At 36.9% G+C, this 72,089-nt stretch overlaps 2 protein-coding genes and 1 long non-coding RNA gene across 4 annotated transcripts; 2 read left to right on the top strand and 1 right to left on the bottom strand.

Moving 5' to 3' along the window:
• The first annotated feature begins 16,676 nt into the window (after positions 1-16,676).
• On the top strand, positions 16,677-51,146 carry LOC114490520 (phospholipid scramblase 1). 2 transcript variants are annotated; one of them, XM_028504531.2, is made up of 9 exons: positions 16,677-16,757; positions 21,568-21,593; positions 25,292-25,369; positions 34,281-34,525; positions 35,300-35,342; positions 37,986-38,206; positions 39,673-39,834; positions 45,773-45,934; positions 50,170-51,146. In XM_028504531.2, exons 2-9 carry the CDS (start codon positions 21,581-21,583, stop codon positions 50,224-50,226), a joined length of 981 nt encoding a protein of 326 aa, XP_028360332.1. In that variant the 5' UTR covers positions 16,677-16,757; positions 21,568-21,580; the 3' UTR covers positions 50,227-51,146. The 2 variants fall into 2 exon arrangements, with proteins under 2 accessions (XP_028360332.1, XP_035873779.1); XM_036017886.1 differs by lacking the exon at positions 21,568-21,593 and having other exon boundaries at positions 16,713-16,757.
• LOC118498851 lies at positions 51,002-66,702 on the bottom strand. Its single transcript, XR_004901334.1, has 2 exons — positions 65,848-66,702; positions 51,002-53,158 (listed from the first exon to the last, which is right to left on the bottom strand). It is a non-coding gene; the product is annotated as an uncharacterized LOC118498851 (long non-coding RNA).
• On the top strand, positions 58,183-68,353 carry LOC118498850 (phospholipid scramblase 1-like). Its single transcript, XM_036017887.1, has 3 exons — positions 58,183-58,996; positions 64,708-64,931; positions 67,150-68,353. The coding sequence occupies exons 1-3, from the start codon at positions 58,984-58,986 to the stop codon at positions 67,225-67,227; spliced, it is 315 nt and encodes a 104-aa protein (XP_035873780.1). The 5' UTR covers positions 58,183-58,983; the 3' UTR covers positions 67,228-68,353.
• Positions 68,354-72,089: the final 3,736 nt, after the last annotated feature.

Genomic DNA, 72,089 nt, shown 5'->3' with positions numbered 1-72,089 from the left:
TGTAACTCTGAAAAAATTTGAACAAATTAACACACCCATCACACACACACAATGATTAAAGTGCAACTATCTTCAAAAACAACTATTCAGATTTGTTTCAAGGGAATAATTTATGACATTTCTTGAATACACCGAAAAAATATTAAGAAAAAAATTGAGAAAAATAATGACTTTTTTTTCCTTGATGACAACTCCCAGGCTTTTCAATTGTATTCTAAATGAGGTCAGCTCTATGAAAATCTATTTCTATTTTTCCCATTGACTTATTTGTTATATTGTCTAACCTATAAATATCTACAAGATTTCCTAAGACCTATGATACTACCCCACATATTTAAAGGTTTAAATTTAGGAATCAAAGCCATGAGTGCATGGCTTAATCCACTGAAATTCTATTGCATTAAAACAAAAGAATGTCAAACTTGGAAGAAGCCTTGAGACACCATACTTTACTGCAAAGAGGAAGAAAAGTCCACAAAGGTTGGAGTAGAACTTCCCAGACACTAGCAGGAAAGCTTCTGCATGGCTAAAGAAAACATCAGCAAAATGAGAAGGGAACCAACCATATGGGAAAATATATTTGCAAATGATACAAGGGTTTAATCTCCAAAATATATAAAGAACTCACACAACTCCACTCCAGGAAGACAAACAACCCAATTAAAAAATGGGCGAAGGACCTGGACAGACACTTCTCCAAGGAGGACATACAGAGGGCCCAGAAATATATGAAAAGATGCTCAGTATCACTAGGTATCAGAGAGATGAAAATGCAAACCACAATGAGACACCACTTCACACCAGTCAGAATGGCCATCATAAACAAAGCAACAAACATCAAACACTAGCATGTCTGTGGAGAAAAGGGGACCCTAGCACAGCGTTGGTGGGGATGCAGACTTGTGCAGCCACTGTGGAAAACAGTATGGAACTTTCTCAGAAAACTAAAAATGAAACTGCCTTCTGACCCAGCAATTCCACTGTTGTGGAATCCTGAAACATCAATTCAAAAGAACCTGTGCACCTCAATGTTCATAGCAGCACAATTTACAATAGCCAAATGCTAGAAGCCACCTAAGTGCCCATCAGTAAATGAGTGGATCAAAAATTTACACAATGGAATGCTATGCAGCAGAAGAAGGAGCTCCTACCCTTTGCAATAGTATGGATAGATCTGGAAAGCATTATGCTAAGTGAAATAATCCAGGTGGTAAAAGACAAATACTGTATGATTTCCCATATAACTGGGACCTAATCAACAAAACAAAGCAAGCAAAATATAACCAGAGACATTGAAATAAAGAACAAACTGACCAAGTAACCAAGGGGTGGGGATATGGTAGGGGGAAAGGTTCTACAAGGAATGTGTATAAAGGACACATGGACAAAGCCAAAGGGGAGTAGGATCCAGGGTTGGAGGTGGGCATGGGTGGGGTCAGGGAGAGTGGTGGGGGGAAAATGGAGACCACTGCCTTGAACAACAATAAAACAGAAAAAGACCAAAAAAATAAATAAAAAAGAAGAAAGGAGAAGTTTCTATGAGGTGAGTGGTAATTAATCTTTCTCTGTTACAGTGAGTTTAAAAAAAGATATGATTTTGTTATTTGCTTGGGATTTAGAGCTTTGACTACCATTAGGCCTTAGAGAAAGTAGTGTTAAATGCATTTGGTAAGGGTCCTAATTTAGTGCCTTTGGGCATGGTGAAAAAAAAAAATCAAAGAAAATGAGTAAGGAATTTGCTTATTGTAACATCAATAATTTAGCATTAATATAGAGAGCAAATATCAGCAACCATAAGGATCTGGATGAAGGTGACATTAGTGGTCTTAATTAGGCATTGATTTTTTTTAGTATTCTGCAGAATAATTATGAGAAGTAACTAAGCAAAGCTCATACAATAATACAACAAAAGTAATATACCAAATGCTGGTGAATAAACCTGTTATTTGTGTAAGAATGGAGTTTTTGCTCCAGAATCAAAAGCATAAACATTTGATTAATCTGAGTTAAAAGGTTCAGCCTCAGACATTATTTTATGGAGTGATGGAAAAAGAGGAGGAAAAAAATGAAGAATTAAGTGTAGAATTACATCTTCCAACTTTTCTATGAATTGCTCATACTGTTTACATGCAAACCCAGACATAATGGCTCTGGAATTAGATTTCAGAAAATATAATTTTTCAATGAAAATCAGTAGATCAAATTTTAACTACTTAAAACCTAATTATACCGGTAGAGAGTAATTCTAAAGAGACATGTAGTCTGTAGCTTTACATATTATTTTTATATTAGAATTATGTCTATTGGTCATGCAAAAGGAAGCAATTATTTCTTCCTGTGTGTAAACAACTATTGATGACAAAATAGTCACCAAATATTACAAATTTCACCTTCCTTTTAATTCTTCTCTTTCTTCATCTCCATTCCTACTGTCACCACCCTATTTCTGGACCTGATTACTTAAGTTCCTGAAACCAGTCTCTGCTCCTTCGTACACTCCTTTTTCCATATAATTAATAAACTGAACTTTTAAAGCAAGTGTATCAAAAAATGTCTCTTCCAGTTAAAAACAACTAAAGAGAAGAATTTATCTCTCCTCTTAAGTACCTCATGAAATTATACAAATGAAAATAATGATAGATAAGAGGCAAAGGCAGCCCAATATTTACATAAACAGTCTGTATGAACTGCCCTGAGTCCATGGAGGTACGTGGCTCAAAGACAAGTGTCCTGGAACATGAGAGTAGGAAGAATGTTTAAAAACAGTGTTATTAAAAGTCTGTCTACTGAAATACTGTGTTGTCTGATGCCCCACACTGATTTCCTTTCCAACCCCTTCCTTTTCTCCATGCACACCGATCATAACAGCCCAGCATTATACTTCTAGGCACCTCAAAATGGCACTGGAAGGAATTACCTGCATGAGCATAAGGTTTTTAATGTTTCTACAATGGCTTCTGGCGCCAGAGTAAAGCTCTCCTCATTTTCACATTCAGAGTGATCTCCCCATCTGTTCACCCTAAAGAACACCAACATTGTTTATACCTGCCTTCCTAGTCTTAGTCCTACAGGTTAGAGAGAGCTAGCAGAGAAACAGGAATACAAGAGCAGAGAAACAGGCATACAGGAGCAGAGAAAAGTGACATGTCATCAGTCTTCTATTCTGAAATATGAACAAACTAAAGCCACCAGGTACAGGGAGACACAGAATACCAACATAAATTTAAAAATCACCAACAAGAGTAAATACAAATAGAATAAGCTAAAGGAACAGAGAGAACTCTAAAAACAAAAAAATCCAATGTATATTGACAAATTTGAAAAATTGATGCTTGCAATAAAGAGAAACAGCAGGCTATGGAAAGCAAATAAAAGTAAGAATTCTTGGAAAATAACACTTTACTACATTCCTGGGACCCCTTGATTTAGTATCATAATCTTAAAAAAATCTGAATTTTCTATTTGAACTAGGAGTTTTATACTCTCCAAGAAATATTATAGAAGTATTAAGTAGCATAATTAACAAATTTTCAATATTAAGCCTTTTCATCTAATAGCAATAAAGATTTCATTAACCAAAAAGATAAAAAGTAAGCAAAGGCTTGTAGATTATATGTAAACAAAGTATAGAATCACTTGCTGAATAATTTGTTTACACATACTTAATAAATGTACCACTTGTGAGCTTGGACACAAGTAGAAGCCGCATTTGCATATTAAAAAAGAAAAAAGATATAATTTTTACTGTAGTATTTCAGAGGACTATAAAAAAGAAAAGAAGAAAATTATAAAAATGTAGTCAGTATAAATAATTGACAAACTACTATTTCTTTTCATAAATTTTTAATATGAAACAAATGCAAAATTCTAACAAGTAATATTATAAATGTCTTTCAGCCTATAGGATATTAATAGGCTCTCTTTGTTGCTAATCATTATGAATGAACTATGCAACAATTACCTGAGTGAAATGTATAAAAACATTATTGTATTGCTTTATATTATAATTAATATACATTTTCCAAAAATGAATACCAGGAATAAAGTAGAATGGACAGAAAGTCATATATTAAAAATTATAAAAAGAGATATAGTGATTGACTTTCAAAGTAAATTTTATACCACAAGGTGTTGTGACTCTATTGTAAGAAGTAAAAAAATACTTTTATTCTCAATATGTACATTATATTTTACCCCTTTATTCTAATAAAATAGGGTATATTATATGTGTTTATGAATACAAAAAAATTACATACATGCATTGATCAATGATTTATGCCTGGTTGTAACTTCAGAAAATGCTGAAGTGTAAATCCCTTTTCAGGAAATATTTCAATTATTTTATTCAAACAACAAATGACACAGTGGTGAGGGCTGAGAATCATCACATTGGCAGCAGATTTTGATTCCTGCCTTTCATAAATTTGTGGACAATTACAAAAAGAAAGCTAAACAAACTACACATCAATCAGCTTCACCAGAGAGGGAAGCAGTGAAATCTCACTGTTAAAAAGCTTTAAAAAATTAAGAAACTTTTCAAATTTAATTTTGAATCTATAGAATAAAAATATCTGGATTTTACATAATCATAGGCTAATAAGCTTTTTTCAAATTCAGCCAGTCTTTAGGCACTCCTATTTCCCAATATTTATTTGTACTTTTCCCTTGCCCTAATACATTCCTATATTTTTCTGTGTCTAAATGCTCTTCATTTTTTAATGTTAAAATTGTTTCTGCCTCTAAATTATCTGATTTTCATTCAGTTTATATTACCTTCTGAAACCATTCTCTTCACATCAAATTGTAACGCTAATGTTATTATGGAAATTATCACATTCTGTTACGCATTATAGCTAATTCTGTTTATGACTCATCTTTACTAGAGTATGAGCTTCTTCATAGAGGCTCTGCCTTTGCATCATTTTTCTATATGTCCCAAATAATGTCAAGAACACTGTGCCTTGCATATAGGTAATTTTAATAAATATTTCTTTTCTTGTGATGGAAAAAAATGAAAATTTTAAACAGATACATATAACATCTCAGACTAAAAATTACCTTCAAAATTTCAAAATAAGAGATGTGCCAACATTTTGTGTAGGAGAAATATGAGTTTTATTTAACTATAAGCTCAAGTAACTATTAAAAAACCAGAGTTATGCTAAGATGAAGTGACAGAATTGTTATTATCTATAAGAAGGGTAGTAGCTATTGCAATGTATGTGTCAATAATCCTTTATCTTGGGTGTTATGCACACTATAGTAATAGATTCTAAACTTTAAAAACACCAGTAAACTGGTGGACATCTAGAAAAGAATGATTAAAAAGATGAAGATTGAAGGGTTACAGTTCAAGATAGCCATGGTGGATACTCCTGAACTCACCTCCACCCACAGACACACCAAATCTATAGCTATATATGGAACATTTGCTTTTAAAGAAATTCAGAAACTAGCTGAGAAGCTCCTCTACATCAAGCAAATGGGGGAAAAAAAACTTGAATTGAACAGAGAGAAGATACTGAAACACAATAAACTCGAGTTCAGCACAGCTGCACATAACAGAGAGAGAACTCACAGCTCCCAGCATCAGTCTGAGGAATAAGGGTTTGGGACACATCTGGTGCCACAACTTTTAAGGCTTCCATTTAAGAGATGAGCCCAAAAACATCTATCTTTGAAAGTCAATGAGGCTTGAGTCCACAACACCTACAAGGCTATGGAAAACTCAATGCCAGTTCTTAAAAGGCCAGTGTAGAGTCACCATAACTATACCCGCAGGACCTAGAACACAGGTCAGAAAAACACCCACTTTTTCCATAAAATAGATGTATTTGCTTATCTTAATAGCTGTGACCTTAGGGGCAGGCATCTATTTAACATACATCAACCAGCTGACAGCTACACTTTCCAGAGACCAGAAAATCAGTGGATTCCATCTTCACCCTTTCTTTCCCCTCACTCCAGGTCTCCTCGCTCCTGGTATCTCCCAAATGAGCTCATGCACGTGACTGAAGCTTTAATTTTTGTCTATATGTACATCAGACAAAATAGACTTTAATCAAACCAAAATAAGAGGCAAAAAGATCATTATATAATGATAAAACAGTCAATCAAACAAGAGAATATTACATTTGTAAATATAAATGCATTCAACATAGCAGCACCAAAACTTACCATGAGGTATAGCCATACTTATATATGACAAAATAGATTTCAAGCTAATAAAGGTAACAAGAAACAAAGATGGCAATCTTATGATAAAGTGGACACTATATCAAAGAGTTACATTGTGGTACTTCCTGATACATCTTCTTCATATATATGCACCCAGTCAGGAAGCACCAAAATATATACAGCAAATACTAACAGAACTAAAGGGAGAAACTGACAAAAACACAGTCATAGTTGGGGACCTTAATGCTCCCTTGACAGCTCTAGACAGATTATCCAAACAGAAAATTGACAAAGAAATATCATCCTTAAATGACACATTAGATCAAATGGACATAATTGACATTTACACAGCCTTTCTCCCCAGGAATCAGATTATACATTCTTCTAGAGTGTACATAGTACATTCTCGAGGATAGAACATATGTTGTGTCACAAAACTAGTCTCAACAAATTCAAGACTGAAATTGTACCTAGCATATTATCTGACCACAATGCTTTGAAATTAAGAATCAACTGCCAAATCAAAGTAAAGAAATCTACAAATAGCCCTGGCTGGTGTGGCTCAGTGGATTGAGCACCAGGCGGCAAAGCAAAGGGTCGCCAGTTGATTTCCCAGTCAGGACACATGCCTGGGTTGCAGGCTAGATCCCCAGTGAGGGGTGCATAAGAGGCAACCGCACATTAATGTTTCTTTCCCTCTCTTTCTTCCCTCTCTCTAAAAATAAATAAATAAAAATCTTTTTAAAAATCTACAAATATATGAAGATTAAACCACATACTACTAAAACATGAGTCAAAGAAGAAATAAAAGGTGAGGTGAAAAGACGTAGAGAGACAAATAAGAATGGCAATATAATATATCAAAACATCAGTAATAAGAAGGAAGTGTAACCCTGGCTGGTGTTGCTCAGTGTATTCAGTGGCAGTGAGTGCCAGCCTACGGACCAAAGGGTCATCAGTTATATTCCGAGTCAGGGCTATTCCCAGTCAGGGCACAATGCCTGGGTTGCAGGCCAGGTCCCAGCTGGGGCATGTGAGAGACAATCACACATTGATGATTCTTTTTTAAAAAACATACTAGTCACTTGTATGTATTCTTTTTTTTTCAAATTACCTAGTTAACAACATTTATTTATTTATTTATTTATTTATTTATTTATTTATTTATTTTTAGAGAGGGAAGGGAGGGAGAAAGAGAGAGAGAGAGAGAGAAAAACATCAATGTGTGGTTGCTGGGGGCCGTGGCCTGCAACCTAGGCATGTGCCCTGACTGGGAATCGAACCTGAGAGGCTTTGGTTCTCAGCCCACGCTCAATCCACTGATCTATGCCAGCCAAGGCTACATTGATTATTCTTTTCCCCTCTTTCTCCCTCCCTTCTCATCTCTCTAAAAATAAATAAAATCATAAAAATAAAAACGGAAGTTCATATCATTGCAGGCCTATCTCAAGAAACAAAAGAAAAAAATTCCAAGCAAACAACCAAACATCACATCTTATAGAATTAAAGAAAACAGCCCTGGCTGGCATAGCTCAGTGGATTGAGCGTGGCTGCAAACCAAAGCTTCGCAGGTTCAATTTCCAGTCAGGGCACATGCCTGGGTTGCAGGCCATGACCCCCAGTAACCGCATATTGATGTTTCTCTCTCTCTCTCTCTCTATCTCCCTCCCTTCCCTCTCTAAAAATAAATAAATAAAATCTTTTAAAAATTATTTTAAAAAAGAATTAAAGAAAACACAAAAGCAACCCAAAGTCAGCAGAAGAAAAAAATAATAAAAATTAGAGCAGAACTGAATGAAATAGAGAACAAAGAAACTATATAAAAATTAATACAACAAAGAGCTGGTTCTTTGAAATGATTAGTAAAATGAACAAACACGTGGATAGACTCACTAAGAAAAAAGAGGAAAAACTCTTATAAACAAAATTACAAATGAAAGGGAAGTTACCATAGACATCACAAATATACAAAGGATCGTACCAGAATACTATGAAAGACTATATGCCACCAAATTTAATAACCTAGAAGAAATGGATAAGTTCCTAGAAATATACAACCTCCTAGACTAAATCATGAAGAAATAGAAAATCTAAATAGACCAATCAACAATGAAGAAATTGAAACAACCATAAAAACCTCCAAAAATTAGAAGTCCAATCACCGGATGGTTTCGCTGGTAAATTCTACCAAACATTCAAAGAAGACTTAAAACAAATTCTTATTGAATTCTTCCAAAATATTGATGAAGAAGCAATATTTCCTAACACATCTTATGAGGCCAACATGGCCCTGATACTTAAACCTGGCAAGGATAGCGCTACAAAAAAAAACTGCAGACTAATATCTCTGATGAATGTGGGCACAAAATCCTAAACAAAATAATAGCAAATCAAACAAAACAATATATTTAAAAAATAATACCCATGATCAAGTGAGGTACATTCCAGGAGCACAAGGATGGTTCAACATATGCAAATCGATGTAACACACCACATTAACAAATAAAGGATAAAGATCACAAGATCTTACCAATTGATGCAGAAAGAGCATATGATAAGATATAGTATCCATTTATGATTAAAGCAGTCAATTAAATGGGTATAGAAAGAAAGTACCTCAACATAATGAAGGCCATATATGACAAACCTTCAGCCAATATACTGAATGGTGAAAAACAGAAATCTTTTTCCCTAAAATCAGGAACAAGACAAAGATGCCCACTTTCATCACTCTTATTCAACATAGTTCTGGAAGTCTTAGCCAGAGTACTCAGGCAAGAGAGATAAAAGGCATCCAAACTGGGAATGAATAAATAAAAGTGTCACCTTTTTGCAGATGACATGATTCTGTATATAGAAAACCCTAAAAACTCCACCAATATACTATTAGAAACAAAGAACAAATACAGTAAACTTTCAAGATATAAAATCAACATACAAAAATCCATTGCTTTCCTATATACTAACAATGAAACTTCAGAAAAAGTTAAGAAAAAAACCAATTTCTTTTGTAACTGCAACAAAAAGAATTAAATATCTAGGAATAAGCTTAACAAAGGACATGAAGTACCTACATATTGAAAACCTCATAGCATTTTTTAAATTATTTTACTGTTGTTCAGTTGCAGTTGTCTGCATTTTCCCCCCACAATTCCACCCCATCAAACTCCCCTCCCTTGCTTCTAGCCCCGGCCCTTGGTTTTGTCTACGTGTCCTTTATTGTAGTTTCTGAAAAGATTTTAAAAGACTCAAAGAAATGGAAAGATATCCTGTGCTCATGGATTGGAAGTATCAACATAGTTCAAATGCCCATGTTACCCAAAGCAATATACAGATTTAATGCAATCCCCATCAAAATCCCAATGTTAATTTTTAAAGAAATAGAACACAATTTTGTCATATTTGTATGAAACCATAAAACACCATGAATAGCCAAAGAAATCCTGAGAAAATAAAGAACAAAACTGGAGGTACTACACTACCTAACTTCAAATTATACTACAGAGCTACAATAATTAAAACAACATAGTATTGGCAGAAGAACAGATGCACACCAATGGAACAGAATTGAGAGCGCAGAAATAAAACTGTAAGCATATGGGCAAATAATTTTTGACAAAGAAGCCAACAACACAAAATGGAGAAAAGAAAGACTCTTCAAAAACAATGCTAGGAGAACTGGAAAGCCACATGCAAAAGAATGAAACTAGATTATAGTTTGTCCCCTTGAACAAAAATTAATTCATAATGGATCAAAGACCTCAATGTAAGATCTGAAACAGTAAATTACATAGAAGAAAACATAGGCACTAAACTTATGTACCTTGGTCATAGAGAAAATTTTATGAATTTCACAGGAAATAAACACAAAAATAAATGAATGGGACTATATCAAACTGAAAAGCTTCTGTACAGAAAACGAAATCAACAACAAAACAAAAAGTCAAGCAACTGAATGGAAGATGATATTTGCAAATAATAGCTCCAACAAAGTGTTAATATCCAAATTTCATAAAGAACTCATACAACTAAACACCAAACAAACAATTAAATTAAAAAATGTGCAGAGCAGCTGAACAGATACCTTTTCCAAGAATACATGCAAACAACCAGCAGATATATGAAAAGATGTTCAACTTCACTATTAAGGAAATGCAACTCAAAACTACAATGAGATACCACCTCACTCCTGTTAAAATGGCTATTATCAACAAGACAGGTAATAACAAGTGTTGGAGAGTTTACAAAGGAAAAGAAACCCTCCTTCACTGCTGTTGGGAATGTAAACTGGTACAGCCACTGTGGGAAACAGTACGGATGTTCCCCCAAAAGTTAAGAATAGAGTTACCGTATGACCCAGCAATCCCTCTTCTGGGTATCTATAGGAAAAACTCAAAAACATTTATTGGCAAAGATATATGCACGCCTATGTTCATTGCAGCATTATTCACAGTGGTCAAGACATGGAGACAACCGAAGTGTCCTTTGATAGAAAATTATATTAAGGAGATATGATTCATATATACAATGGAATACTTCTCAACCATACGAAAAGACGAAATACTGCCATTTGTGACACTTGGATGGATCTTGAGAATATTATGCTAAACAAAATCAGTCAACAGACAAAGCTAAGAACTTTATGATTCTGCTCTTATGTGGCATATAAAACTGAAACTCATAGACACAAACAACAACAGCATAGTGGTGACCAGAGGGAAGAGAGTGGGAGGTAGCCAAAGGTAAAGGCGGCCAAATATATGGTGACAGAGATTATTTGACTTTGGGTGGTGAGCACACAATGCAATACACAGATCACGTGTTATAGAAACGTACACCTGAAACCTATATGACCTTATGAACCAATGTCACCCCAATAAATGTAATTAAAAATTTTTAATTTAAAAGTAAACAAACAGTATTAACATGTATAGTAATCAAAATACTATGCTACTGGCATAAAAACAGATACATAGATCATTAGAACAAAATAAAAAGCTGGAAATAAACCATGCCTAGTCAATTAATTTATGACAACTGAGCCAAGATTATACCATAAGGAAATGATAGTCTCTTCAATAAATGGTGTTGGGGAAATTGGACAGCCATCTGCAAAAGAAGGAAACTGAACTCTTATCTTATACCATACACAAAAATCAACTCAAAATGAATTTAAGACTTGAAACCATAAAACCTCCAGAAGAAAAATAGGTTGTAAACTCCTTGACATCAATCTTGGTCATGATTTTTTGGATTTGACCTAAAGCAAAGGTAACAAAAGTAAAAATCAACAAATAGGACTACATTAAACAAAAAAGCTTTGGCAGCAAGTAACACCATGAACAAAACAAAAAGGCCGCTCTGGCTGGCGTAGCTCAGTGGATAGAGTGCAGGCTGCAAACCAAAGCATCGCAGGTTCGATTCCCGGTCAGGGCACATGCCTGGGTTGCAGGCCTCGGCCCCCAGCAACCGCACATTGATGTTTCTCTCTCTCTCTCTCTCTTTAAAAAAAAAAAAAAGAAAAGACCATGTATGAAATGAAAGAAAATATTTGCAAATCATATGTCTGATAAAGGATTAATATCCAAACTACATTAAAAAAAGAACTCATACAACTCAATAGCAAACACAATCTAATTAAAAAACAGACAGAGGATCTGAATAGACATTTTTTTTCCTGAAGAAGACATACAGATTGCCAACAGGAATGTGAAAAACTGCTCAACATCACTAACAATCAGGGAAATGCACATCAAAACTGCAATGAGTTATCAATACCTGTTAGAAAGGCTATCATCAAAGAGATAAGACATAAGTGTTTGCAAGGATGTGAGGGAAAAGGAACCCTTGTGTGCTGTTGGTGGAAATGTAAATTTCCTATAATGCAGCCACTATAGAAAACAGTATGGAGATTCCTCAACACTCTGTTCAAAATACAATTATCATATAATCGAGCAATTTCACTTCTGGATATATATCTGAATAAAACAAAATAACTATCTTAAAAAGGTATTTGCCCTCCTACATTCACTGCAACATTATTTACAATAGCCAAGATATGGAAGCAACCTAAATGTCCATCAATAAATGAATGGGTAAAGAAAATGTAATGCATGTACACACTGGAATATTATTTAGGCATAAAATGAAGGACATCCTCCATTTTCAACAACCTTGATGGATGGACCCTGAGGACATTATGCTAAGTGAAATAAGTGGGGCTATAATGACAAATACTGTATGAACTCACTTATATGTAGATATCGAAAAAAAAATGACTGAACTTACAAAGAACAGATTGATGGTTGCCAAAGGTAGGACCTGAGGAGGAGGACAAAATGTGTGAAAGTGGTCAAAAGGCACCGACTTCCAGTTATGAAATAAATAAGCCCAAGGAATGTAATGTACTATTGTTAACAACATTGCATTGTACACTTGCAAGTTGTGAAGGGAGTGAATGTTCTCATCACAAGAAAATAAATTGTAAATATGTGTGGTGATAAATACTACCTAAACTTGTGGTAATCATTTTGTAATATACTCATATACATATATCAAATCACTATTTGACTTGATACCTAAAACTGATACCTAAAAATAATGCAATATAACTATAATAACTAAATACCTAAAACTAATGCAATGTTTGTCAATTGTATCTCAAAAAAAGATGAAGATTGTAGAAAGCATGTTCTATGAAGAATGTCTAGAGGTACATACCCTGAACAAGGGAAAATGTAGATGCTGAAATACAGAAGTGGGGATAAGCTTATTCTGAATTGCTCTGTGATAGCTTAGAGATCTCACTTATAAGACTGGTATAATAACTGCATATTTCTCACAGGGCTGTTGTGAGAGCTAAGTAAGTCATTGCATGTTAAACATTTAGAATACTTTCTGGCCTATGAGCAACAGAGGATAGATAAAAACATTAGAGATGTGCAGTATAGCATGTTGATTAAGGGATCAATCAATAAATTTATCACTGTTGATAAATTTAGTCTTTTAATTTTATGTATCTGTTGGTGGGATAGTCAGTGCAGCCATTATGGAAAATGGTATGGAGTTTCCTTCCAAAATTAAAAATGACCCAGCAATTCCACTGCTGAGTATTTATTCAAAGAAATCAAAAACACTAATTTGAAAAGATGTATGCACCCTTATGTTCATTACAGCATTATTTACAACAGCCAAGATATGGAAGCATCATAAATGTCCATCAATAGATGCATGGATAAAGAAGAGGTAGTATACATACAATGGAATATTACTCATCCATAAAAAAAGAATGAAATCTTGCCATTAGTGACAACATAGATTGATGCGGATCCTGGCCTGCAGGATCCATGTATGTTGTCAGTGCTAGTGAACAAATACACATGGACGACAGAAGTCCTGTGGAGAAAAAGAGGTGGCACGGCCACTCTCTGATTGAGAGAGAGGGTGAGAGGGCCAGAGGCCCCTGCCTGGACAGGCTTTTATTGTTTTTCTGGGTACATTACATGGAGGGTAGTCCTCATTTACTATGCACAGGTTCACTGCAGGGGACTACCTTTTACAGATAACAAAGGAAAGAATGTTGCTAATTACTTCAAAGAGAAGGAGATTGCAGACCAAGAGGAAAAGTGGTTGAACTGGTTACACTCCATACTTGGGAGGTTTAGCACAGACTTTAGGAAGTTCCAGTAAGCACTTGCTGCCTGAATTCAGGGTGAGGGAGTTTTAGCAAAAGCAAGTCTCATAGCAATCTAGGTACAATGCAGGCCTGATCCCCCATAGGAAAACCTCTCTGTGGGGATGGTCCTGTGTGCTGACTCACTTCCCACTGGTTTTCCATGTGGGAGTTGAGCTACATTTCCATGCCACCTGAAACAGCTCTCTACAATAGATGGACCTAGAAGTCTATTTTAAATGAAATAAGCCAGGCAGAGAAAAACAACACATTATAATTTCACTTCTATGTGGAATAGGAAGAAGAAAGAAAGGAAAGGAAAGGAAAAGGAAAGGAAAGGAAAGGAAAGGAAAGGAAAGGGAAGGGAAGGAAAGGAAAGGAAAGGAAAGGAAAGGAAAGGAAAGGAAGGAAAGGAAAGGAAAAAGGAAGAAAGAAGAAAGAAAGAAAGAAAGAAAGAAAGAAAGAAAGAAAGAAAGAAGAAAGAAAGAGAAAAGAGAGAAAAAAGAAAGGGAAAGAAAGAAAGAAAAGGATAGAAACTCATAGGTACAGAGAACAAATTGATATTAGCTAGATGGGAGGGGGTTGGGGGGATAGACAAAAAAGTGAAGAAATTAAAAAGTATGAAAGTATGAATTTACAGTTATAAAGCCCTGGCCAGGTGGCTCAGTTGGTTGGAGTGCCAGCCTGCACACCAAAATGTTGCAAATTCAACTCCTGGTCAGGGGACATACCTAGATTGTGGGTCCAAGCCACAGATGAGGCGCATAAGGGAAGCAACCAGTTGATGTTTCTCACATTGGTGTTTCTCTCTCTCCTTTCTTCTCTCTAAATATGTCCTCTGGTGAGTATTATAAAAAAGTCACAGTGATATAAAGTACAACATAGGGAATATAGGCAATAATATTGTAAAAACTATATATATTGTCAGATGGTTACTACACTTATTATGGTAATCACTTCTGAAACTAGTATGATATTGTACATCAACTATAACTGAAAAATAAAAAATTTAAAAGTTGTATCCAGATGTGAAAAAAAAAGAATAGGTGTCAAGGAAGAATTCATATTGGATGTTCTGGGGTACATAAAGGAAGCTTTCTAAAATAAGATGCAAAATCCACAAGTCAAAAGTGAAGGCACTATAAAAGATCATTAAAAATGAAAACTGTGTATTGTTAAAGCAACTTAATTAGTTATAATTCAGAGACCCATTGGGCAAAAGGATTGAATCTTATTAACAGATCAGGGATTCAATCACAATATACAAAGACAACAACAAATCAGAAAGAACAAAAAATGTCCCAATCCAACAGAAAACTGTATTAAATATCCGACATAGCACAAAAGAATATCGTAGAATGGTTGGTAATAATATGAAAAAATAATCAATGTTGCTAACAATCAGAATTAAGAAAAACAATAATAAGTTAATATTTGCCAATCAGAATAGCAAACATTTAGAAATAATATTCAGGAAGTGGAGAGATGTAGTAAAACAAGCATTCTCAGAACAGAATGACAAGTTTATATGGTATATACAAAAAAAATTGTGCAAGGACGATGACCAGAGCATAATTTGTAATGGTGAAATTGGAAGCAAAGCATACTATGATAATTAGATCAACGATACAGTTCTGGATTAAAGGCAAGGGGATTTCCATGATGCATGATAAGGTAGAAACACATGAGAGAACAGTTTGCATTAAATAATCCTGTTTATATTAAAAAAACGCTATGTACTTTTGTATATATAATATTTATTCAGCGCTTACTCTGTGACAGGCATCACTCTAAACTTTTTGTATATTTTAACTTCCTTAATTCTCATAAAAATCCTATGAGGTAGATAGTATCGCTAATCCTCATTTTACAAATTAAAAAAGAGACAGAGTGCAATTTGCACAAAGTCAGAGATGAGAAGGGATTCAAACCAAAGTGGTTTGGTTTCCTCACTCCTTTTGCAGTATCATTTTCTCAATTTCCTTACCTCCCCCACCCTTCTTTTTCCCTTCTTCCGCCCTGCCACCTCCCTTATCACTCAGTAAGTTTCCAAGTGTCTCCTGACAGGGTCATGGGGAGAAAAGTGGGGGTGCAAAAGGTATGTTTTGCTTTTCTCCATATTCGGCTTTATGGTGTGGAAGATCGTGTGTTACTTTTATGAATGAAAATTATACAAGAAAAGGGAAACCAATGAATTCAGTTCAGTTCAACAAACATTTATTGTGCATGGATGCCAGTCGGAAGGAACCTGAAAAACTAAACATTCTAAACATATAGGATCTGTCTGATACGAAAAAATAGTTAATATCATTTCCTGAGAGACAGAGGCTAAGACTGAAAGGAGAGAGAGCGAAAGTGAAAAGGCTCCATAAACAAAAACAAGTTTGAACTTCCTTATCTGTGCTCTGAACAGTTCACCGCCCTCAACCCTGAAAGCAAGGAGTCGAAGGGAAGAGGGTGAAGGTCTGAGGAAAGAAGTACTCGGAGTTCAGTGCCTTCAGCCCCACCTCGGAGGCAGCCGGCTCCGGGTTTGCGCCTGTCCCAGTTCCAGCGGGTGCGGACGTCCCAGCTGCCAGCCGCCCTTTGGGCGCAAGGGGGAGGTTTCTGGAGTCTGTCCCGAGGGCAAGAAGAAAGGCGGGGCAACATCTCTGCACCGCCCGGGGTGGCGGTCTCCCTGCAACACTCCTGCCTCCTAGCAACTACCCGGACATCTAGGGAACCTTTCTGAGCGCGTAGGATCCCGGAAACAAAACCGGGAGACGCAATTCCAGCTCAGCGGTGGCTCCGAGGCCCTTTCCTGTTGACTTCAGCAGGGCAGGGCCACTCAGGCACTCAGAGGAGCGGCGTCCACACCAGTGAACCCGATACTCGTTGACCCCGCTCGGCCACGGAGCAGCAGCAGCCACAGGTGGGCGGCGGCGTTCTCTGGGCCGCGGGCGAGGGGCCCTGGGGAGGCTGGTGACACAGGGGCGTGAGGGCTGGTTTAGGCTGGTGCTGAGAATGGGGCGGAGGACGGGATACTGGGGTTCTAGGGGCCTAGGGAAGTCCCCGGACGTGGAGCCCGGACCCAGCAAGTGGCCAGGTCCTAGTTACCCCAGGGGCAAAGCGCCCGTGAGAAGGAGATTCCTGCCTGAAACCGCCCCCAACCTGGACTCCCCTAGTGCATCTGTACACAGCCCAGAGAGGAAAATCTGGGCCAGGGGGATCTGCCAGCCTATTTCGGAAGAAGAGGGAGCTATTAATAGAGCCTGCTAGCTGGCGTTTAACAGTAAATACTAATTGGGAGTGTGGCTGGAATTACCCTAGGCACCCTGGGACACCAGAATTGGAAACACAGAGGAGGTTTGTAGATTAGAGGCCAAGCTGTTATCTCGGGAGTCCGTCTGTGTCCTCCCTCTACTACTTAATATCTGGGGGCTCTGACCTCCAGCCAGTTTCTTCACAGACCTTCCTTCCTTACCTCATCTCTGAAATGGTGTGACTATTCGGAGTTACAAGAGTAGAGTAGGATATGTACTAGTGTAACTCTGGTAGAGCAGGGTCTGGCACTGCCCCAAGTGCTCCATAACAGGTTTTATTGTTTCTAATATTTGACAAAGTCCCCGCATCTCCAAATCTACTGTCTCGTTCCCGTTTTATTTCTCCATTTAGTCCTGGAAGTCTGGCATGGTAGCTTCCCAGTTCCAGGGGACAGGCAGCAAACAGTTGTCTGTCCTGGCTTAGCAAGGTGAGGGATGTGGCTAGTACTGTACAAGTGTCACTTGCTCCGTGTTACCTGTCAGGCGATTGGGGATCCCCCTTTTCTCCCTTGAACAAGTTTCTCTGGGTACCGCCCTGGCGAGCATGACAATTGGAGGACTTGGAACTCTGGACTAATGCAAAGGCTGTTTGTGAAATGAGTGGACTTGTTCCCTTGGGTGGAAAGTGGCATTTGAAATAGCCAGGTTGTAAATTAAGCAACCTTCAAATCTGTAAAGGATGCATTCTTTCTGACTGAAAGGAATGAAATAATTCTCTACACACATTGTTGAGTCAACAAGCACCAATTAAGCACCTTGCCTGGGACCAGCCACGCTCCAGCCTTTGAGAGTTTAGAGAGCAGCTGGAGAAAGAGTGAATGTGTGAGGATGGTCTCCTGGGCACCTCTTCATCCTCATGTCTAATGATCTCTCCCTCTTGGTCCGTAACCCACAGACCTTTCCTTTCCTTGAATGAGAAGAGCCCCCTCAGCCTCAGGACTTCTACCCATGCAGTTACCTCCATCTATAACCCCACCCACTCCTCAAACACACTTCTTTGAGCTCTTGGATCTGTCTTCCTTGACACCCTCTCCCCATCACCTAACTTAGTGCCCCTATAACTCTTCATTACCATGCCATTAGATTTATTTATAGCACTTCAACTGTTTGTAGTGATATTGTTATTTGTCATTTTTTTCTAGTGATTGTTATAGTGACTTGTATATTCTTTATGCCTTCCATCAATATTTCTTGAAAAGAGGCACAAGCTTTATACTGTGAATATTTATATAATATGTATGTGCATATTATACAAAGGGGGACCCCTCCCAAAACCAAAAGTATCTTCTGGAGGGCATGCCCCTTGTAGTACAGGCTGCCCCCTCTAGGTAAGTGTTCCAGGAACCCATCCGTTAACAAGCCAGCATTGTTGTGAAAGACTTCATTAAACTTCAGTAAATTTTTTGAAGACTCTTTCCATGTCTTTTTGCCCATTTCATGAAGGGCGATTTATGAGCACACCTGCCCACACTGTGCTGAGTATTCAGCAGTTTTTGACCAAAAAAGGCATGATCCCTGTGGCCCGCCCTCCGTATTCGCCTAACCCCGCTGTGAGTGACTTTGTTTTTGTTTCCCCGGATGAAAATGTCCCCAAAGGGAAACATTTTGAGGATGTGGAAGAGGTGAAACAAAAAATGGCAGAAGCACTAAAAGGCATCAAAATCAATGAATTCAAAAACTGTTTTGAGCAGTGGAAAAAAGTCTCGATTGGTGTGTTGCATTAAAAGGAGAGTACTTTGAAGGTGACTTAAGTTTAAACAACATGTAACAATAAATACACAATTTTTAATAAATAAATTCCATTTTACGGGGGACCCCTTTGTATATAAACCTATGGAAAGAGCACACCAGGGAAGATACAGAACATTTCCATTGCCACAGAAAATTCTCTCTCGTCACTTTCCCGTCAGCCCCCTCCTATCCCAGCATCAACCACTGTTATGATTTCTGTGGCTAAGAGACTATTGTTACTCAGTGGATGGAGCCATGATAAAAGCAGCCACATGGACGAATCTCAAAAATACGTTGAGTGAAAGAAACCAGACACAAAAGAGCACACACTGATTACATTTCTATAAATAACCATATTTTAAATGCTTTCTATAGCACAACTTCGGCTGACACCATTTGCCAATAGGACCTACTATGCTGCTAAGACCTGTAGGCTTTAGAGACATGCGTGTGGGTAAAATTATTTTAAAAATACGAGACTCAAAATAGTATAACCAAATTAGAAGGAAAAGTCAAATATGAACAAATGAGCTCTGTTTTGGCGTTTGTTTAGTACCATTTTGGATTTCTGTGCAAGAAGGAAATGATCTTTCACCCTATGAAACAAAGGTAAATATTCTGGTATTCAAGTTGGTTCTGTTTGGCAAGGAAATGGGCACTTATGGCACTCATTACTTAAAAGCCTCCACCTGTTCCTAATGTGATTCACAGCATTTGTTTATGAATTTCCTCTTTCTGGCACATTCTTTCTAACTGGCACTGTGCTCCCCAGGCTCAAAAAACTAAATGTGAAATATATATATATATTTTTACTTTAAAATATTTTATTTTTTAAAGTAAAAATATTTAAGTTAATAATTTAAAGTCCCTTCCCCCGCCTGCCCCCCCCCCCCCCCCCCCGGCCACACACACACACAGAGTATTTGTTCCTCTTCCAGATATTATTCAGGATTTGTCCTTGAAATGAGGGCCTTTCTGCCACTGTAGGCAAGTGGAGAATGATGGGAAAATGCTGTAAAATTGGTTAAAGGCTATAGGATATTTTGTAACTAATCATATTAAAGAAGGCCGTCCTACAAGCAACAAAGGATAGATAAAAACTTTAGAGATATCCAGTCCAGTATGTTGATTAAGGAATACTATTTAATTCTATTCCACAACTTCAGTCTTTTTTAATTCTATATATCTGTGAAGGCACTTAGCATATTTAAGGTAATGGATATTACTTTCAATGTGTAATTTTTGATACTGGAGATGTGAGGTTGACAAAAGTAACCATGGCATTTGGTATGTATGACTTTAAGTCTCCTTTTACGGTCTTATTACAGAAACTAAAACCTGAATGTGGCCTATGGAAATGTTTAGCCAACTTTGGTTACATGTGCTTATTTGCTTATTGATCATTTTACCGATTAACTGAAGAAAAGTGCACATTTTAATCTTTTTGCTCTTTTTGCCTGATGAGGTCCGCAGCAGTTGGTTTCTGACTAGGTAATGAAAATTTGTATTTGTATTATTCTAAGAAAATTCAGGAAGTGAAGTCAGTAACTCAAACAAATTGTTCGCTTTCTTCCAAGCCAAGTAAACACATTCCAAATTATTCAACCATTGCTGAATTTACTTGAGTATATAATTAAGAGGTGATTACAATTAGAATGTATATAAGAGTTTTACTAGATTATGAAATTTTATGCCTAAAGTGGGCAATGATAACAAATTAAGAGGAGTGACATGATTCCCTCTTGGGAACGCCAGATTTTAGTAAAAGACAGAGGGATCAGTTGATTTTTATTTACCATTTAAGACAACACAGTAGGAAGAGTTAATAAAATGGCAGTCACACCTGGAGAGGGCCTGGGAAGGGCAGGGATGATTTATATTAATGTGTGGGTCCAAGATGAAACAGGTAACAGAGTTTTTGCTTCACATGTTAATTGTAATTAACAGGCATATAGGGATTTAAAGTGGAGAGATAGGGAAAGTAGTGACTGGACAGTAGTGGGAAAAACTAGGACCGAATGAAGGCATTGGAAGACAGAAGTACTGAGTACAGCGTTTGTTTTTGTTTATTTTTTATTATTTATTATTTTCAGTAGAAATAACCAAACACAAAATTTAGTTGGATTTGTTATGCTACTAAAACTATGGGAAACCCTGAAAGTGGATGGATTCTGTGGCTAAAAGCATGTCTTTTTAAATTTTTTATTTAATCTTTATTGTATGTTTTTCCATTACCATTTAGTCCCCTTAAGTCCCCTGCCCCCAGCAATCACCACGCTGTTGTCCATGCATGTCTTAAAGCATAGAACAAAGGGTCAGACCTTTCAGGTTTTCCATTTAAGTTGGCAGAAAACGTCCACAGGACTGGAAATTTCCAGAGATATTTACAGTAGTATAACCTGATAGCTAGCTAACCTTTCTCTTTCTCATGTTGGACCATGCCTGGAGCCCAGCTCTGAGCTGTCCACTAACTGGGCTGACTTACAACTTCTGAAATCAGACTCAGAAACATAGCAATGGGGAATGGACCAACCAAAGGGTTTAAATGAGCAGATTCTGATTCTGGTAAACTAGATGAATGGAGGAATGCCTTACTTGCATGTATAGTTTCAGAGTATCTTGTTTTAGCAGTCATATTTGACCTATAAAATTATAACTTACGTATTAATATAGATCTTTTTTTTTCAGAACTCTTTAAATCATGGACAAACAACGTAAGTAAATTAAGTGTAGACTTTTCTCTTTCAATGTTAAATCTGTTGTTAATACATTTGTTATCATATATTTTATTCAGTTTCTGAAAGGATATGGTTTGCTTTGTGCAATTTATGTTCTAGTTCGGTGTTTTCATATACATATGCACAGGTTGTCACTACCACTAGTGTTTCCTTTTAAAATATTTTTTAAAAACCTTAGATAAACCTAAAAAATTTTAGGCTTACTGGAAAATACATTGTATAATTTATTTATATTTCATCTGGATCATTTTTCTCTTTTCCATTGTATTTCATGCACATTGAATATTCAAACATATTAATTAACAGATATATTTAATATGTCATTTCATTGTCATAAAATCCTCACATAAATCCCTGATATATATTTTTTTTCATAACATACGTACATGAATAGTTTTAAACAAATACCAAACATGTTCTGGCTTTTTTTCTTTCAAGAAAATTTTAAATAATTTGAGTATTGACAAGCATCTAATAAGACTTTGTCTGATTAAAAATCTAAAGCAATCCATATGAGGGAAAATATAAAAAATAAAATTTTGTGTTCTGAAAAGTTTTATCATCTTTCTTTATTTTTGTTTAGATAGCCAAAGATGCTTGTCTCTCACCACAATGTCACTCTTGCTACCTATTGTATCATATATTAGGACCAGAAACCTTTGCTCTTCTTTAGGAAGTTTCATGATTTTCTCTTTATGTCTTCTATAATAATTTAATCCTATTTGCAAATGTCAAAGCTTTTTAAGTGTAAATGTATATAATATTAAATTATTTTGTTTGCTATTAACTTTGGGATGCTTCAAATCACTTCATAAAGATTCTTTTGGCCACAGTGATAGTCACCTTTTTTCTTTTTTCTTTCTTTTTTTTTAATTAATTAAAATTTTACACTTGGAAAAAGGACTTTGCCTCAACTCAGCACTAACACCTACTGGGATAAATTTACAAAATAACTTGAAAGGAGCTCTTATGATTAGGAGTCAATGGTAGGAGTTTCTATTTTGTTAAACAGAGTATGTCTTCTTTTTTTTTTTTTATTGGATTTATTTGGGTGACACTGGTTCACAAAACCATACATTCAAGTGTACAACTCAATGAAACATCATCTGCACATTGTAGCGTGTGCCCATTGCCCAAAGCAAAGTCTCTTTCCATCCCCATTCTCCCCCACTTTGCCCACCTCCACCTATCACCTATCCCGCTTTCCCTCTGACCATCACCACACTGTTTCTGTGTCTATGTATTATATACATTTTATGGGTTTTTTTTGTTTAATCACTTAACCTTCGTTCATCTAGCCCTCCAACTCTGACAGCTCTCAGTCTGTTTCATGTGTCCATGCCACTATTTCTATTTTGTTTGTCACTTTATTTTGTTCATTAGACTCTTCAGTCACCTTTTAACTTTTCAGTTTCATATAGATAAATTGTACATATATGTTTGCATAAATAGAAATGAAGTATAAATATGTATACTTTATATATATACATATACATACATTAAATGCATATATGTAAATGTACATATATAAAAATTAAATACCTTTAAATAGTATGATACTCCTATGATTTTATAAGTTATTTCAAGTTGCATTTCTCAAATCCATTTGTGATTCATATGCTCTTTGCTCTATTGGGTTCAATTTGCACAAGAATACAGGTAAAGCTTATCAGTCATTGTCAGGCAGTAAGGATCAAACAATACATAACATTCAAAGAACCACAAGGGCTTATTCTGAGCCAAAGGGCCATAAAACTTTGGGAAACAAATTCATTTTATGCTTGGACCCTTATCAGAAAATTGAGGGCATTCTTAGCAAAGCTGGTTTCACAGGATTTTATGCATTCTTTCTTAGGCCCAGTTGCCCCAGGGAACCACCCATTCCTGCCCAGGACTGCACCGCCCTCCAGCATTGTTTCAGGCTTAAGTCAGAGCTGAGGGGCAAGGGTCTATTACCCCTTTTTTCTATAGTCCCCCAAGTCCTTCCCTGAGGGCCCCCCTGTGACCATGCCTGTCTCAGGTCATCCCTCCCTTGAGGAATCTTACCCGTCATTGGCTAACCAGTCATTCGCCCGGGGCCAAGCAGGTGAAGTAATGGGGGCAGAGGCTGTGCCCCTGGCGGAAGATAAACTTTGTTTCCTTAGTGGTTTATGGTCCCCAGGTCTTTTACTCAGTGTTAGCCCTGGGGGATTACAGCTTGGAAACTAGGCAAGGTGGTTCCCAACTGTCTTTCCTCATACTTGTAGTGGATTTCCTGGAAATCTATTGAGTCTGATCCTGTTATCTTCAACTCAGGTTGAGAGTGGGGGCTGTGAGCAAAGCCTTGAGAGAAACTGAAGGGCATGGTTAGAAGGAACAGCCTGTGGTATTTCAGAAATACATGATAATTCGGGGAATGTTGCAGTATCTGCCTTGATGGAAGTAGATTCTCTGTTGCCTGGATTTGCAGTCTCCATGGACTTCATTCTGCTGACCTTACTATGAAACCAACTGAATGGAGGAGAGAGGGGGCCCCAGAATCCAGCTTTCATGCTGAAACCACATGGGTGGAGTGATTTTAAAAGGCACATGAAAGGGACACATACTGGAAATGTGTGAGATTGAAAGTCTGGCCAACATTTCCATGTGACATGTCCCCATGATTCAAAAAGAAACTTCTGAATTTACAGTTAGTAAGTCATGGGAAAGAGAGGAGGGCATAAGTGTAGTGTGCACTAGACTATGAGTTGTATGAGGGCAGCCCCAGAGCCTAACTCAGGGGTGAGACAGGAGATGCTCCATAAATATTTATTGTCAGGTTGGGGTGGCTGTTGAATGAATAGTTGGAGAAACAGAAAAATGAAGAACTAGGATGTTGAACCATTTATACATATTTTGGGATCATTTAAGGCAGGTAACATTTAATGTTACTTTATTATAGTTAAGGCAGTTATGATATTTGTAGATCAAAGTCAGTCAAATATTAGAATTTACTTTGGTCACCCTTATTAGGATAATTCCAGAGTAAGCATTAAAAAATACTTTTTTAAAAAAGATATTTAAATACAGCTATGTATGCATTATTTTAAGTATTTAGTGGGGGCTTATGGGGTAGAGGGATCTAGCAAAAAAGAAAAAGGACTCATGGACACAGACAACAGTGTGGTGATCGCAGGACAGAGGAGGTGGTGGAGGTGGGAGAGAGTATAGGGAGCATAAATCGTAATGGAAAAAATAAAACATACATTGAAAACATTTAAAAATAAGAAATTCCTATAGTAGTGATTATAGATATCTTTAAAATCAGTCATAATCCTTTCATTCCCATCTACACATCTACCTGTTTTTATTTATCTCTTCATACTCTAAATGTGTTTTTAAAACACTCTTTTTTCTAATACGAACAAAATAAAAGTATGGAAGTGAACACTCATCAGGCATAGCCGAAAACTAGAAATTCAACCCCAGTAACTCAAGCTGTCTTATTTCATCCAAAAGAGAATTTGTTTGAGACAGGATTCTACAACAAAATGATTCTGGTAACAAGCACAGCTTTTGTTAAATGGATAATTCACTCTCTCTATTTCAATACAGCATAAGATCATGCAAATGAAGTTATGTATAGATTCTCTATTTTTCTTTCTAATAAGTATTTCATTAAAGCACATATATGTTTGCCTCTCCTTGAATTACAGATGGGCAAATGAATGCTCCTGACCCAGGAACAAATTTCCCAGCTGCGTATCCTCAATATCCTCCAGCAGCATTCCAAGGTAAAAAAAATTTTCAAGGTATAAAACCAAGGTAAATCAACCATTGATATTCTCAAAAGGGCAGGTGTGTGTGTTTCTGTCTGTCTGTATATTTATTATAGTATTGCACTTTGTTGAAGGTGCAATAATGAAATTGCCAGCCTAGTTCTTGATTGTTTGTGGTTGACGATATCTCATCATAAGTATCATTAAAGTAAGTTTTATTTATGCAGGGTAGTAAAGGTATAGAGTTAGTAAAAATAGTAGTGAGTTTACATTTAGCAAGTGAAATATAAAGCTGCATATAACTTAAACCCCAAAATAAACAAGTAAAATATTATATTGATTCTCCATCTCTTCAGAAAATTGTGATCCTGTAATTACATTTAGAAGATTTAATCCTGAGTGTTTTTGAGTTACATATAGCTCAGGTTAATTGTTCAGTGAGAGTCACAGAAAAGGCATGACTGCTTTAATAAAACAAAGCTACAGGCAGTAGAAGTGTAGTTACCTGGGCATAATTCTCATTTTCACTTTGTAAAATGTAGAAGCTTTCTTTTTGTCTACATGCTGAATTACGCCTTGCATTTGAGTAGGCAGGCTACCCACATCTTGAGAAACCATCGGGGGACTTTTGATTTCAGGTTTGAAGAGAAAGTTATATGCATTTTGTATTCTACTCTGAACAGTCTGCTTAGGAGCTGAATGGTCTGTTGAATTGTCTAACCGGAAATCTCCCAGTGGGGCCCAGATGTCATCAGATGTTTGCAATTAAAATAATGTGAGCTAGAAAAAATCCAAGGCTCTAAGGTAATTGTCTCAAGAGTACCTGTTTTAAGTGTTCCATGAGAGCTCTTAAAAACACTAGTGCGAGAGCACAATCCCAGAAAAAAACTAAAGGAGAAGCTCAGGGAGTGGGACTCAGGGACTGGTAATTTTTTAATTACCCAGGTTAGTCTAACTGGCAGCCAGGACTTCAAACCACTATTCTAAATTCTTATATGGTTGGTATTCAGTCAATTATTAGCAAGTCTGTAATACTCATCTAAGGAGAGATGAGAGGAGGCACTTGGAGAATGATTTAATCCACCTACAGCTAATTAAAAGTAGACGATACATAATTAAATTGGTTATCATAAGACTTGAGAGTTTGCAGGAAAAAATAGCTCAATTTTATTGTTCAAGTTCAAGGCCACATATAGCATAGGTTTTAATGTAACAATACTGATAGCTTAATATTAAGAGCTTACTTGCCTAATGTGGATGAACTCATTTAATTCTCGGATACCCTTATGAGGTAAATGCATTAATTATTCCTATTACCCAAGTGGGAACACAGGTATAGAGAGGCTCATTCAGGCTTCAAATTCTGGCTTCTGTACTTAATAGTTGTTGTTGGTTTTAAACAAATTGCTGTACCTCCAAGCCTTAGTGCTTCTTAAAAAAATTTATTGTATTTTTTCTATTACATTTATATACCCCTCCTGCAGTCACCACTCTGTTGTCCATGTCTATGAGTCCTTTTTCCTTTTTGGTTGATCTGCCATCCCCTAAGCCCCCTTTCCTCCCAGCTGTCATCCTGCTCACTATCTATGAGTCAGTCTCTATTTTGTTTGTTAGTTCCGTCTGTTCATTAGATTCTACATACGAGTGAAATCGTATGGTTTTTGTCTTTCTCTGACTAGATTTCACTTAGCATAATGTTCTCTAGGTCCACCCATGCTGTCACAAAAGGTAAAATTTTCTTTTTTCACAGCCTAGTATTCTGTTGTGTAAGTGTCCCATAGCTCTGTTACCACTCATCTACTGATAGACACTTGCGCTGCTTCCATATCTTGGTGATTATAAAGAACACTGCAGTGAATCTTTTTTCAAATTAGTGTTTTGGGTTTCTTTAGATATATTCCCAGAAGTGGGATCACTGGGTCAAGAGATCCATTTTTAATTATTTGAGGTATCTCTGTACTGCTTTCCACAGTGGCTGCACCAGTCTGCATCCCAGCCGACAGTGGAAAAGGGTTTCCCTTTCTCCACATCCCTGCCAGTACTTGTTGGTTGTTGATTTATTGATGATAGCCATTCAGACAGGTTGAAGATGATATCCCATTGTGGTTTTAATTTGCATTTCTCTGGTATTAGTGACATTGAGCATCTTTTCATATGTCTACTGGCTATCTATATGTCCTCTTCAGAGAAGTATATATTCAGTTCTTTGGCCTATTTTTTCATTGGGTTGTTTCTTTTTTTTTTTTTTGGTGTTGAGTTTTGTAAGTTCTTAATAGATTTTTGGATATTAACCCCTTATCAGATGTATCAGCAAATATGTTCTCCCATTCTGTGGGTTGTCTTTTTATTTTGTTGATGGTCTCCTTTGCTGTGCAAAACTTTTTAGTTCAATGTAGTCCCATTTGTTTATTATTTCTTCTGTTTCCCTTGCCTATGGTGAAGATATATCTGATAAAATATTGCTATAAGTAATGTTCAATATTTTGCTGCCTATGTTTTTTTTCTAGGGTTTTTATGGTTGCACGTCTGTACTTGCCTTTAGTCCATTTAGAATTTATTCTTGTGTGTGCTACAAAAAGGTGGCCTAGTTATGTTTTTCTGTACATATCTACAACTTTCCCAATACCATTTATTGAATATCTTTAGCCCATAATATGTGGTTGCTTCTTCTGTCAAATATTAATTGGCTATAAAGGTGTGGGTTTATTTCTGGGCTATCTATTCTGTTCCAGTGATATATGTGAATGTTTTTATGCCAGTACCATGCTGTTTTGATTATTATAGCTTTATACAGTTTGATATTAGGTAGCATGATTCCTCCAACTTTGTTCTTTCTTAGAATCACTGCTGCTATGTGAGTCTTTTGGGGATCCATATAAATTTTTGAAATATTTGTTTTAGTTCTACAAAATATGTCACCAGAATCTTGATAGGATTTGTGTTGAATCCATATATTGCTTTGGATAGCATGGTTACTTTAATGATATTAATTCTTCCTATCCATGAGCATAGTATGTGCTTCCACTTATTTGTATCATCTTCAGTTTCTTCACTTTTTTTATAATTTTCCAAGTGCAGTTCTTTTACATCCTTGCTTATGTTTATTCCTAGATATTTTATTCTTTTTGTAGCAATTGTGAATGGTACTGTGTTCTTAATTTCCCTTCCTGTTAGTTCATTATTGGCTTATATAAATGCAACTGATTTATTTTGTATCCTGTTACTTTACTGAATTCATTTATGAATTCTAGTAGTTTGGGGTTAGGAAGTTTAGGTTTCTCTTTATATAGTATCATATCATTTGCAAATAATGACAGTTTTACTTCTTCCTTTCCAATTTGGATGCCTTTTATTTATTCTTTTTGTCTGATTGCTGTAGCTTGGACTTCCACACCATGTTGAATAAGAGGTGAAAGTGGACATCCCTGCATTGTTCCCAATCATAAGGGGAACACTTGTAGTTTTGTTCCATTGAGTATGGTGCTGCCAGTGGGTTTGTTATGTTTAGGTGTGTCCCCTCTATTCCCACATTTCTAAAAATTTTTATCATTAATGAGTGCTGGATTTTATCAGATGTTTCTCCTGCATCTATTTATTGGATCATGTGGTTTTTATCCTTTATTTTTATTACATGGTGAATCACATTTGTTGATTTGTAAATGTTGACCCAAATTTGTATTCCGAGAGTAAACCCCACTTGATCGTGGTGTATGATCTTTTTGATGTATTGCTGTACTTGGTTTGCTAATATTTTATGGAGAGTTTAACGTCTGTGTTCATCAGAGATATTGGCCAACAATTCTATTTTTGTAGAGTCTTTATCTGATTCTGGAGTTAGGATAATAATGCTAGCCTAATAAAATGAGCTTGAAAGCCTTCCCTCCTCTTGAATTTTTTGAAATATTCTGAGGAGAAGTGTTAGTTCTTCTTGGAATGTTTGGTAAAATTCCCCTGTGAAGCCATCCAGTCCATGGCTTTTATTTGTTGGGAGTTTTTGGATTACTGCTTCAGTTTCACTAGGTGTAATCTGCATTCAGATTCTCTGATTCTTCCTGATTTAGTTTTGGAAAATTGTATGTTTCTAGAAATTCATCTATTTTGTCTAGGTTGTCCAGTTTGTTGGCATATAACTATTCATAATACAGTGATCCCTCACCTATTGCGGCAGTTATGTTCCAGAGACACCCGAGGCAGGTGAAAATCGGTGAAGTAGCTTCGTTATATTTATTTTATTATTTAAGGCTTTATAAACCATTCCCACACTCCTATAAACCTTTCCCACTCTCTTACTAACCTTTCCCACACTCTTATAAACATTTCATATGCTCTTAAACACTTTCTACACTCTTAAACCTACATAATTTTAACAACATAGAAAATTCTATATGGGTACTCCCCAGTGAAGTATACAGTCGTCCCTCGCTATATCAGGGTTCACTTTATTGCGGCTTCACTGTATCATGGGTTTCCCATGATAGTGAACCACAATATGGCGAGGGATGACTGTATTTTCTTACGACCCTTTGTATTTCTTTGGTATCAATTGTTATTTTTCCTCGTTCATTTCTGATTTTATTCATTTGAGTCCTCTTTCTTTTTTGATGAATCTAGTTAAATGTTTGTCAGTCTTGTTTAATTTTTCAAAGAACCAACTCTTGGATTCATTGATTTTTATATCATTATTTAGACTCTATTTTGTTTATTTCTTCCCTGTTCTTTATTATTTCCTTCTTTTGTTCACTTTGAGATTTTTTTGTTTGTCTTTTTTCAAGTTCCTTTAAGTGTAAAGTTAGATTATCCATTTGAGCTTTTTCTTGTTTTGTTTTGTTTTGTTTTGTTTTGATTACGCCTATACTGCTATAAATTTCACACTTAGGATTGCTTGCTCTGTGCCCCACAGATTTTGGATTGTTGTGTTTTCATTCTCATGTGTTTCAAGATATCTTTTGATTTCTTCCTTGATCTCATTGTTGACCCATTCATTTTTTAATAACATGTTATTTAGCATCCATGTCTTTGTTTGTCTTTCAGTGTTCTTGTTATTGATTTCTAGTTTCATCGCATTGTGGTCAGAGAAGATGCTTGATATGATTTCAGTCTGCTCAAATTTATTGGGACTTGTTTTTTGTCCTAATGTGATCTATCCTAGAACACATTCCATGTGCACTTGAAAAGTATGTATATTCTGCTGTTTTGGAGTGAAATGCTCTGAAGGTATCAATTAAATCCATTTGATCTGGTGTGTCATTTAAGACTGCTGTTACCTTGTTGATTTTCTGTCTGGAAGATCTATCCACTGAAGTAAATGCTGTAATATCACCTACTATGACTGTATTTCTGTCTGTAATATCACCTATTATGACTGTATCTCTCCATTTATGTTCATCATGATTTGCTTTCCATATTTAGGTGCTCCTATGTTGTATAAATGTTTACTAGGGTTATATCCTCTTGTTGGATCATTCCCTCAAGGACGCTCCTATGTAGTGTCCTTTTTTGTCTCTTAGTAGCCTCACTTTTAAAGTCTATTTAGTCAGGTATAAGTATTGCTCTCCTGGCTTTTTTTCCCCTTTCCATTTGCATGAAATATCTTTTTTCCATCCCTTTATTTTTAGTCTGTATGTATCTTTCAACCTGAGATGGGTCTCTTGGAGGCAGCATATATATGGGTCTTCTTTCCTTATCCATTCAGCTATCTTATATCTTTTGGTTGGAGCATTTAAGCCATTTACATTTGAAGTGATTATTGATATATATGTATTTAATGCCATTTTGTTGTTAGACTGTTTTCCTCTGTTGTTTTTTTTTTATTTTCTCTTTCTTTTTCTTCTTAAAGCAAGCCCTTTAACATTTGTTGCAATACTGATTTGGTGTTAACAAACTCCTTTAGCTTTTTCTTGTCTGGGAAGCTCCTTATTTCTCCTTCCATTTTATATGATAGCCCTGCTGGGTCAAGTAACCTCAGTTGCAGGTCCTTGCTTTTCATTACCTTGAATATTTCATGGCAGTTCCTTCTGTCCTGAAACATTTCTGTTGAGAAATCAGATGACAGTCTAGTTGGTGCTCCCTTGTAGATAACTGCCTGCTTTGTTCTTGTGGCTATTAGGATTCTCTCCTCATCTTTAAGCTTTGTGATTTTAATTATGTTGTGTCTTGGCGTAGGCTTCTTTGGGTCCACCTTGGTTGGGATTAACTGTGCTTCTTGGACTTATCTTTTTCCTTTAACAGACTAGGGATATTTTCCATTATTTCTTCATATGGTTCTCAATGCCTTGCTTACTTTCTTTCCCTTCTGGTATTCCCATGAAGTGGGTCTTGTTATGCTTCATGTTATCCCAAAGGTTTCTTAAGCTCTCTTCATATTTCTTTTTATTTCTTTTCTTTTGCTGCCCTGCTTGGGTGTTCTTATCTACCATGTCTTCCAAATCGCTGATCTGATTATCTGCTTCAAAATCGCTGATCTGCTTCATCTAACCTGCTGTTTATTCCTTCTAGTGTATTATTTATTTCAGATATTGCAATCTGTATCTCTGATTGGTCCTTTTCTATTGTTTCTATGTCTTTTTTTCATGCTGTTTGTTTTTATTATAATCATTACTTTAAACTCTCCAATAAATTGTTGTCTCTATTTCATCTTGTTCTGGAGAGAGTTCTCTTGCTTTTTCCATTAGGGTCCTGTTTATTTGTCTTTCCATTTTGGTGCTTCTTTGTATTTGCTTTTATGTAATAGGTAGACTACACAGGACGGGGTCTCGCCTGTGTCAGACTCTTCCTGTGACTGGCCCTGGGCAACCTATTTGGAGCTAACAGCAACCTGAAGCTTGTGGCTCCCTCTGCTGGGCCTGTTTTTGTACAGAAAAAACCAGGCTGTGCACCAAGGCTGACTTTTACCAGCACAGGGGCCAGGAGACTGTTTGCTAAAGTCAGAGCTCGCAGAGATCTGCCTTTGTCTGAAGTCTTTCTGTTAGGCTCTATCTCTGAAATAGCCTCCATCTATACTCTTCAGCAGCCAAGCTAAAACTCCAAAGGGTAGAGCAAGAGTGATTCCTGTGGGTGGGGCTGTTTCTTTCCCCCAGGCTGATCCCCTTTGGAGGGGAGTGCTTTGCCTGAGAAAGATGGCTTCTGAAGAATGGGGAATGACTCAGCACAGAATACAGCACAGGGATACTATACTTCTCTCCCCAGAGCCACCAACCCCAGCCCTCTTTGTGTGTCCCTATTCCACTCTGCCCTACCTCTGCTGGAGTCCAGGGTAAGTGGCTACAAACAACATTTTGTGTTTTGGTCCTTTAAGAGGCTCTCAGCATCTCTAACTATCTCTCCCTGGTGGAGAGGAAGCCTGCTGCTTTTCACAGCTGAATGTTATTTGGGTTCTGTTCCCAGTTCGGGTGCTGTGTCGAGACTGTTCAAGGGACAGGTTCACAGTATTGGGGCAGATGGAAGAATATTCACTGAGCCGTGAGGATGCTTGAAATGACTTTATTCAAGGGTAGGCAAGCCACACATGCTGCAAGCTGTGTGTCTCCCTGCATGTCTCTGTGTGGCACATGCCATGTCCCTTGCTCACCAGCATAGCACCCAGCAAGGAAACTCTAGTCCCTCTTAATAAAATACTAGGACCAACAAAGCCAGCTTCAAGCCAGGAAATTATATAACATAACATAATTTTGTAAATGGGAGCCCACCTCATGTAATGAGAACCATTTATTCCACTCAGCCTCAAGGCTGTGAGAACACTACTTACCAGACCCATTCATGATTATGGGAACACTGCTTCCCTTTGTTACCCAGACACCTGGGTGAGGAAGCCAGACTTCTTCCACTTACTGTACAGGTGAACTAGGCTGGGGAACCCAGCTTGGGATTCAAACTCCAAACCTCCCAGGGGGAACCTAGTCACTGAAATATACCACTGGAACTTTGGCTGCCACCCATGGGTGGCCAGCCAGCCCTCTCGTGCCTCCACGTGAGAAGTATACACTTTTGAAATTCATATGGAGTATAGAGTATACACGGTATACACTGTGCTTATTAAGTACTTAAGACAGTTTTTCATGATAACATTTTACCTACCCTCTTTCAAATTGTGTTTCCAGATAGCCGAGGGTGCTAAATTGTGAAATTTAAATCTGTAACCTTATGTTATTGTGGATTTTTTTTTTCATGTAGAGGGTATTAGGAATGGAATATAGTGGACTCAAACTTCAGCAAAATTGTTAACCTAGAAAATTACATGGAAGGAATGTCATGCCTTTACCTCTATACCAGGGTTTTGCAATAGCAACAGTGTAATATTTGGGGTTGGATACTTCTTTTTATTCAGGATGCAATTTGGGGCACTTTAGTATTTTTAGCAGCATTCCTGGCCTCTGTCCACCAGATGTCAGTATCACCCTCCTCTTATTGTGACTGCCAGAAACATCTGCAGACCTGACCAAACATGCCTTTGAAGGAGCAAAACCATCCCCAGTTCTGGACATATAAGAGATACCATTTGTTAGAATTTCAAAATTACCATTTATTACAGAGTGCTTTGGTCCTAGAAATCCTGGCCTAAACCTTTATTTTTGGTCCACTACTCAATGTCCTCTCTCTTTTCCATGAAAGCATTCCAGAGTACTTATACAGGTGACTCTAGATCATTGTTGATTTTCTTCCACTTTCTTAGGTTTTAAGCATCCTTTCATCTGAGTTTTGAATGGTGAGAGTAAGGCCTGGACCAACTCTATTCCACCCAAAACTCTCAAAATAGCAGTGTATATGAAACCACAGATATTTAATTGAAAATTTGCTAAAAGATAAACACATGAATTTTATGCTTCGTAGACACAGCACTTCTGATCTGAAATTACTGGGGTAATCCCACAGAGTTGACACTTCTGTTCTTCAGTGAAGTTACAAATTATTTTACTTGTTCATATTTCAGGACCTCCAGGACATACTGGCTACCCAGGCCCACAGGCACCCTATCCTGGAACTCAGGCAGGCTATCCTGGCCCCTATGCTAACTACTCAGTCCCACCACATGGCTATTCAGGTGCTGGTCCAGTGGGCTTTCCGGTCCAACACCAGCCAGTGTACAATCAGCAAGGTGGACCTGCAGGGACACCGTGGATGCCAGCACCACCACCTCCATCAGACTGCCCACCAGGATTAGAATATTTAACTCAGGTAATCTCAAATGCATTAAATAGCCATAAAAAATAAAACTGTGCCCCAGTTTACTTATGGACAAATGACTAATTCACAAAGTCTGAAATGGTAAAGCAACATTTTTTTTTTTGCTAACAAAATTACTCCAGTTGTTCTAGGTCAGGTTTATTTAAAGCAAATTACAAATGTTTTAGGACATTTTGTTTTCTATGATGTGGAATATCCGTGGTAATAGGCAATCACACATTTATTGAGCATCATTTCCCAGACTTTGTTCCTATGAATTATACAAGTATTAACTCATTGGATCCTTTCAAAAACTCCTTGATATATAGGTGCTATAATTATCACCAATTTATAGGAGAAGAGACTGTGTTCCAAAGAAGTTACACAAAATGCTCCGCATCAAGATGCCGGGGGAGTGGGAATGGCTTTTTACTTGTGGAAACTTAACTCTGTGACCAGGGGCTCAAATCCCAACAACAAAGAAAGCTTAGTGTTGAGTTTCAGTAAGTGGCACCAAAAAAAGAACTAATACTTTGTATGTAATATAACTCACTTTCCTTAATTTGCCCACATTGATAGTGAACAGATTCAGTAGATATTTTTAATTAAAAATATGTTAACTTTGATTACACCTACAAGTAATGTTAAACTATCATTACATATAATATTGGTAAGTATTGTTAATTAATTATATATTCTTTAAAATATAAAAACACTAATGTAAATTTAGTTGTCATAAAAAGTGATATATGATTTACATCTTAACTTTTTTTTTTGCTATAATAGATAGATCAGGTACTGATTCATCAGCAAGTTGAGCTTCTAGAAGGTATGTATTGATTATATTTCTGTAAGAGAAGATGTTTATGCAAATAAAAACATGTTAACAACCACAGACACAACACTTTCACTGATGTGGAATGATTAAGCCTGGTTATTCACAAATGTCTTTCATCCTGATAATGATGATTGTCAGCAGCTCATTTCTGGAAATTAGGAGTCAAGTAGTAAAATACTATTACCCTGGGCATCTGTCCTCATGATACAGGCCGTAATTTAGGAGGAAACCAGCCAAAGCTTACTTTTGCTCCCACTTTTCTCTAGAAAGCATACAGTGATTTATTTATCACTTTCCCTGGCTTCTGTCACTTAAGCACTTTTCTCCCCAATATGTGATAACCTTGAGGTTGGCAAGACCACATGCAATAGTGCAATTACTTAGTACATTTCCAAAGTGCATAAATTTTTTTAATTTGGACGGCTGTGTTTTAGAAAACCACATTCCTGCTCACAGTTTCTCTTGGGAGTTCAGATGAATCCTATAAAACCTTTTTGCCATGGGCTGAGGATTATCACTTTGGATGTGGGAGAATGTTGAACAGCAGGCCTAGAGGTCTGGCTTCCTTAGACAGTATTCCTGCTGACATGCATGGGCTTGAGCCCAGCAGGTGTCTCCCTGGGTCCTGTGTGCCTCATGCAGAAGATAACCTTAGGAAGTCGCTAGGTGTTTCAGAACTCCAGCCAGCGACATTTGTGAATGATGAATGAAGAAGAACCATTATTCTGGCTGGAGAACCATTCTTCTACATATAGAGTTTAATGAAAACCCTGCCAGTTTTTAGAATAAATCTATTAAACCCTTCTTCACCACTCTAAAGTTTCCTTCCACAGGCAAAAATTATAATATGAATTACACTAGTTGGTAATAGATTAGGTTAGAACATACAATTATTATTTATTGTATTTTAATTACAATGTACATTGTTAGATATTTCTAATGTTCTCATTACTGTTAGTTTGTTTAAACTAAGTCTAAACTGGAAAGGAGCTCTTTGTTGTTAGATAATTTATATTCTGAATTTTTAATGTCTTATTCTAGGGAATTTATTTTTAAGATTATAAATCTCCCCCAATACATTATACAGTACTCCATTTATAGTTTTAAATTTATATGTTTTTATATGTTTTTAAAAAATATTTGTGTTAATCATGAAATATAAAGCACCAAATTTAGTAGTTATTTATTCTTGAGTTTTTAAAGGGGATATCTTTAATTTTTTGTCTCATACTGAAAGTCTATATTTTAACATTATGTATAGTAGAACAAGATGCATATTACTTAGCTTATTTTTGGAATCTGAGACTATGGCAGCCACATTTCCCAATTCAACACTTAATATACAATAAAGACATAGCAATAGAATGTATTTGTTTTATTTGTTTTCATTTTTTTAAAGTAACTAGAAGGAAATTTAGAGATTGTATTATATAATCCCATTGATTTCATTTTATAGATAAATAGGGTAAAGATTTATGAGATTAAGTTCTGTGAGATAATAGGCCTTAAATGAAACACTGAGATGATAGGGCTTAAATGAGTCAGAGCAAAGGCTCAGGGGAGATCCTGGTGCTAGAATTTGTTCAGGAAGTCTCTATCTGAATCAAACAGATACTAGAGAGTAGGCCATCCACACAGATATTAGAGAGTTTTCATCTTCATACGTTTCTTTTAATCACTTTTTATATGAGTGGCTTGTGATATCCTACAACCCAAGTTAATGAGGGCTCTGGTGAGTGGGAACGTGAGTTGCTCCTTCCTGGCTCTGAGTGAGGAGCAGTTTCCAATGTGTGGTTCAGTCTGGGAAGACTTTCATAAGATATCAGATGGGTGTCAGTAGTGAGCATATCTCTTTTCCCAGGTAAAGAGATTAGCCTCCTCTAAGGTACAGAGTTCACTTAGGATGACAGAGGCTGAGATATTCTGTGAGATGTGGCCATGGTTGGCCAGGCACCTCCCCACTACTCCCCCACACCTTCAGCTAATACCACCTCCCACCTCTGAACAACTACTGCTGCATTAAACAAGGATCCTCTGGGCCCAGCATGATGTTCTAACCCACCTTCCACTTTCACGGTCTCCCTTTTTTCATGCATGCAAAGGGAGTAAACACCTTTATTACCTTCCCTCATTCACTGCAAAAAGATAAGGCATTAATGTATTACAAAATCTCAAGACAATTTATTTAATGTACTATGTTTACTTAATACAGCATAAACATGGTAGTCATCCTCTATCCCCCTCCCTGATTGAATATCTGAAAACAGCACCATGCAAATGGACATGACACTGTACACACCTAGCACAGCTGTGACCATCTGCAGCACGGCCCATTGCTCAGCAGCAAAGTCGCCTTTTCTGACACGAGTCTGTAGAATTAGGAAGATAAGGATTTTCTTTTCCATGTCTCACAGAGGAACTCTCAATTTTATATACCTTCACACCCTCTCCTGCTTCCCTTCCTTTGCTTTTTTCCTCTGTCTAGGTCACCTCTGTCTAAACTTTCCATTTGGTTCTCCTTATGTGACATGTAGTGTCACCTAAAAAAGGTATAACTAGGTATTATGGTGTCTTAGGATAGATTCAGTATTCTTTTAATGTAATGGTCATAGTGATTCCCTTTTACTGTTTTAGTCTTAACAGGTTTTGAAACAAATAATAAATATGAAATTAAGAACAGCCTTGGACAGAGGATTTACTTTGCTGTGGAAGATACTGATTGCTGTACTCGAAATTGCTGTGGGCCTAATAGGCCTTTTACTATGAGAATTCTTGATCTTATGGGCCGAGAAGTCATAACTCTGGAGAGACCACTAAGATGTACCAGCTGTTGTTGCCCATGCTGCCTTCAGGAGGTCTGTGAGCTATTACCTGAGTAATTTGTAAAGTAGCTCAACAAACATTTTCACACTGTCATTGAACCTATATAATCATATGAGATTTTCTAAAAATTGGTCCAGGAGCTGTTGTTTTATACTTGATAGTAATTTGGACAGGAAGGATAGCAGGTGAAAAACAGTGACCAGTTAGCCCCATGTCTCTGAGAAGTTTGTCTTGTGGGATTGAGCATCTGCTCAGAGACCAGACTTCCTAATGTTTGAGGAGAGCTGAGAAGATGAGGCACCTTGGTCAAGTCCCTTACTGGGAGTGACCAGCAGAGAGGCCTGGCCAAAGCCAGAGGAGGGAAACACAGACAGTATCCTATAATACAGTTCCAGGAGCAAGTGTGCAGAAGAATGAGGACAAGAACATATAGTCATCTCACAATTTTGGCCAACATATTATGGAACATACCTAGGAGAGACCCCCTCTAAGAAATCTCAACTCCTGGGCTTTTAAGTTAACCATTTTTTAAAAACTAATGTATTTGAGCCTCTGTCACAGAGGTATAGGTACCTTCAGGTCTGGAAAGACCAGATGTCTGTTTCATATTCCTTGTTGTCCCGCTGATTTACAATGTGGATTCAGGGGAGACACCAGGGCACAGAGAGTTTCTAGGAAAGTTGGCCTTTCCCTACATCCCCCTGGCCTGAGACCAGCCCTTGCCTGGCTAGTCATTCCAGACAAGTAGCTCTGAGTCCATGACACAGACAGAAGCACAAGCACATAGACATTTGAAGTTTCATACTGCATTTACTTTAAACAGTTAACTGAAGCTATTCCTACTGAATTCTTTTTTTTTTTTATGTCATTTGGGTTAGTACTTGTCCATAGGAGTGTCTAAGGAAAAGCAGAGTTTGAGGAAATATGCTCTGAATGTAAAGAGCACATTAGACTATTGATCTTAGAAAACAGTCTAGGAAGGCATCGTTTAAAAAGACTGTACTGTCCTGTACTCTCTAGGTCACCCAGCTAATAGCAGAGCCAAGATCCTCCCCATTTTCCTTACAGAAGCATTGCCACTCATACTGGAAAATTGAACCAGGGATCAGAGGTCTATTCGCATGCCTGAACCATTATTTTTAGAGGAGTTTGGGAAAAGAGCTCCTTCATAACTTAGACATGTTTCATAAGTATGGAAACTTAAAAATGTACATCAGCAGAGCAGTGCTTAAGAGTGGAGTCTGTGTGTGCTGCCTGTCTGCGTTTGTGTCTCACCTCTTCCATTTGTAGCAGGGGGATGTGATGCAAGTTAATGAAGCTCTCTGTTATTCCGACACTTCCTCTCTAAATAGGAAAAATTGTACCAGCCTGCCTAAGTGTGTCGTAAATTAAGTAGTGTTCAGCACACTGTCTGACACTTGGAAAGTATTCAATACATGAGAGTCATTATTTGACATTGTTATTATTACAATTTATATATGTTCTTTTGCTTTTGCAGATAGAAATCTGTGCTCCTCCTGGTGTACCAGTGGGTTATGTGTCTCAGAATTGGCACCCATGCCTGCCAGTGTTTACAGTTCAAAATGAGAGGAGAGAGGATATACTAAAGATTAGTGGTCCATGTGTTGTGTGTAGCTGTTGCGCAGATGTTGATTTTGAGGTAAGAGATACAAGAATGCTTACAGGGTTTGCTTTCCTAATATAATAATAATATAAATTGGGTGTCACAAATATGTTTATTAAATATGTGTATCCTAATATCAAGTGGGAGACAGTACACTCATTTATTTAACTTTGGTCAGAAAGGTAGTTATTAATCTTATTGAGCTTCAGTGTGGATTGTGATCATTGAAAAAAGTGAAGCAGAGCCTTATAGTCAATAGATATAAGTGAAACAACTAGCATTTAAATGTGGTGATTTCTGTGTGGAAGTGCTATGTATTATCCATTTTGAATACAACATTTACCTTGTCATCAGTGTCTGACTGCCAAAGCCGGTGAATTGATCCTTAGTCTTAAACACAGGCTGTTGGTGGCCTCAGCCCTCTTCAGAAGGTGGGACATCTTTGAGTTCCTACAGGAAGCCCAATGAGGCAAAGAGAGTTTTCAGGAAGGTAGTGCAAACTGTGCCCCCCAGTTATGCTTCTCTGTGGTCTCTGCTTTATCTTTGTATTAAATTGATTGTTAGAAACCAAAATATTTCTGTGTACTTACTACATGGATCAATTTTATTACAGCAGTTTTCAAACAGATGGCCTAGCCTTACAGTTCACATTATTTAGTTGCAAATATTAAAAATCAAGAGATTTTATAACTTAATCTTGATCTTCACGTTCTACTGGAAAAGCTGAAAATATGGTAAATGGGGCCCACATTTCTATAAAAGGAGCAGAAACCAGGCTAAACCTGAGTAGTGCTGCCCTGTTATAATAAACATGTGGGAACTCTGCCAAGTCTCCTGTGGCTTCCTGAGGTTTTCCACTATCCAGCTACATTCTTTTATAGTATTTATCTGGTAATATATCAAATCGCTGTCAGACCATGGTTATATAAAAATGAATCCTTCTCCACAATGATCTCAGTCTAATGAGGGAGACAAGCAATTCTGAGAAAACACACATGATGTAATAGAGACTTGATAAGATTCCCAAAAAGGGATATATTGGGTTGGCCAAAAAGTCCATTTCATTTTTTCCATCAAATATGAGGTTGGTCCACAAAAAGTCTAGCCATCGTTAATATAACCATAACCATTTGTGCGACATTGATGTAACCTGGCAGCCGAGGAGAGTAAACTGGAATGCACATGCATGAACAATGGTAACTTCACTGTACTAGTCAGTGAGGGCAGTAGATACTGTTGAATGAGCATGTGTACTCATGCTGTGTGGCCATCACATTCAACATGACTGAGTGAGTAAAGAACAAATCTGCATCAGATTTTGCATTAAGCTTGAACATTCCTCTATGGAAACTATTTTGGATGATTCAGAAGGCTTTCAGGACTGTGCAGTGAGTCCAGCACAAATATAAAAGTGTGGCACAAATGCTTCAAAGATTGTCGAGAATCTGTTGAAAGTGATCATGGCCAGAACATGGTAGGCCTACAACAAAGAGAACACCTGAGAATGTTGAACATGTACAGGCTGCAGTCAACAAAGTGTAAGAACTGCAGTGTAAGAACTCAGTTTCCAGTTCTGACAGTGTAAGAACTGGAAATTGATCTGGGGATTCCAAAAACTACTATGTCTGAGATTTTGATGCAGGATCTTGTTATTGAAATGTGCCATGGCAAAATTTGTTCCTGGGCTTCTGCTACGAGAACAGAAGGAACCTTGTGCTGCAGTTGCTAATGACTTGATTCAAGCTGCTACCAATTAACCAGATTTCCTCAAGAAGGTCATAACCAGAGATGAATAGTGGCTCCAGGGCTGTGATCTGGAAATGAAAGCCCAGTCATCCCAAAGGAAGTCACCTGGTTCTCCATGCCTAAAAAAGGCACAGCAAAGTTGCAGCAAGATCAAGACCATGTTAACTGTGTTTTTTGATTGGAAAGGTATTGTACATCACAAGTAGCCATTCCAGGCCAATCAGTTAATAAGTAATACTACCTCAATGTTTTTTATTGGTTGGGAGATGCAGTATGATGAAAATGGCCATAGCTATGGGCAACTGGTGATTGACAGCTTAATTACAACAACATGCCCTCTCATGCATCATGTCTCATGCAGTTTTTTGGTGAAACATCAAGTTACCCAGGTGACTGAGCCCTCATACAGCCCAGATTTGGCACCCTGTGACTTCTGGCTTTTCCCAAAACTAAAATCACCTTTGAAAGGGAAGAGATTTCAGACTGTTGATGAGATTCAAGAAAATACGAGGGAGTAGCTGATAGTGATTCCAACAAAGGATTTTGCAGAATGTTTTGAACAGTGGATGAAATGCTGGGAGAACTATATGAGGTCCCAAGGTGCCTACTTTGAAAGGAACTGAGGTGTCATTGTCCTGTGTACAATGTTTCTTGTATCTTGCATCTCCTTCAATAAAGGTCTCTATTTTTAGTATTACATTGCTGAATACTTTCTGGCAGACACCTTTTCATTTTATTTCATTTTCACCAATAACTTTATTGATTTGGATATTTTGAGTACTTTGGCTATCTTCCACCATTGGCTTCTAGTGGGTAGAGGCCAGAGGTGCTGCTCAATATCTTCTGATACGGGGCATAAGAGAGCCCCATAGCAAAGAATTTTTTGGCTAAAATGTCAGTAGTACCAAGAAACGTTGTAAACCACTTTTGGCACATTCTATCAGTCACAGCACCTTTTCCATACACTGCACAAATCCTTTTTTGTGTTTCAGTTGCATTTTTATCTTTCTTGAAATAAAGCATAATACACTGAAAATGTGTATTTTCTTCCATCTTCAGTGTTAAAATGGCTACACAAAAATTCACCAATTTTGATGTTTTCTTAATGCATGCTGATATGACAGCTGTCACAATACAATCTAACAACATTGTTTCAAATGAAGTTAAAGAAAACTAAGAACTACTAGAGGCATTGTATGGTAAAAACCAAACAAACTTCTTGGCCTCCAATAGGTTGTAGGGTGGTATTTATACTACATGTGTAAAGACTTTATAGATTTGTGTATAATAACAGTTCTCTATGTAGGGGTTGTTATTCCTATCAAAGATCCAGATGAGTAAAAAGGTAATTGTTCTTTCAGGGAGTATTCAGAGAAGTTTGGCTAACATATATTTTGTTTGTGGAAAGTACTGGTGAACTGAATCAGATTGTATTTAATGCTAACAAATTTAGAAATAGAGTATCTAGTATAGGTAATAAATTAACTTTACTTTTGTGTATCTCAAATGGTGCTAATAAGCACCATCTTTGAGGGAATTGAGAAATCAGTCCCCTGAAACGTTTTCTGAAAGCTATCAAACAGGAAGTTGAAATGCAGAAATTGTCAACATGAGGAAATATAGTAGAACATGAATCCCATTTGAGTATCGGTGGGCTTGGGAATTTGGTATATGTAAAACACAACAAGAGCAGAAGTCATTCTATAGCAAGAATTATTCAAGAGACATTTAATTGTACTAACTGGAACTGATTCATGGATTTGATGTCAGTTGAGGATTAAAGGAAATTGGGGGATTATTCTGTTGTCTGAGGTTTAAGAAGCTGAATGAATAATAATGTTAAGAATCTTGGAACAGAACACATTGATATGAATTGAGTTCTAAAGGATTTTAGGTATGTAGAAGGAAAAGTTGAGTGGTTTTCTGCATACGGATGGTGGTTGAATCCATGAGTACATAATGCTCTAGGAATTAATCCATTAAAAACAAATTTCATATAATAGAAAAATCTAAAATCTATCCTATAAGAAATAATTAAATAAACATTGGGCAAAACAAGAAGCATAATGGGAAGAATAAGATTAATATTAAAGGAAAGGAGGATTTGAAAACAAGCCAAATAGTACAAGGAAGAGTCATTCAACCTCTTTGGAAAAGAGTGCTGCATTAGATACAGATGAAGATAAAGTCACTGAAATGGATAATCCATATTAGGAAAATAAATAAGGAAAATATATATTTGAAAGGATTACAAAAATTGATGAGATGAGGAAACTAGAATAAACCACTCTTGCATATGCCAAAAAAGAATACAGAAAAAGAGAGGGTGGAGAATTTGTTGAATATTCAAATGGATAAATTGCTAAGAATCTTTAGAGTAGCTTTAACAATTATTTTTAAATAATTAAAATTTAGTTGATAGTAATATAGTACCAGTTTATTTTTTCAGAAGTTGAAATCGTTTTTTTTGTTTTCATTTCTTTGTTTTTAAAATATTAACTAGAGTTTAGCTTAAAAATATTTAGTTTTGTTGACTTTTCAGCTATAGATAATTTTTCACATTTCTGAACCTATCCATAAAAATTTATATGGTCTACTTCATACATCAATTTTGGTGAACTTTTAGATTTCTTGCCAAAGGAATCAAAAAGGGTAAATGTTAAATCTAGTGATAGGATTATAGTGGCTGACAAGTTATCTTTTGTATATTTCATTGCAAAATATTTCAAAAATTAATACCAAATTTAAAAAATTAAAATATAAGGTTTTATTGCTAGCTACAAGTGCTTGGATGACAGCTATTAGCAGATAAAACACTGAAGTGTAAAAAGAGAGAATTTGTACCAGTCTGTTTTCCCACAATAGTGTTACATGACATAAAACCTCTAGAGCTCAGTAGTTTAGACAACAGGCATTTGCTGTCATGCTCATGGGTCAGCTGTTTCTCAGTGGATATCATAGGCTCAGCTAGGTGGCTCTGATTTAGGCTAGAAGTTGGCCCCAGCCCTGCTCCAGGTATGCTCATTCTAAAGCTGCAGCAAGAACAACTACCTTGATCATGTTTCCTAATGGCTGATCATTGGAGAGCAAGAGCCAGGCCAGACCACTTAGCCATGTTTAAGGTCTCTGCTCATTGTCATGTATACTAACCTTCCACTGGTCAAACAAGTCACATGGACGACCCTAATTATCAATGTCCAGGGAGGCATACTGGGCCTACAGTGGGAGGGGTGAATGAATATTGATGAACAGTAATCCACACTATCACAGTTTTCAGGCGAAAAGTTTATTTCAGGTTTGTTAATGACTTAACCATCCACTAAGGGCTGAAAGGAGTAAACAGTGTTTAATTTCCCCACATTTGCGTAGCAGCTCCCAGCCTGAGCTAGGGCTTCACAGGGTGTTGCTGGCACATGTGCTACCTTGTGTACACTTCAGAAAGACGCTTCTCTTCCTGGCATTGACACAACCCTACGTGTACATGCCATGGTGAGTGTGGCTACCTACAGCCCCACATGCCCACTAGGTGAGGTGCATTTGTCCAGCTACCATCTTTTCAACTCCTTATGATGGTCCTGGAGTTTCCTCAGGCAGAATTGTGAAATTAGAAAACTTTTACTTTAGCACTTTTTTGCATACACCCTTTTCTTTTGTTCCCCACACTCCTGTCATCCAGCCATACCCCAACCCTGGACTATGGGCATCCCATCAAGTTACTTACTAGACACTTGCTTTCACTCAAAACTGCCAGTCCTCTTTCCCAGGCCCTTAGCATTCCTGGTTGCCTACTGCCAGTGAGTGTTAATGCCTGTCCCATCAGCCTATGTAAACTCTCTGTGCTTGTCTTAAAACACATGTGTCACATGGGGTTTAGTTTGCTACCCTTCTGATGGCTTGTAGAAACTTCATCAAAGAAACATTTTGTGTTTGTGTCTTTTCATGCTTAAATTTTGTTTTAGGTCAGTTCAAATGTATTACTGTCTTAATGTACCATATAAGATGGTAAATATTTCATTAAAAGTACTTTCATATACATTTTCTCTAGCAAAGAAACGATTTCTATGTATCTATAAACAAATACAGGAATTTATATGCATCTAATGAGAGATATAATGTTCATAGTTATATATTGCACATAAGTTTAATAGTGTATTTCATTTCATTCCAACTTTGAAAGCAGATTTATTACTTTCTATTATTCTTTAATACTGTTGTTTTTTCAATGTAGATTAAATCTCTTGATGAAAAAAATGTAGTTGGCAAGATTTCCAAGCAGTGGACTGGTTTTGTGAGAGAGGCATTTACAGATGCTGATAACTTTGGGATCCAGTTCCCCTTAGACCTTGATGTGAAAATGAAAGCTGTCATGATCGGCACCTGTTTCCTCATTGTAAGTCTGTTCTTGCTAATCTTGGGTATTTCCCTAGTATCATTCTGTAAAGATTTAGTAAATTATATATTTTTAAATGATCTGCTTAAATTTATAGGTTTTATTCAAAGGGTCCCATTCAATCCTAACTCTGAAATTTCACTTTCTCCTGATAGTCTGGATTCACAGGTGACCAGTTTCTTGGGAAATTCTATTCAGTTTCTGTGGCAGTAAAAGGACCTTGTGTGTTACAGAGAGGCCCTGGTCTTTGGGGCTTCTATTTAAAAATTGAAACAGGTGCTTTGGGTAAGACTTCAAACATGAGCTTACATGGAGCACAACTCAGTGAAACAGGGAGATTTCATCCTGATTCATTCTTCAGTTAAACCTTCTACTGCAGGAGGGTGAACTGCAGTAAGAGTGTGCATCCGATCAAGCCACCAGATGGAACTGGCAGTTGAAAGGAAACACGTAGGATAGACAGCGATCCTGAACTTGTCTTCCATTAAATCACTCAGGGAGAGTTCAAAAACCCCAAGTACTAAATCACACCCTCACTCAAGTAACTCAGAAGTTTGTTGGACTCCCCAGGTGATTCAATATGCAGCCAAAGTCAAGGACTCCTGGGAGAGAGCAACAGTACTCAGCCTTAAATTGCACAGTAGAAACAGCTTGGGTAGCTTTTCAAACCTCCTGTGTCAAGACTGCACCCAGATATTGAATCAAAATCTCTGGAGATGGGACCAAGCTTGCAAACTGTTTAGATCACTCCCATGTTTTTCCAATGTGCAAACAAGGTTTGGAACCACAAATGAATAACTTAAATATTTACTTGGGAATGCCCTGAGAACAAAACTAAAAGGTGATAGATATTTCCAGCAAACAGACCCAATTCCTTTATCAAATAAATGTCAAGAAAATAAAAATATAATAAAATGAGATACTTAAAAGATATCAACTTAATGCAATGTGTAAATTCAGTATACGGAATTGAACAAACCAATTAAAAAGACATTTATAGGCATTCACAGAAATTTCAATATTGACTGGCTCTTTGATGATTGACTTACTGTTTTTTTTAATAGTAGGACATTTATAACTCTAATGTTATATTGGGTTTTTTAAGTATATTTTATTGATTATGCTATTACAGTTGTTCCATTTTTTCTCCCTTTTATTCCCCTCCACCCTGCACCTGCCTCACTCCAGTATTGCCACTGCCCCTTAGTTCATGCCCATGGGTTGTACATGTAAGTTCTTTGGCTTCCCCATTTCATATGCTATTCTTAACCTTCCCCTGCCTATTTTGTGCCTACCAATTATGCTTCTTATTCCCTGTACCTTTTCCCCCATTCTCCTCCACCCCCTTCCCACTGATAACCCTCCATGTGAGCTCTATTTCTGTGATTCTCTTCCAGTTCTAGTTGCTTGCTCAGTCTTTTTGTTTTTAGGTTCAGTTGTTGATAGTTGAGTTTTTTGTCATTTTACTGTTCATATATTTTATCTTCTTTTTCTTAGATAAGTCCTTTTAACATTTCATATAATAAGAGCTTGGTGAGGATGAACTCCTGTAACTTGACCTTATCTGGGAAACACTTTATCTGCCCTTCCATTCTAAATGGATTCTATCTAGCTTTGCTGGATAGAGCAATCTGGGATTAGATCCTTGCATTTCATTACTTGGAATACTTCTTTCCAGCCCCTTCTTGCCTGTAAGGTTTCTTTTGAGAAATCAGTTTATATTCTTATGGTAACTCCTTTGTAGGTAACTCTCTCCTTATCTTTAATCTTGGGTAATTTAATTATGTTGTGTCTCAGAGTGTTTCTTCTTGGATCCAACTTATGTGGAACTCTTTGAGCATCCTGGACTTGCATGTCTAGTTCCTTCACTAGATTGGGGAAGTTTTCCTTCATTATTTGTTCATATAAGCTTTCAGTTTTTACTCATCCTCTTCTCCTTCTGGCACCTCTGTGATTTAGATGTTGGAATGTTTAAAGTTATCCCAGAGGTTCCTCAGCATCTCATTTTTTTGAATTCTTGTTTCTTCATACTGTTCTGGTTGGATTTTTTTTCTTCCTTTTATTAAAAAATCATTGATTTGAGTCCCACTTTCCTTCCCTTCACTGTTGTTTCCCTATATATTTTTTTAATTTCACTTTGCATAGCCTTCACTTTTCCTCTATTTTGTGACCATACTCAGTCATTTCTGTGAGCATCCTGAGTACCAGTGTTTTCAACTCTGCATCTGATAGGTTGGCTATCTCCTCATTGCTTAGTCCTATTCCTGGAGTTTTGATGTGTTCTTTCATTTGGGTCATATTTCTTTGTTTTAGTGTACCTGTCATGTTGTAAGGGGTGGACCCTTAGGTATGTGCCAGGGCCATGCAACCCACTTTGCTGTATTGTGGCACTGTATGTGGAGGAGGGTTCCGAGAGGGAATAATGCCACCTACTCAGCTCCCACCCTGCTTTTAGTCACTTTCCCCACTTCGCCCAAGTAAATTGGACCCTTCTGGTGCTGATTCCATGGTGGGTGTGCTTGTGTACATTCTAGGATCCTGTGGCTTTTCCAGTGTACTCTCCTGTGAGACTGGGAGTTTCTCCTACCACTGCAACTCCCACAGGTTTTTACAGCCAGAGGTTTTGAAGCTGTCTTTCCTGGAGCTGGAACCTTGGCTTGCACGGTTTGTCTCATTCCGCAGTTGTTCCTCCAGGCTTATCTGCATGAATGTGGGATACCCTGGTCCACTGGCTGCCACCTTGCCTACCCTCATCTGCCAGCCACCACTTTGTTGCGTGTTCTCTCTACCCCAGCTGCCTGTCTCCACCCTTCCCATTAATCTAACTGTTTCTTCTTTAACTCCTTGGTTGTTGGACTTCCATACAGCTTGATTTTCTGGCAGTTCTGGTTTTTATATTTTTTAATTGGTTGTTATTCTACTTTTGGTTGTGCAAGGGAGCAAAGTATACTTACCTAAACCTCCATCTTTGACTTACTGGTTCTTAAGGTATAATGATTAAAATGGTTATATAAAAACAAAACAGTAACAGACTCCCTATTTTTAGGGTCACATACTGAAGTATTTCAATATAAAATGATATATCACAAATTTGCATTTAAATAATGGGGGCGAGGCCTGGGGATCTAGAAAACAGTAATGAACTAAGATTAGTTATATTAATGATTATTGAATCTGGGTGAGTAGTTATTGGGACTTTGTTATGCTATTCTAACTAATTTGGGATAGGCTCAATATTTTCTATATAAATTTTGAAAGAAAATCATAGTTCTGCTTAAAAATGGTGTTTTCAATAACCATTTATGTCACATGAAAAGAAAATTTAACCTTACCCTTAGGGAAGTGTTTAGCCAAATATATGGTGCATACAGGGAAGAGAAGGCAGTCTGAGATGTTTGGATAGATGGGACATGGGATTGGGGGCAGTGATGGGATTATTAGTAAACAGCTATGGAATAGATTGGGCTTCTACTAAAGAACTTTGAAGGACTGGGCAATGAAAATGATTTAGTTTATTGGTTATTTTTAAACTAAGTATAAGTAAAATAGTTATAAATCCAAATTTTAGAAAGATAAATCCTGATGACTAAGATGGACTGAAGAGAAATGTAGTTACAATAGTGCAATTGCACAAGATTTGAAATAAGGATAAAATTATTTCTGTTGATGGGATAAAGGAAAATGGTAGATGTGAGAGATAAAATCCATAGGATTTGACTGTAAGTCATGGAGGGGAGGGTCTAGTTAGACACTGATGGAGTCAGGCAAGTTAGGGACCACACTACATAAGTTTGGAAGAGAATTCATAAAACTGAGCCAAATAGTTCCAAGTGGTATTCTAACTCTAAATTGCCTTCATTCCCCTGAAAAAAAAACTTTAAGTTGTACATGGCATTCCAGCCATATTACTAGAGAAGGAATATAACAAGTTTAGGAAGGAAGAATCAAAAAGGAACATTCCAAGGGACCTGAAAAGAAGTGAAATTTAGAGAAATTACCAGAAGACTAATTAAATGTATACAGGTACTAATAAGTGAATAGAATTATAGGATTTAATTGCTATTATAATGAAAAGCTGAAACTATTGATTTTTCCCAGATCTACTTATGAGAGTCAGTTTTCTTGATTAGTAGATATGTCCTTCTGTTTCATCATATTCCTTAGCATGTATGCATCTGAGAATTGATCTCTGCTTTGTTACTGAAAATTAATTTCTGTATTTTGTTTTTACTTAGGATTTCATGTTTTTTGAAAGGAGTGGAGGCCAAGAAGAGAGAGCGGGAGTGTGGTAGTGGATGAATAAAGTCTCCTCAGAAAGTGTGAAGTCTGTATCCTGACTGGGACTATGCACAAGCAAAATTCATGGGGCTTTCCTTTTCTTTATTGAAATGACTTATAATTTGTGAATTACACTGTGATACCTGAAGCTCCAGGTATATGATTTCAGTTTTTAAATTATAGAGCTTATTTTCTGTATCACTTAATTATAAATGTTTTTATACCTTTTCTTTCATTTTATACATTTTGTATTTTATTGTGTATTTCTGAGAAAGGGCATTAGAATTTTTACACTTAAACACAAAACTGCCTTTGATAAATTGCTTTATTTTTAAAAAATTGCTTTATTTTCAATTAACAAAATTAATTAAAATGATTTCAATATAAAATTATACATTATTTTATTAAACTTATTTAAAATTTATTTTATATGTAACAGCTGTTATTTTGCAAATATTTTATATTCAAAAAGGTTAAAAATGAACATAACTTCAGTTTCCTTTACAATTATGTTCAAATAATGCTCAAGTTCATATCATCAAGGAAAAGTAAGAAATGTATTTGTTTTTATTCAGCAGTTAAACCACATTTAACTTTTTAATATAAACTATCTGTTACTATGATTTTCATATTGACAATTACCAATTCTTAATGGATTTCAGTGAAAAAGATATGATTCTGTCCCAAAGAAAGACACTTTATTTAAAAAATCACTCACTCTAAAACTTGAGTATTGTTATAATTTTTGAGGTAATTTGTTACACATGGAATGCTTTGTACCTAATTCTATCATTCATAGAGCACGGCAGTTATAAGATCACTCAGATATTTATTAAATAGAACATATATATTTCACCAGAGTATGAACTTCACTAATAGGCTAGTGGGTTATATATGCCAACAATCAAGTAACTGAAATAAAAAATTATTGATATATTTCTTTGCATATTTTTGTTTTTAAACTGAACAATTAATTCATATGGTGTTCTGAACCTTACACATTTAACACCTGCCTTCCTTTTCAAAGGATCAAAAGCATTTGATAATTGTTAGTAAAATCCATACTGGTGCTGGAAACTAGGATTTCTATCTGTTAGAAACAGAAATTTTTATATTCTGTTTTATAGGAAAATTTGGATTGAATGGGAAGAAAGGCCCAAACCATAACTCAACTCATGCAAAAGAAAAATGGTTAGGACGTAAGGGGGTTGGGGAGAGACTTGGTTTCACCTTCAGCAAAATTCCACCAAAACCACTAGCTCCTAATGTTGAGAACATTTGAATGTCAGGGGAGCTACAGGAAAAGCTAAGTCTAGACCATTTTTATTAGTCAAATAGTTCACCAGATGCCAGATTACAATGTTAATAACTAACCATGGCTCTCACATTCAGTTCATTCTGTTTATAGTTGGTACAGACAGCATGCCAGAGAAAGTGAGGTACTTGCATAGCTGGACCTAGTGGCATTAGTTATACCGGTTAGAGAAGAGGAGGGCTTTCCAGGCCAGCTATCAGGTACCACAACTAACCCCAAATGAGGCTAGAGGTACTGATATTATCTCTGTGATGGTTACATCCTTCATTCTCCATCTTTCTCGTCTCCTCCTTCTTCCTCTACCCACTCCTATGCACAAAATTCAGGGTCTCTGGTTCAGCAAAGTAAAATTCCAACTGATTTGAACAGTTCCTTTCTTTGTCAATGTGCAAGGAAGATTTGTGCAGAAACCATAGACCATCTGAAGAATCCATTTAAGTTCAAATACTAGGAAAACTTAGCATTTACTAGGAGAAAAATCATTACAAATGAAAAATTAGAAATTTAAATGATAAAACACCAGGAATTAAAACAAATGGCTTTATTTGTAATCTCAGTGAGATCAGGAAAAATGTTGCCTATCTCTGAAACAGGCTATAGAGAAAAAGGAAAATTCTGATGAGGCAAAAGCCCTGGAATTTAAAAACACAATAGCCACTGTGGGAATGGGGGTTGTAAAATATTTTTAAATAGAAGCTACTGGATCACCGTTTCCTACCCTTATGCAGCAGAAGATCAAAAGTCAGGAAGCAAAACCCCAAGCAGTAGCTTCTGCAAGTAGTGGAAACCATGGGCATCTACTTTGACTACTGCGAAAGGATGTTGTGAACCACAGGTTTTGTTCCCCAAATTTTACATATTAAAGTCTTAAGCCCTAGTGTGATGATATGGAGAAGGGGCTTTGGAAGGTATTTTGATTTAGATGAAGTCATGAGGGTGGGGCATCATGATGAGCTTAGAATCCCTGTGAGAAGTGGGGATCAGTGAGAAGGCTGCTGTTTGCAAGCCTGAAAGAGGGCCCTTTACCAGGAGCCAAATCAGCCAACACCTTGATCTTGAACGTGAGTTTTTAGAACAGTAGGAAAAAAAATGTGTTGTTTAATCCATCCAGTCTGTGAGTTTTGTTATTGCCGCACAAGATGAAGAAAATGGATGATGTTAAGACCAGAAATAAATTTCAAGGTCCATCAAGAAGGAAAAACTAGTAGAACATCTCCACTAAAACCTGGGCTCATAAAAATTTATCACCTCATAAAATAAAAAAAGAAGTAAACTCCACCATTCAGATGGGAAGAGCACCGAAAAACTTGCTCCTATTGCTATGTTGCTGGATGAGAGAGCCTATCTATATTGATCTCTATGGGTCTGTATATACAAGTTTCCCCTGCTATCCAAAAGTAGAGTATTCTTATAAAATCTTCCATAAGCTGAATGGTGTAAAGCGAACAAATGATTACCTTAGGATGCAATTTGGCAACAGATGCAGAAAACAAATGGAGCAGAAACACAGAGGCTCACAGACACAATTCAAAGCAATGGCAGCTTGATGCTGAGATGCTGAGTGTTGTTTCCAGGGAAGAAACATGATGTTACTCTTGCTGCTCCAGGTGCATGCTCTCTCTGTAATGGCACTGCAAAACAAACACTAAATGCTATTTTCACTTCTTACCTTTCTTTGTATAGGCAAAAATCCTCTTTGGATTTTTTTTTGGTTAGCGAAAACAGCTACAAACACAGGTCTTTCATAAAAATGAAGTGGTGAGAAAACTTTAAAAAAGCAGGGAATACCTGTATATATACATATGGATATATGGCATATATGAATATATATAAATTAATTAAGCATTAATTTCAGACAAAACAGACACTATAGGGAATTACTATAAGGAAAGAGAAATACTTAATAATAATAATAATAAAGGTTCAATTCACCAGAAAGATACAACTTGTAAGTTTTGCTTAATCATATAATCTCAAAATATTTGGGGAAAAAAATCAAAGCAAGAATAAATCAATCAATCCATAATTACAGTTAAGATTTTAATATTTTTCTGACTAAATTCTAGAAAAGCAAACAAAAAATAATTATAAAATTGACAAATTGTGCCAATAAAAAAAACACTACTCACAGTTGACGACTATATGTATTTTTCAAGTATTTATAAAATATGCACAAAAATTGGCTGTGTACCAAAGGGCCATAATGCAAGTCTCAAAGTATTTCAAATTATTGAATCCATTCACAGTATGTTCTTGGACTATAACATAATTATAAATAATAAAAATATAACTAGAAATTTCATCCCATTCACAATTAGGAAATAAACAGGTGTCAAGGAATAAGTCATAAGGAATGTCCTGAGGTACAGTGAGCTTTTTAAAATAAGGTGCAAAGCCCAAAATCAAAAGTAAAAAACACAGTAAAAGGTAAATTAACAATGAAAATGTATGTACCATGAAAACAACTTTAAATATGTTACAATCCAGAGACCAGTGGGCAAAAGAATTATATTTTATTTAACAGAAGAGGCATTCAACTCCACAGCATGATAAAGTGCACTAACAAATCAGCATGGGGAAGGAAATGAAAATACCACAGAAAAATGGGTATGAAATATTAGGTAAACCACAGAATAAAATGGTAAATGATTGTAGTCATATTAAAAAGTACTCAACCTGCCTGACTGGTGTGGCTTAGTTGGCTGGGGTGTGGTCCCATAAACGGAAGGGTTGTAGGTTTGATTCCTGGTCAGGGCACACACCTGGGTTTCCAGTCTGGTCCCCAGTCAGGGTGCATGGGAGAAGCAACTCATCCATGTTTCTCCCTCACATCAATGTTTCCCTTCCACACTCCCTTCCTTTCTCTCTAAAATCAATAAGCATGTCCTCTGGTGAACATAAAAAAAACTACTCAATCTTATTAATAATTATTAATTATAAACAGAAATAAGAATAAGATAACCTTGCCAATCAGAGTAGTTAATATTTAGAATTGATAATACAGATTGGAGAGACGTGTAAAACAGTATTCTCATACTTTATTGGCAGAAGAATAGAATGTTTTTCTGTAGTCTGTACAGAAAGATATGTGCAAAGAATGATGACTACAGCATAACTTATAATAGCAAAAATCTAAAAGTAAAGTACACCCAGGTTATTAGATCAATGATACAGTTTTGTATTAAAGGTCTGGAAAATTCCAGGATGCATCATCAGGAACAACTTGTAAAAACTAATCCTATTTATGTAAAAGAAAAAAGACACCATATAGAAGTATACATACATACTTGTATTATTAAAATTAAAATCAAATGGAAATCGGCCTGGAAAATTCCCTGAGCAGACAAAACCAGTGTAGTCATACAAATAAAGTTTAATTTATATTGCAAGGCTAACTTGACCTGAGTCCTTTCTTGCTTAGCCTCCGGAAATCATAAGCAAACAGTGAACTGTTTCCCAAGGCTGATATGAGGTAACCACTGAAAATTCTAATATAATTAATCACTGTAAAGAATAAACAGTCACTGCTCTCTCACTATAAAGGTGCTTATTAACACACCCCTCTGTCTCATTCCATGTTTTGGTTTTAGCCTTCTCAGTTTGCAAACTGTCTTTTTGGTGTGGGATAATAAACTTTACTAATCACTACTTCAGTGATTCATTGGTTTTATACTTCTAAACTTTTGGCAGTATAGTAACATTTACTGAGTGCTTATTTTGTGGCAGGCAGCTTTACACACTTGATCCTTCTCAATCTTCATAAAAATCCTGTGCTGTAGATACCATGACTACCTTCACTTTACACACACACAGATTGTCAAGTAACTTTCACAAGGTCGCGGAGATGATCAGAGGGATGGAAAAGATGAAAGTGGATGAGAAGATTTGAACCCAAGTAGCTTGGTTTTCTTCCCTCCTTTTCCCAACTCATTTTGTGATTCTCTATTCCTTTCTCTTCCAACTCCCTTTTTCTCTCCTTCCAACTACCTCTGTTGGTTAAATCTTCAAATATCTGTTAACCATGGTTAACAGTGTAATGGAGAGAATAATGAGAAAAAAGAGGATATATTTTACTCTTTTCCTCTATGTTAGGATTTATTATTTGAAATATCCTATGTTACTTTTGCTAATAAAAAATTTAAAGAAAAAATGACGAACAGTTCAATTTAGTAAGTTTGTATAGAATGGTAAATAGTCTACGCACTTGGTTGCTTTGTCTCCAAAACAAGCTAAAACATCATTTGACAAGAAGAAAGGAAGAGAGCATAAGCGAGAGGAAAAAAGAGACCTTAAAGAAAAACAAGGTTGACTTGTACTCAGAGCACCGCCGCTTCTCGGCTTTGGAAGCAACAGGGGTCCAAGGGGTGGAGGTCAAGCCAGAGTAAAGGAAGTTCCGCCGGCCAGGCACCAACAACCACCAGGAAGCAGCCACCTCCGAGTCAGTGACTCCCAGTTCCAACTGTTGCGACATCCCAGTTCCCGGCTGCCCTGGGCCGTAGAGCCAACGTCTTTGGAGTCTCTCCAGAGAGTAAAAACGAAGGCAGTGGTTTCGCGGCAGCTCTTCCACCCACAAGCAGTCATGCACAGCCCAAGGCAGGACCGCGGCCGCCCTGAGACCCAACTTCTCCCCATCCTCACTGGCTGCAGCACCACGCAGACGCGAGGAGGTGGGGATGGGCAGTGGGAGGGGTGGGGAAGCTGTTGGGGAGTGGGGGGAGGACTAGCCTAGTGTTTGCGTCCCAGGGTGGGGGCGGGGTTCCAACCGCCTCCGGAAGCCACTCAGAAGTGGACCCAGGGAACAGCAGGGGCCCCAGCTGCCCAGGTGGGTACCGCACGCCGAGAAAGTATCCCTTGACAAGGAGATTCCTGCCTGAAACCGCCCCCAACCCGGGCCCTCCTAGTGCATCTCTACACAGGAGGCCGGGGGGATCTGCCAGCCTATTTCGTAAGAACAGGGAGCTATTAATAGAGCCTGCTAGCTGGCGTTTAACAGTAAATACTAATTAGGAGTGTAGCTGGAATTACCCTAGGCACCCTGGGACACCAGAATTGGAAACACAGAGCAGGTTTGTAGATTAGAGGCCAAGCTGTTATCTCGGGAGTCCGTCTGTGTCCTCCCTCTACTACTTAATATCTGGGGGCTCTGACCTCCAGCCAGTTTCTTCACAGACCTTCCTTCCTTACCTCATCTCTGAAATGGTGTGACTATTCGGAGTTACAAGAGTAGAGTAGGATATGTACTAGTGTAACTCTGGTAGAGCAGGGTCTGGCACTGCCCCAAGTACTCCATAACAGGTTTTATTGTCTCTAATATTTGACAAAGTCCCCGCATCTCCAAATCTACTGTCTCGTTCCCGTTTTATTTCTCCATTTAGTCCTGGAAGTCTGGCATGGTAGCTTCCCAGTTCCAGGGGACAGGCAGCAAACAGTTGTCTGTCCTGGCTTAGCAAGGTGAGGGATGTGGCTAGTACTGTACAAGTGTCACTTGCTCCATGTGACCTGTCAGGCGATTTGGGATCCCCCTTTTCTCCCTTGAACAAGTTTCTCTGGGTACCGCCCTGGCAAGCATGACAATTGGAGGACTTGGAATGCTGGACTAACCAATGTAAGGAGTGGACTTGTTCACTTGGGTGGAAAGTGGCACTTGAAATAGCCAGGTTGTAAATTAAGCAACCTTCAAGTCTGTAAAGGATGCATTCTTTCTGACTGAAAGGAATGAAATAATTCTCTACACACATTGTTGAGTCAACAAGTACCAATTAAGCACCTTGCCTGGGACCAGCCACGCTCCAGCCTTTGAGAGTTTAGAGAGCAGCTGGAGAAAGAGTGAATGTGTGAGGATGGTCTCCTGGGCACCTCTTCATCCTCATGTCTAATGATCTCGCCCTCTTGGTCTGTAACCCACAGACCTTTCCTTTCCTTGAATGAGAAGAGCCCCCTCAGCCTCAGGACTTCTACCCATGCAGTTACCTCCATCTATAACCCCACCCACTCCTCAAACACACTTCTTTGAGCTCTTGGATCTGTCTTCCTTGACACCCTCTCCCCATCACCTAATCCAGTGCTCCTATAACTCTTCATTACAGTGCCATTAGTTTTATTTATAGCACTCTGAGTACTTGTAATATTATATTTAATTTTTATTTATGTTCCACCTCCCCCATTTTATTTTAGTGCTTAGATCGGGACTTGCAGGCTAGTAATTTTCACATGGAGAGGAGAGAAGTGAGTTCTTATTGGAAACAGAATTTAGTTCAGGATATGGAGATTAATTGACTTTTTTTTTTTACCATTGATGATGACACTGTCGGAAGAGGGTAATCAAGGCAGGCAGGTCCTGAGAAGGGTAGGACTGATTAACATAAATGTGTAGGTCCAAGATAAATCTTACAAGTAACAGAGTTTTTGTCATCTTTGTTCATTTTTTTTATTTTATTTTAATCATTGTTGAAGTACAGTTTCTCCCTTTTACTCTCATTCCAGCCTGCCCACCCATCCCTCCCCACTTCCCTCTCATTACCACCTCCCCCTAGTTTTTTCCATGTGTCCTTTAAATTTGTTCCTGTAAACCCTTCCCATTCTCCCCTGAAATTCCCTCTTCTCTCCCTTCTGGTCACTGTCAGCCTGTCCTCTATTTCAGTGTCTTTGAACCTTTGTTCATTTTAATTAATAGGCATATAGGGGTTGTTTTTAAAGTGGAGAGATAGGGAAAGTAGTGCCTGGACAGTAGTGGGAAGGACTAGGACGGGATCAAGGCACTAGAAGTCAGAAGTAATGAGTACAATGTTTAGTTTGGTTGTGTGTTTGTTTTCTATAGCGATAAGCCACATAAAGTTTTCATTGGTTTGTCATGGTGTTGTAGCTCCTACGATGCCTGAGAGGAGGACTTCTAGCTCCTCAATACATTTAAAAGCATGTATTGATTCACGGAATAAGGGTCAGACCTACGCAAATTTTGTTTGTTCTGGGAAGAACACATCCATGGGACCTGGGATTTCCAGAGATTTTTGCAGTAGAATGGCCTGATAGCTAATCTTTCTCCTCTTCCTTCGGGAACATGCCTGGAGCCCAGCCTTGAGGCTAGGTGCTAGATCAAACTCTCTCCTTAGTTTGTATAATGTGTGAGGGTTCAACTTGGTTACTATGTGGGGTGTTGTGACCACAGTGTTTCTTCATGGCTCTTTGCCTCATTGGGCCCTCTCCTTCCAGGTTTTAGAAATTGTCCACCAGCCATGGCTGAACAACAACTTCTAAAGCATACTCAGAAACAACAATGGGAAGGGTCAAGCCACAAGGATTTAAATAGCCAGATACAAATAGATAAGATGAATAAAAAGAAATATACTATGTGTGTGACTATGTAGTTACAGAGTAGCGTGTTTCCACAGTGATATTTGACCTATAAATTTGTAGATAATGCATTAATAGCAGATCTTTTCTTTCAGAACTCTAAATCATGGACAACCAAAGTAAGTAACTTGCTTTGTTTACTTTCCTTCCTATTTGTTAATTTTATTATTAACAGGTTACTTGTCATAATGTTTTATCTAGTTTCTGAAAGGATATAACTTCAGTATTTGAGAAACTATACACAAATATCCACTACAGCTACTTTTCCCTTTAAAAAATAAAAATCTTAGAGACAACTAAGAAATGCCAAGCTTATTGGGAATTAATTTAATTTATACTATATTCCATCCAGATCAGTTTTCCCTTTTCTAGTGCATTTTATATGCACAAATATTATTTAAATCACACTAATTAATAGATAACAATTTTAATGTGTCATTCATTGTAATAAAATTCTCAGTTAGATCTCCTGATATGTATTTCATAACATACAAAAGTGTATAGGTTTAAATAAATACCAATCATTATGCTCTAGATTTTTTTCTATGAAGAATATTTTAAATTACCCGGCTGGTGTAGCTCAGTGGATTGAGTGCAGGCCTGCAAAACAAAGGGTTGCTGGTTCGAGTCCCACTCAGGGCACATGCATGGGTTGCAGGCCAGGTCCCAGGTAGGGCGTGCATGAGAGGAAACCACACATTGATGTTTCTGTCCCTCTCTTTCTCCCTCCCTTCCCCTCTCTCTAAAAATAAAATAAATAAAAACTTATTAAAGAAAATATTTTAATTATGTGGATATTAAGCATGCAATAAAATACATCTTTTTCAAAATTAATGTTCTAAAGAGAAAATATACATATTAGGGGAAAATATCAAGAACAAAACCTGAGAAGAAGGATGTTAAAGGACTGATGCTAACCTAATAACAGGATGTACTTATATAGCTACAATATTCAAGACAGTGTGGTATCGGTAAAAGAATAGACAAATAGATCAGTGGAACAAAATAGAGAGCTCATAATTAGACAGTATAAATATTGTCAACTCTTTTTTAACAAAGGAGCCAGAGCAATATAATGGAGCAAAGACAGTCTTTTTAACAAATGTTAGCCCTAGTTGGCATAGCTCAGTGGATTGAGTGCGGGCTGTGAAACAAAGTGTCGCAGGTTCAATTACCTGTCAGGGTACGTGCCTGGGTTGCAGGCCATGACCCCCAGCAACCGCACATTGATGTTTCTCTTTGTCTCTCTATCTCCCTCCCTTCCCTCTCTAAAAATAAATAAATAAAATATTTAAAAACTCTTTAAAAAAACAAATGTTGCTGGAACAATTAGACATCCACATGCAAAAAAATTAATCTAGATACAGACCTTACAGCTTCACAATAATTAACTCAAAATGCATTACAGAACTAAATGTAAAATGTGAAACTAACACCATTAGAGATGACATAGAAGGAAGTCTAGATCAGCAATTTTCAGTCTTTTTCATCTCATGGAACATAGTAAACTAATCACTAAAATTCTGTGGCACACCAAAACTAGATTTTTTTGCCCACCTGACAAAAAAAAAGGTATAATTTTGATTCACTCACACTGGATGATATTGATGTGTTGGCTGTTGTCACTTTTTTGTTTGACAATGTAAGGGAAAAGAGGTCAGTGCCCCTGACTAAATAGTCAGGCATTGCATGTTTTAAAACTTCTTGCAGCACACCGGTTGAAAATTGCTGGTCTAGGTGATTATGGGTATGGTGATACTTTTCAGGTAGAACATGAAAAACACATTTCAAGAAAGAAATAATTGATAAGATGGACTTCGTTAAAATTAAAAACTTCTGCTCTTCAAAAGACAATAGCAAGAGAATTGGAAGGCAAGCCACAGACTGGAAGGAAATACTTGCAAAAGACACATCTGATAAAGGAATGTTACCCAGAATATGCAAAGAACTCTTACACTCAACAATGAGAAAACAAAAAGGGTATTAAAAATGGTCCAAAGAACTTAAAGGACACCTCACCAAAGAAGAAATATAGATGGGAAATAAACATGAAAGGATGCTCCACATCCCATGTTGTCAGGAAAATACAAATAAAAGCCACAATGAGATACCATTGCATACTTACTAGGATGGCCAGAATCCAGATCACTGACAATGCCCAATGGTGGTGAGCATGAGGAGCAGCAGGAATGCTCATACATTGCTGCAGTTGATGCAGAATAGTGCAGCCACTTTGGAAAACAATTTGGCAGTTTCTTATAAAATTAAACATATTCTTACCATGAAATATCACCTCCTTGGTATTTACTGAAAGAAGGTGAAAATAAATCCACACAAAAACCTGCTCCTTGATGTTTATAGTTGCTTAATTCATAATTATCCAAACTTAGAAGCAAACAAGATATTCTTTGGGAGGTGGATGGAGAAATACACTGTGGTACATCCAAACAATGGAATATTATTCGGTGTTAAAAAAAGAAATGAACTATTAAATTATGCCATGAAAATTCTTCCATGAAATTCCATTGAGAAATTTTAAATGCATACTAGTAAGTGAAAGACACCAATTTGAAAAAGCTATATGCTGTATAATTCCCACTGTATGCCATTCTGGGAAAGGAAAACTGTAGGTAGAGACAAAAAAATCAGTGTTTACGGCGGGGTGGGTGTTGCAGGAAGGACAACTTGGCATAGCACAGAGAATTGTTAGGGCAGTTAAACTACTTTTTGTGATATTACAATGATGGTGGTATATCATTATATATTTGTGCATACCCATAAAATATTCATAGCCAGGAGTAACCTGTAAGGTAAACAAGGGACTTTTGTTGATTATGATGTTGTAGCAAGGTAGGTGTATCCTTGGGGGAAACAAACCATTCTGTTGAGTGATGCTGCTCATAGGGGACGCTATGCGTATGTGAAATGGGGTATGTGGGAAAACTGTGTACTTCCCTCGCAATTTTGTTGTAAAGTTAGAAAAATTGTCTTTTAAAAAAAGAACTTACCATAAGAAAAATCTGGTTTTCTGAAATGATCTTTATTCTCCTTTTTATCTTTATTAATATGGACAAATGATGTTTATTTCTCACCACAACTGCAGCCTCACCAGATTTATTAGATCCTCTCAGGACCCAAAATCACACCTTTCCCTCATGAAGTTTTGACATTCTCTCTTAACGATTGTTATATTGACTTAATTTTATTCATCTGAAAAATGCAAAATGTGTTAAAAGTACATTTGTGAAGTATTAAGCTGTTTCGTTTGCTGCAAACTTTAGGAAGCTTCAGATCACTTAACAGTGTTATATTTGGCCATGCTCATAATGACTTTTTAACTCTTCAGGATCATATGAACAATTACATGTGTTTGTATGTAGGTATGTGCAAAAACAGAAATAAAATGTATGTCTGTAAATATATGTAAAAGTTTAAAAATATATATTTAAGACAATGTGATAGACCTGTGGTTTGTAAGTGATTTTAACTCACATCTCCACCTCCCTAGTGGTTCTTTAAAAATACAAATCTCTTCGTATTACACACAGTATTCGGTCTCTGTTGGCTTCCCCTTACTTTTAAGCTGGGGACCAAAATGTTTAATTTGACTACCAATGCTGAGGGCTCCCTGCCTTCCCTTTAAGATCCTCTTAGACCTGGCTCTCTGCTGTTTGGGTAAATGGGTCCTTTTCTCTTATTTGAAAGGCCCTATGTTTGTTGCTGTGCCAGCACTTGTCTCTGAAATGTTCTTTCTGTGCTACCAGCCTACTCACCTCTTTTTATCCATTGGCCCTCAGGGAAGTGGTCCCCACTCCTTCACTTTCTCCTCATCCAAACACCTTCCTTTAGCAAATGTAGACATAACACTGCTCCCTTCCTTCAAATGACTTACCTTCAATTCTAATCAATCAATTAATCACTATAGCATTATATCCCCTTACAGTAAAGGTGAGTATACAGTTCTCTCTCACATTAGGCAATGAGTGAACAATTTTTATCTGTGCTTCTGATTTTAAATCCCAGTGTCCAGCATTCCTAAAACTTCTTAAGATATAACTCAGATCAGGGAACTCACTGTTCTGCTTGAACTCCTCAAATGCCTGTAACAGACACACTTGGAGTAAAATCCAAACTCCTTATTAAGGGACTCCCTAGATGAACCGCTCCTATTCCTTTACTGACAGCTGCTTCTATCCTTTCTCTCCCTTAAGATGTTCCTCTCTTTCTCAAACATGCCAAATTCATCCCTAAATTTGGGAATTTGCATTTAGTTTTCCTTCTTCCTAGAACATTCCTCACCAGGCTGTCATACAAAGTTTTTCCCTTCTCATTGTTTAGTTCTCAACTTAAATTTTACCCATTTAAAAGCAACTAGTTGATACTTTTCCCTTTCCTCATGTATTTCCTCCATCAATTCAATCTGAAATCTTTTTTTAAAAAAAAACTTATTTTTTGTCCCCCAGAAGTTGCCTGTAAACCCTGTGAGAGCAGTCAGTTTAGTTTATTGATAGCCATATCCTCTGATTCTAGACCAGAGTCAGATTATAGATCATCTGTAAATACTTGTTTGTTTTAGAAGGGATTAATTATAAAAGCTATAGTGTTTAGAAGACATCAGTATGAGGTTTAAGCTCTCTTCTTAGTCTTACTTTTTAATTATGTATGTATTTTTCATCAGTGTTCCATTAAGAGTATTTACAAATTGCATATTCTAAGTTAAATTTTGCATGGCCTTTACTGTTAAAATATTGTGGAAGCCAGCTTTTTAAAATGTTGTGGAGCACCATCATTTCAAATTATATTCCATTGCTGTTAAATTATTATTCTATGCACTATACATATAAACTATGATGCTCCAGCATAGTCAAAATTCACATGGAATATAGAGTATACACAGTATACACTGTGCTTATTAAGAACTTAAGACAGCTTTGTCATAATAACATTTTTACCTACCCTGGTTCTATTCCCATAATGCTGATGGTATAAATTGTGAAATTTAAATCTATAATCTCAATATCATAGTGTAGTGGGCTTTTGTTTTCATGTGAGGTGTCTCAGGAATGGATTGCCCCTTGGATTAAAACTTCTCGCTGATGTTAATCCAGAAAAGTATCTGGAGCATAGTAAATGGATTACATGCTTTCACTTCTATATCAGGGTTTCTGAACAATGAGTGGCACTATAATATTTGGGGATAGATCATTCTTTTTTTTTTCAAAGATTCTATTTTGGGCATTTTAAGACATTTAGTAGCATTCCTGGTCAGTAGCACCCTTCCCTTCCATTATGGCAACCAAAAACACCTCCACCCCTTGCGAAATATCACTTAAGGGAGCACAACTGGTCCCAGTTCTATACATATAAGAGATGTCATTTGTTAGAATTCTAAAATATAACTTTTTTTGGAGTGTTTTGGTCTTGGAAACACTGGCTCAAAGTCACTATTATGGGCCCTCTTCCCAATGCCATCTCTTCTTCCCATAAAGAAATTCCAGAATCTTTATGTAGGTGACTCTAGATCATTGGTGATTATCTTTCTTCCCTTTTTTTTAGATTTTAAACATTTAGATCTAAATTATTAATAGCAATGGTAAGACTTAGGCTGACATGATTCACATTCCATCACCTTCAGAATAGAAGTATATATTGAAACCACTGATATTTAACAGAAAACTTGCTGGAAGACAATAATACAAATTTTAAACCTTGTTGAAACAGTATTCTTGAGCTAAAATTTTAGTTTATAGATAACTAGGGCAATTCTAAATGTGTTGATGTTTCTATTTTTCTTCCCAGATGCAAACTATTTTATCTTTTCATATTTCAGAACCTCAAGGATATAGGGTCCATCCTGGCCCTCAGGATGCCTATTCTGGCTCCCAAGTTAACAATTCAGTCACAGCACCTGGCTGTTCAAGTGCTACTCTAGTGGACTTTCCTATCCAACACCAGCCAAAGTATAATGAGGCAGGTAAACCTGCAGGGCCACTGTGGATGCCAGCAGCAACACCTTTATTGGACTGTCCACCAGGGTTGGAATGTTTAACTGAGGTAATTTCAAATTCATAAAAGACTCATGAAAATAAAACTGTGCTTCCAGTTTACTTATTAACAAATGACTCACAAAATTTTAAATGATAAAACATTTTTGCTAACAAATTACTCTAATTCCTCTAGGTCAGGTTTACTTTTAAATCAAACTACAAATGGCTTAGGAAATTGTGTTTTCTATGATATTGAATATAATCTGTGGTAATAGTCAATAGTAAAAATTTATTAAGCACTATTTTCAAGTCTTTGTTCCTAAGTATAATACAAGTATTAACTCATTTGATCCTTTCAAAAATTCCATGATATATAGGTGCTAAAATTGTCACCAATTTACAGAAGAGGAGATTGAGGTCCAGAGAAGTTACGTGATTTGTTCAAAATCAAAATCCCAAGGAAGTGGGGATAGTGTTTTACTTGTGGAACCTTGGTTCTGTATACCAGGCTCTTTAATCCCAACACTGAGTAATTTCCTAGGAATTGGGAAGGAAGATCAAACTCAATTTACCATTGAGGTTCAATAAGTGGTAACAAAAAAGGAATTAATATTCTGTATATAATATGATCCACTTTTTATTTTAATTAACAAAACTGTATTTTTATAATGCTCTTGCTCTATGTAAAACCCAATTTTGTGGATACTACTATCAACTGATAGTAGTTAGTGCCAGTTCAATGCCAACAAGAATCCTCTATATGGGGTGCAGTGAAGAAGGAAACTAATCAATGCAAACAACTCAATTGAGATTCAGCATTGCTGTGCAGCAGCTCAATAGTGTTACAACTAATTATTAAATAGCACAGCTGTGGAACAGCATTGCTGTGAGGCAGCCCTTAGGTGAGGCATCCCAAGGGTGAGGCCTCTCTTTGGCTAGAAAGCTCTGCTCCACCTCAGTCCACTTAGGGCCAGTGAACTCACCTGCTCTTCTCTGTTCCACTCTACTCCAATCTACTCCATTCTGGCCTGGTGAGATGTCTTTGATGTTTCAGCTCCAGCCAGGGAAACTCAGTCTTCAGTGTTTGGTGGAAAGGGAAATTATGCTCCCTGAGCCAGAGGGGAGGTGACTAATGTAGAAAAGAAGTGCCTGCCACTCATCACTGATTGCTCTGTTCTCATGCAAATAAGGACTCTAAATCCTCACAGGCTGATTAAACCTAAAAGCTGCCCTGTCCTAATTGGTCAGAATGGAGCTATTCTGATTGGTCAGTAAAGATACTGAAAATAATATACCTATGCAGCTCTGAATGGAGAGGGAAAGTCTCAGTCCTACTGGTTGAAATACAATTTCAGGAATTCCTTTATACAGTCTGTCTCAGATGACAGGAACAATGGAGAAAGGCAATTCAGTGTGGGAGGCAGAAAGCTTGGTGTAAACTTCTCTCTGAAGTGTGGCTTGCATAAAAGGACCCTGGTTAGAAATAGCTACTAGGCTCTTTTTAAAAATTAGAGACCAATTAGCCACCAGGATCCCTTCCTGATAGGTATCTTCTTTCTCAGGGTCAACATCACCAATAAAAAAAATAAAATCTTGGATTTTAATATACTACATGATAATTTATCTCAGCAATGTGAGGTTTCATATTTGGTATTAAGAATCTCATAGATAAAGTACAAATTCTAATGTGTTCAATCTCTAAATAAACAAATATTCTTATAATAGCTAATCACTTTTCAATAAATGAATGGTCTCTTTTGTACTTTATTTATTGACTTAATTTCCCATAATGCACTTGAGTAAGATATTTTATACAAATTTTAGTAGTTTACATATTCAACAAAGTAGATTTTTTAAAATCAAGACTCACATAATATGTAGGGCAAATCATTGTTTACTGTAAATAATCATATCAAGTATACCTTAAAATTTTTGATATTTATAGAGAAAGTTTCTTAAATGGATGAAAAGGTTGTCCTATTTCCTAAACATCTTCTAGAAGGAATGTTTTCTTATTTTAAGTGTTTTCTTATTTTTATAGAAATTCCTGTATAAGTTATTTGGTCCCCTTAAGAGTGAACACACCCAAGACCCTTTTTAAATTATAAATTATTGAATTTTAGTTTTACACTTAAAATTAATATAAACTATTGTTAAATATTGAGAATATTGACAGATATTGATATCTATATGCATTCTTAAAAATATAAAAAAAGATTCTTAGTTTGGTCAGCTTAAAAAATTTGACATGTATTTAAAGCTAACTTTTTTTTTTACTATATTAGATAGATAAAATACAGATTCATCAGCAAATTGATCTTCTGGAAGGTATGTACTTATTATCATTTCTCTATAAAGAATAGACATTTATGCAGATAAAGACACATCAACAACTACAAATATAACAACTCTCACCGACAGCACTGGTTAAGCCTCGTTATTTACAGATGCTCCCCTTCATGATAGTAAAATGATAAAGATGATCATTAGCTCATATCTTGAAATCAGGAGTCAAGTGCTGAAATGCTACTTCTTTGGGCATCTGTCCTTATGATACTGACCTTAATTTGGAAAGAGAAGAAACAAAACTTAAGTTTCTTACCCCTTCTTTCTAGAAATCACTTTAGTGATTCTATTACTTTACCTGCCTATATCATTTCATCTGTGTTCTCTCCAATTTGTGATAACCTTGAGATTGGAACACAGCCACATGCAATAGTTCATGTTACCTTAGTACCACATATTAATAGTTACCTTAGTACATTTCCAAAATAAGGAAACTCTCTAAATTTGGATGGCTATGTTTTAGAAAACCATATACTTACCCACAGGTTCTCTTTGAAGTTGAGATGAATCATATACAATCTCTGTTTCATGGACTGTTAATTACCAGCTAGATGAAACAAGCTGCAGTGTTGGTTGTGCCAACCAGCAGGCCCAGTGGCCTAGTTTCCTAGAAGTGCACTCCCAATCATTCTACATGACACCTTTGACTCTACAAGATGTTTCCAGTACTTCCCGAGTGCAGTAACAAACTTAGAAAACCATAGAACTTCAGGACCCTTGAGAAACAAAAAGAACCTGGGTAGATTCATTAACAATAGTGTTGCCTTGGGAGTGTAAAGATGGCAGAGAAGTAAGTGGAAGCTATACTGACCTCTTCCCAGAAACAATCTGGCATTACAACAAAATTGTAGAGAAAGCATCCTGAAAAACTAACTGAACAAGAGCTGGAGGGAGCCTTATAACCAAGGACAGAGAAAAGAAACCACTTCACCACACCAAGACTGCCGCCACCTTTTCAGACAGAACACTCCTCTCCAAGTGGCATCAGCCTGAGGGAAGCAATAGCCCCACCCACAGAAATTCTCTGTTCTACCCGTGGTGCTTAAGCTTGGCTTCTGATTACAGATTAATTAGTTTAACCACTGATCAGTTTAACAGTTGACTAGTTTAACAGCTAAGTCAGAAAATACAAAGAAACAGCCAAAATGGGGAAACACAGAAACAGATCCTGAACTAAAAAACAAGAGAATTCTTCAGAAGAAGAACTAGATGAATTGGAGGCAAGCAAGTATTGGATAGAGAGTTTAGAGTTAAGATTATAAGGATACTCAACAGCATGAAAAAAATACATAGAAACCATAAAAAAGGACTTAAAAAAACCATAAAGTAGAAGCAAGAAAATAATAAACATCATAGCAGAAATAAATGAAATAGGGTCTAAAAAATTATAAAAAGATCAATAAACCCAAGAGCTGTTTCTTTGAAAAAATAAACAAGATTGACAAACCTTTAACAACACTTGTCAAGAAAAAAAGAGAAAGGACCCATATAAATGAAATCAGAAATAAAGAGGAGAAATAACAAATGACACAAAAGAAATACAAAGGATTGTAAGAAAATACTATGAACAACTATATGCCAATACACTCATAACCTGGATGAAATGGATAAACTCCTAGAAACATACAATGTTCCAAAATTGAATCAGGAAGAACCAGAGAGTCTAAATAGACAGATTACATCTAGTAAAATTGAAACAGTAATAAGAAATCTCACAACAAACAAAATCCCTGGACCAGATGGCTTCACAGGTGAAGTATACCAAACATTCCGAGAAGAGCTAATAGCTCTCCTTCTTAAACTGTCTCATAAAATTCAAGAGGAGGAAAGGCTCCAGACTCATTCAGGAGGCCAGGATTATCCTAATCCCAAAACCAGATAAAGACACTACAAAGAAAGAAAATTATTGGCCAATATCCCTGAATTACAGAGATACTAAAATCCTAAACAAAATATTAGCAATTCAAATATAGCAATGCATCAAAAAGATCTTACTCCATGATTAAGTGAGATTTATTCTGAGAATGCAAGATAGGTACATCATTCTCAAATCAATAAATGTGATTCACTACATAAACAAAATGGAGGATAAAAACCATTTGATTATATCAATAGATGTAGAAAAGTCATTTGATAAAATCCAGTACCCATTTACAATAAATACTCTCAGCAAAGTGGGAATAGAGGGAACATACCTAAACATAATAAAGGCCATATATGACAAACCCACTACCAGCATCATACTTGATGGGCAAAAACTACAAGCATTCCCTTTAAGATCAGGAACAAGACAGGGATGTCCTCTTTCACCTCTCTTATTCAATATAGTACTGGAAGTCCAAGCCATAGCAACCAAACAAGAATAAATAAAAGGTATCCAAATTGGAAAGGAAGAAATAAAACTGTCATTATTTGCAGATGACATGATACTCTGCAACCCCAAAGATTCCACCAAGAAACTACAAGAACTCATAAATAAATTCAGCAAAGCAGCAGTATACCAAATTAATGTTCAGAAATCAGATGCATTTTTGTATGCCAATAACAAACTAACAGAAAAGAAAATTGAGCAAACTACGCCATTCATAGTTGCTTCAAAAAGAATAAACTACCTAGGAATAAACCTAACCAAGGATATAAAAGGCCTGTACTCAGAAAATTATAAAATACTGAAGAAAGATATTGCAGAAGATACAAATAAGTAGAAGCACATAATTTGTTCATTGGTAGGAAGAATTAACATCATTAAAATGTCCATACTACCCAAAGCAATCTACGGATTCAATGCAATCCTTATCAAGATACCAATGACATATTTCATAGAACTAGAATAAATATTCAAAAACTTTTATGGAACCACACAGAACCTCATGTAGCAACAGCAATCCTGACAAAGAAGAACATAGTTGGAGGAATCTAGTTACGTAATATCAAACTGTACTATAAGGCACTATAATCAAAAGAGCATGGTATTGGCATAAAAACAGACACACAGAGCAATGGAACTGAATAGAGAGCCCAGAAATAAACCTAAAACTTTATTGTAAATTAATATTTGACAGAGGAAGCAAGCACATACAACAGGCTAAAGATGGTTTATTTAATAAGCGATGCTGGGAAAACTGGACAGATATGTGCAGAAAAATGAAACTAGACCACTTTACTATACCACACACAAGAATAAATTCAAAATGGATCAGACTTAAATGTTAAACCTGAAACCATACATATTATAGAAGAAAACATAGACAGAAAAATCTCAGACATTGCTTTTAGTAATTGTTTATCAGACATATCTCTTCAGGCAAGGGAACCAAAAGAAAAAATAAACAAACTATATCAAACTAAAAAGTTTTGCACAGCAAAGGAAAATATCAACAAAATAAAAAGATAACCCACGGAATGGGAGAATATATTTGCTCATACAGCTATAAGGGGTTCATACCCAAAATTTATAAAGTACTTACAAAACTCAACACCAAAAAACAAACAACCCAATTAAAAAATGGCTAAAGGACTTGAATAAACACTTCTCTAAAGAGGATATTCAGATGGTCAATAGACATATGAAATGATGCTCAACATCACTAATCATCAGAGAAAGACAAATACCATATAATTTTACTCATATGTGGAATCTAATAAACAAACTAAACTAACAAGGATAATGGTGTCAAGTAGTAAGGGGTGGGGAGGCTAGCGGTGGAGGGATTGAGCAAAAAGGAAATAGGTTATGGACATAAACAACAGTATAGTGTTTGCTGGGGGGAGTGGGCTATAAGGGCACTAAATGGTAATGGAAAAATACAATAAAGATCAAATCAAACAACAACAACAACAACAACACAAACCAATAGTGTTGCCTTGGCCAGGTGGCTCAGTTGTTATGATTGTTATTCTGTATAATAAAAGGTTATGGGTTAGATCCCTGGTCAGGACACATACGAAGATTGAAGGTTTAATCCCTGGTCAGGGTGAGTTTAGCAGGCAACCGATTGATGTTTCTCTCTCTCTCTTTCCCTCTCTCTCTCTCTCTCTCTCTCTCTCCCTCTCTCCCTCTCTCCCTCTCTCCCTCTCTCCCTCCCCCCCTCAAATTAGTAATCATATCCTCAGGTGAGGATTTATGGAAAAAAAAAAAACAGTGACTTATAGACAAGAAGTTTTGAGAAAACTGGTTTTAGAATATACCTGTTGAATCCATGTTTATCTATTTAGAAATTTCCTTTCTATTTGTAGATTTAAAACATGAACCATAATAGCAGAGTAAGGAATTTGACTAAAAAATACAATTATTTATAATGGTCCAGTTTAAGATGGTGATGCAACATGCTCCTAAACTCATCCTCTCCCATGGACCCACTGAATCTGTACCTACATACAGAACAATGCCCTGCAAACAAACTCCAGAAACTAGCGGTGTGACTCCTACACGTTGGACAAATGAGAGAATATTCGTACTGAAACAGGTAGAAGAGGCTGTAACACTACATCACCATAAACTCCACTCCTGGCATAATGACATACAAACAGGAGGGAACTCAGAACTCCCAGCTTCTCCCTGAGGATCAAAGGGTTTGAACATCACATCTGGTGCCTCCACTTTTAAGATTTCTCCCTGCATGATGTGCTGCCAAAACATTTAGCTTTGAAAGCCAAGGGGGCTTGTGTCCATGTCCCACAAGGCTATAGCAAACTCAGAGACAGTTAATAAAGGTCTCATGTTCACCATTTTTAAACCCTGAGGGCCCAGCACAGAGGCAACAGATTGATTCAAGCTGGTCTTTTTTTTCAAGCAAATATGCTGGAAAAGAGCATATTTGCTTGAAAAAAACTTTTTTATTTTGAGTGCAGGCTTCTTATTTAACACACATCTAGGGGC

This window comes from Phyllostomus discolor, chromosome 2 (genome assembly GCF_004126475.2).
Source record: "Phyllostomus discolor isolate MPI-MPIP mPhyDis1 chromosome 2, mPhyDis1.pri.v3, whole genome shotgun sequence".
NCBI classification, from domain to species: domain Eukaryota; kingdom Metazoa; phylum Chordata; class Mammalia; order Chiroptera; family Phyllostomidae; genus Phyllostomus; species Phyllostomus discolor.
The sequence above is the reverse complement of the archived record's forward strand: the minus strand, read 5'-3'. Positions and strand labels throughout refer to the sequence as shown.

Coding starts and splice junctions, on each gene's coding strand:
- LOC114490520 (XM_028504531.2), top strand. Junction 38,207..39,672: donor GCCCATGCTGCCTTCAGGAG/GTCTGTGAGCTA, acceptor TTGCTTTTGCAG/ATAGAAATCTGTGCTCCTCC. Junction 45,935..50,169: donor TCGGCACCTGTTTCCTCATT/GTAAGTCTGTTC, acceptor GTTTTTACTTAG/GATTTCATGTTTTTTGAAAG.
- LOC118498850 (XM_036017887.1), top strand. Junction 64,932..67,149: donor GGTTGGAATGTTTAACTGAG/GTAATTTCAAAT, acceptor TTACTATATTAG/ATAGATAAAATACAGATTCA.